Source organism: Musa acuminata, chromosome BXJ2-7, assembly GCF_036884655.1.
Source record: "Musa acuminata AAA Group cultivar baxijiao chromosome BXJ2-7, Cavendish_Baxijiao_AAA, whole genome shotgun sequence".
Taxonomy (NCBI): Eukaryota; Viridiplantae; Streptophyta; class Magnoliopsida; order Zingiberales; family Musaceae; genus Musa; species Musa acuminata.
The window spans coordinates 13,424,970-13,478,498 of record NC_088344.1 but is presented as its reverse complement, the minus strand read 5'-3'; the positions used below and the strand labels follow the sequence as shown (position 1 = coordinate 13,478,498).

Below are 53,529 nucleotides of genomic sequence, written 5' to 3'. Positions count from 1 at the left end.
AGGCTCACAAGTTGCATATGACACATAGTCGAATGGATCTAGATATCCATCATTTAGCAACTTTTGAATCCTTCTTTCATGGATGTGACCTAGCCTACAATGCCACAGGTATGCACTGTTCAACTCATCTCGTTTCCTTTTGGACATATTTATATTCATGATATGTGGAGTGGTGTCTAACATAAATAAACCATTATGCAATGTTCCTTTCGTGATGATCTTATCATCTAATAATATCGAACAACCATTGTTCTCAAAAACAAATTTATATCCACTAACTGTTAAACATGAAATGGAGATAATGTTTTTGATAATAGAAGGAACAAAATAACATGCATTTAATGCAATAAAAGCTCCACTAGGCAGATGTAGGGCGACCTCGCCAACAGCTAAAACAGCAACTTTTGCTCCATTACCCATCTTGAGGTCCATCTCGCCTCTCTCTAGTCTCCTAGGCCTTGCCAGAACCTGCAACGAATTACATATATGATAAGCACTACCGGTATCTAATACCCATGTGTTATCATAAGAGTCTGACAAATGGAGACCGATCATGAATGTACCTGAAGCTTCATCAAGCTTTTGTTTCGCCCTTTCTGCAAGGTACTCTTTGCAGTTTCTCTTCCAGTGCCCATCTTTACCACAGTGGAAGCACTGGCCTTTGTCCTTTGTTGGGTCTTTCTTAGCAACCTTTGCTTTACCTTGTTTGCCCTTGCCCTTTCCCTTCTTAAGGGACCTTTCTGCTTTCCTTTTCTTTCTGGTCTCACCAGTGTAGAGAACTGGCTTCTCTTTCTTAATAGTACTCTCTGCCTCCCTCAACATATTGAGGAGCTCTGGGAGAGTCACCTCAAGCTTGTTCATATTAAAGTTCATTATGAACTGTGAAAAGGAATCTGGTAGGGACTGAAGCACAATGTCCACACACAAGTTATCCTCTAGGACCATTCCTAGACCTGTGAGTTTCTCTATCTACTCAATCATCTTTAGGACATGGTTCTGAACCGGTGTCCCCTCAATCATCCTAGCGCGGAAAAGGCTCTTGGATATCTCATATCGTTGAGTCCTTCCCTGTTCCTCAAACAATTTGCGGACATGTAGGAGAATGGATCTGGTATCCATCTTTTCATGTTGTCTCTGTAACTCTGGAGTCATAGAGCCCAACATATAGCACTGAGCAAGAGTGGAGTCATCAATGTACTTCACGTAGCGAGCGATCTCATCCTCGCTTGCCCCTTCTTCGGGCGTAGGCATCACTGTATCAAGGACGTACACGATTTTCTCCGCTGTGAGAACAATTCTCAAGTTACGGAGCCAATCCGTATAATTTGGACCAGTGAGGCGGTTGACATCAAGTATGCCACGTAAGGGATTTGAAAGCGACATTTTCTGAAAATAAAGATGTAGCAAAAATGAATAACATGCAGATTTTGCAAGAAATAAACTATCAAGATATGGACTTCTATCTTAATATGCTCCCACTATTTTACTAACGAGTCACGCGACACCCTCAGCACGTGAAACGGAAGTCTCCGGCAGACTTCTAGTGGGGATCAGGATCCAATCAGCGTCTTAGTGTAACCTCGAGGGACTCGACCAATCACACTAAGCCTAAAAGGTAGACAACTCTTGCCGATCACAACTCCTTGTGATTCCCGTCCTGTTCGGCCTCCGAATCACCATGGCCTCGAGGGACTCGACCAACCATGATGCTCGGTTAAGTCAACACCTTCGTTACAAGATGAGTCTGATTTGATGATATACCCTCGAGGGACTCGACCAAGCATATCATGCCCTCAGGTCACCGGTGACATCTCTATGTCGTAAGCAAGATAGCGAATCGCGATATAGGTGAGTCTCGAGGGACTCGACCAACTCAACCTACACCGGGATTCGGTTCCTACTCATAACGATGGAAGGCCACGTGGGTCAATCTAATTGCCTCACGTTTACCGACTTAATATTATCGAGAGATGTTTTATATGATTTGGTCTCCTAATATGACATGTCACACATATACATATTTAATATATATCTACATCGCATGCAAATATATATACATATCTAGTATGTGTATAAGCAATCACACCAGATGATCATGGCCCACAACCTAATATGATTAGGCCCGAGCCAGTAGGCCTAATCACTCACATTAAGATCTATGTGTGCAACGGTACATCTCCATGCCCTGTGATCGTCCATCTCGTCCTCGTCGGTTCCGTCGACATCTTGATGCATCTTCATGCATCACGATCGTCCGTCTCGTGGGTCCCGCTATGGCTTCCACGCTCCCGCTGCGCCTCCTCATGTGATTACAACTTAATCACAGGCACGCAGGCCCGACAATAAACGAGAAATATAATGGAGGTTCGCAGACCTCAATAATAATAATCACAAGTACACACATCACACGGTCCATGATCATCCGTCCACACATCATACATCACATGTATAAATAATCATCATCATGTAGGACTACTAGATAATAATAAAAAATAATAATCAACTAAACTTTTTAATTAATTAATATTTTTCTGAAATCAGGGACATGTAGGGAATTTCTCAATTCCTAAGGGTATTTTTGTAATTTGGACAAAAGACAGAAACTGGAATTTCTCAAATTCCGAGGGGCAAAACTGTCTTTTGCCCAGAAAACCCTAATATCCTACTGCCCTTTGCTGCTGCCGTTGCCGCCGCCACCCTGCTGGCGGCGGCCTGTGCGGCGAGGGGCGGGGCGCTGCCCTCGCCTGAAGCGGCACGCCCGCTGGCGGCGCTGCCGCTGCAGGTGGGCGCCCCCGCGGGCGTCGCCACCTCCGCGGGCAGTTCTGCCGGCGAGGCAGCGCCCGCAGGCGGTGCTGCCTCGCTGGCGGCCGCCCCTGCGGGGTTTTTGCCCGTGGGAGCAGCGGCCACAGGCGCCGCTGCCCTGCGGTGCCTCAGCCCGCGCTGCTACCCCGCGGTGCCTCTACCCGCGGGCTGCCAGCCCCGCCGGCCGCAAGCCTGCTGCAAGCAGACCGCCGGCCGGCTGCTGCAGGCACAGCGCTTGCGCATGCGCCGGCGCTGTGCTGCCTGGCTGCGGCTGCGGCTGCCGCTGCAGGTGGCTGCAGGCATGCAGATCGAGGGCAGCAACTGTTGCTGCCCTTCCTCGCTTTTGCGTCAACGATTTTGACGTCAAAATTCTTCCTAAACACAACACACGCAGTTCAAAACCAATCATTCGCACGAACAACCTGGCTCTGATACCACTGTTGGGAAATCAAGGGGGGTGACATCATATGTGCAGCGGAAGAACAAGAAAACAAAAATCCCCGATTCCCAAAAAGATGTTCGTCGTCGTGCGAAGATTGGTGCGCAAAATCCGCAAAACACAAAACTGCGTATAGAGATTGTGTTACCTAGGGAGATCGTATATCCCTGTTTCCTTGCAGATCCTCAGGAGAGGGTGAAGGAGGTCAAGCGTCCTCCTCTCTAGCGGTGATCCACACAGCAGGGTTGCGACGACGCTCCTCAAAACTCCAGGCCTACTCTGAGGTGGAGAGGGAGAGGAGAATAGGAAGGGCAAGCAAAGACTCTAGCCTATGAGGTTGTGAATCCCTCCTATTTATAGAGATCCCGTGTCAAAACCCTAATGGGTCCTTTCCCTAGTGGGTATTGGATCTGCATCCAATAAGACAAGGGCTCCGTCGGATATCTCATATCCGAACCTCTACTCATCGCAATGCCTACCATATGTGTGTGACCCTCTAGGCCCAATATCGAGCTGGCCGTGAGTCATACCTGTCAGAACTCCTTCTAACTAAGTGAATTATTATCTCTGTAATAATTCACTCGACTCATCGACTACGGAAGTACTAGGCCACTACGCCGTAGTCCCCAGACGATACAGGGGAATCCAATCCATTGGACCTGTCTGTCCTCAGTTACCATGTACCTATAGTCCCTCATCCATCTAATATCCCAGAGACCGTATATCGAGCATGGTGCTGTCAGACCCATACGGTTTCTACTTGAGTCTCGCTCTAATCGGATTCTCCCGGAGAACTCTTTCTCTCTCAACCCGAATGACCCTGGCCAGGGATTTGTCTGAGCAAGAACACATGGGATATTCCTCTCATGATACCGAGAGTGGATGATCCTCTATCGACACTCAATAGCCCTCGTAAGGTCGACTACCACTCCCAATGACCAGTTGTACTAGATCTGGGAACAGCCAAACCTATAAGTCTGGTATCAAAGAGTGGAGCACTCATACAGGACATCCTTGGTGTCTCAAGTCTAAGAACCAGATACACCACTAGGACTACGGAATCGTTGTCTGACAATAAGGCATCATCAACCATCCAGCATTCCGTAAGCGGATCAATCAGTGAACTCATTCTCCAATGAGCACCTGTACTGTATCCCTAGTGTCCCTACACGAGCAGCTATGAGACCAGCTGCATCCATCATATGGACGGGTATACAGCACACCAGTCTATCCGGTTATCACGATGTCCCTCTCGAGTAACCTATGACCGGGATTATTTAGGATATGTGTTTAAAGGTGAATCGATCTCATTATCGTGATCTCATCACGATCCGATTCCCATTGCACAAATCCAAGGACATCACAATACATATGCATTTATGCAATAGTTATAAAGTGATATACGCCAAAAATATAATAAGCAAAAAGATTATGTATCAAGTCACACGTGCCATCACTCACGTGATTGGCTTGCTGGGCACCTATGACTAACAAGTGGATGATCCTCTATCGACACTCAATAGCCCTCGTAAGATCGACTACCACTCCCAATGACAAGCTGTACTAGATCTGGGACAGCCAAACCTATAAGTCTGGTATCAAAGAGTGGAGCACTCATACAGGACATCCTTGGTGTCTCAAGTCTAAGGACCAGATACACCACTAGGACTACGGAATCGCTGTCTAACAATAAGGCATCATCAACCATCCAGCATTCCGTAAGCGGATCAATCAGTGAACTCATTCTCCAATGAGCACCTGTACTGTATCCCTAGTGTCCCTACACGAGCAGCTATGAGACCAACTACATCCATCATATGGACGGGTATACAGCACACCAGTCTGTCCGGTTATCACGATGTCCCTCTCGAGTAACCTATGACCGGAATTATTTAGGATATGTGTTTAAAGGTGAATCGATCTCATTATCGTGATCTCATCACGATCCGATTCTCATTGCACAAATTCAAGGACATCACAATATATATATATGCATTTATGCAATAGTTATAAAGTAATATACGCCAAAATATAATAAGCAAAAAGATTTTGTATCAAGTCACACGTGCCATCACTCATGTTATTGGCTTGCTAGGCACCTATGACTAGCAATCTCCTACTTGACCTAAAGCCAATCACCTATGTGTCTTATCCCCATCAGACCCTTGTGACGCTCAAAGACAATATGAGACAACGTCTTTGTCAATGGATCTGCAATGTTATCTTCGAATGGAACTCTTTCCATTACTACATCTCCTCGGGTTACGATCTCTTTGATAAGCTGAAACCTCCTTAGAACACTTCTGATGAGACCCGGATTCCCTTATTTGAGTAATCGCTCCATAGTTGTCGCAATATAAGGAAGTCGGCTTCTCACTACTCGGCACGACTCCCAAATCTGTAATGAACTTCTTCAACTAGACTCCCTCCTTTGCTGCATCTGATGCAGCAATGTACTCCGACTCTGTGGTCGAGTCAACAGTAGTATCTTGCTTGGAACTCTTCCAGCACACTACTCCATTCAAGGTGTACACATACCCTGAATTCGACTTGCTATCACCGACATCAGACTAAAAACTTGAGTCAGTGTAGCCTTCAACCTTAAGGCTATTACCTCCATATACTAGTAAAAGATCCTTAGTCCTTCTCAAGTACTTAAGGATACACTTTATTGCTTTCCAGTGCTCCAAGCCTAGATCCGATTGATACCTGCTCGTGACACTCAGAGCATGCGCTATATCAGGCCTAGTACATAGCATGCCATACATGATAGACCCTATTACTGAGGCATAAGGTATCATATTCATGTTCGTCCTTTCTTCTGGTGTTTTTGGGGACATACTCGTAGAAAGCGATATCCCATGTCTCATCGATATGAGACCTCTCTTGGAATTTTCCATGCCAAACCATTTGACAATAGTTTCTATGTACTTGGACTGGGACAAGCCAAACATCCTCTTAGATCTATCTCTATAGATTCTAATCCCCAAGATATAGGATGCTTCCCCTAAGTCCTTCATGGAGAAGTGTCTAGATAACCAAGCCTTTACTGTGGATAGCATTCCTACGTCATTCCCAATGATGAGGATGTCATCCACATATAACACCAAAAAGGTAATAGCGCTCCCACTTACCTTCCTGTACACACAAGACTCATCTTCGTTCTTAACGAAGTCATAAGATCTGATTGCCTAATCAAATCTTTTGTTCCAACTTCGGGAAGCTTGCTTTAGTCCATAAATGGATCTAAGCAACCTACACACCTTATCTGGGCAATTCTTGGACACGAATCGCTCAGGTTGCATCATATACACCTCCTCATCGAGGTTCCCATTGAGGAATATGGTTTTCACATCCATCTGTCAGATCTCATAATCATAGTGTGCTGCAATAGCCAATAGAATTCTGATGGATTTTAGCATTGCTACGGGTGAGAAGGTTTCGTCGTAGTCAACACGTTGCCTTTGACGATACCCCTTAGCCACTAGCCTTGCTTTATAGTGTTGGGAAATCTAGGGGGCGACATCATATGCACAACGGAAGAACAAGAAAATAACATCCCCGATTCCCAAAAAGATGTTCGTCGTCGTGCGAAGATTGGTGCGCAAAATCTGCAAAACTTAAAACTGCGTATAGAGTAGATTGTGTTACCTAGGAAGATCGTATATCCCTGTTTCCTTGCAGATCCTTAAGAGAGGGTGAAGGAGGTCAAGCGTCCTCCTCTCTAGCGGTGATCCACATAGCAGGGTTGCGACGACGCTCCTCAAAACTCCAGGCCTACTCTGAGGTGGAGAGGGAGAGGAGAATAGGAAAGGCAAGCAAAGACTCTAGCCTATAAGGCTCTGAATCCCTCCTATTTATAGAGGTCCCCTATCAAACCCTAATGGGTCCTCCCCTAGTGGGCATTGGATCTGCATCCAATAAGACAAGGGCTCCGTCGAATATCTCATATCCGAACCTCTACTCATCGCAATGCCTACTATATGTGTGTGACCCTCTAGGCCCAATATCGAGCTGGCTGTGAGTCATACCCGTCAGAACTCCTTTTAACTCAGTGAATTATTATCTCTGTAATAATTCACTTGACTCATCGACTACGGACGTACTAGGCCACTACGCCGTATTCCCAGACGATACAGGGGAATCCAATCCATTGGACCTGTCTGTCCTCAATTACCGTGTACCTATAGTCCCTCATCCATCTAATATCCCAGAGATCGTATATTGAGCATGGTGTTGTTAGACCCATACGGTTTCTACTCGAGTCTCGCTCTAATCGGATTCTCCCGGAGAACTCTCTCTCAACCCGAATGACCTTGGCCAGGGATTTGTCTGAGCGAGAACACATGGGATATTCCTCTCATGACGCCGAGAGTGGATGATCCTCTATCGACACTCAATAGGCCTCGTAAGGTCGATTACCACTCCCAATGACTAGTTGTACTAGATCTGGGACAGCCAAACCTATAAGCCTGGTATCAAAGAGTGGAGCACTCATACAGGACATCCTTGGTGTCTCAAGTCTAAGGACCAGATACACCACTAGGACTACGGAATCGCTGTCTAACAATAAGGCATCATCAACCATCCAGCATTCCGTAAGCGGATCAATCAGTGAACTCATTCTCCAATGAGCACCTGTACTGTATCCCTCGTGTCCCTACACGAGCAGCTATGAGACCAACTGCATCCATCATATGAACGGGTATACAGCACACCAGTCTGTCCGGTTATCACGATGTCCCTCTCGAGTAACCTATGACAGGGATTATATAGGATATGTGTTTAAAGGTGAATCGATCTTATTATCGTGATCTCATCAGGATCTGATTCCCATTGCACAAATCCAAGGACATCACAATATATATATATATATATATATATATATATATATATATATATATATATATATATATATATGTATTTATGCAATAGTTATAAAGTGATATACGCCAAAATATAATAAGCAAAAAGATTCTGTATCAAGTCACACGTGCCATCACTCACGTGATTGGCTTGCTGGGCACCTATGACTAGCAATCTCCCACTTGACCTAAAGCCAATCACCTATGTTTCTGATCCCCATCTGACCCCTGTGATGCTCAAAGACAATCTGAGACAACGGCTTTGTCAGTGGATCTGCAATGTTATCTTCAGATGGAACTCTTTCCACTGCTACATCTCCTCGGGTTATGATCTCTCTGATAAGCTGGAACCTCCTCAAAACACTTTATTGCTTTCCAATGCTCCAAGCCTGGATCCGCCTGATACCTGCTCGTGATAAACTCAGAGCATGCGCTATATCAGGCCTAGTACATAGCATGGCATACATGATAGACCCTATTGCTGAGGCATAATGTATCATATTCATGTTCTCCCTTTCTTCTGGAGTCTTTGGGGACATACTCGTAGAAAGCGATATCCCATGTCTCATCGATATGAGACCTCTCTTGGAATTTTCCATGCCAAACCATTTGACAATAGCTTCTATGTACTTGGACTGGGACAAGCCAAACATCCTCTTAGATCTATCTCTATAGATTCTAATCCCCAAGATATAGGATGCTTCCCCTAAGTCCTTCATGGAGAAGTGTCTAGATAACCAAGCCTTTACTGTGGATAGCATTCCTACGTCGTTCCCAAAGATGAGGATGTCATCCACATATAACACCAAAAAGGTGATAGTGCTTTCACTTACCTTTCTGTACACACAAGGCTCATCTTCGTTCTTAACGAAGTCATAAGATCTGATTGCCTCATCAAACCTTATGTTCCAACTTCGGGAAGCTTGCTTTAGTCCATAAATGGATCTAAGCAACCTACACACATTATCTGGGCAGTTCTTGGACACGAATCCCTCAGGTTGCATCATATACACCTCCTCCTCGAGGTTCCTATTGAGGAATGCGGTTTTCACATCCATCTGCCAGATCTCATAATCATAGTGTGCTGCAATAGCCAATAGAATTCTGATGGATTTTAGCATTACTACGAGTGAGAAGGTTTCGTCGTAGTCAACACCTTGCCTTTGACGATACCCCTTAGCCACTAGCCTTGCTTTATAGTGTTGGGAAATCTTCGGGGCGACATCATATGCACAACGGAAGAACAAGAAAACAAAATCCCCGATTCCCAAAAAGATGTTCATCGTCGTGCGAAGATTGGTGCGCAAAATCCGCGAAACTTAAAACTGCGTATAGAGTAGATTGTGTTACCTAGGGAGATCGTATATCCCTGTTTCCTTGCAGATCCTTAGGAGAGGGTGAAGGAGGACAAGCGTCCTCCTCTCTAGCGGTGATCCACATAGCAGGGTTGCGACGACGCTCCTCAAAACTCCAGGCCTGCTCTGAGGCGGAGAGGGAGAGGAGAATAGGAAAGGCAAGCAAAGACTCTAGCCTATAAGGCTCTGAATCCCTCCTATTTATAGAGGTCCCCTATCAAACCCTAATGGGTCCTCCCCTAGTGGGTATTGGATCTACATCCAATAAGACAAGGGCTCCGTCGAATATCTCATATCCGAACCTCTACTCATCGCAATGCCTACTATATGTGTGTGACCCTCTAGGCCCAATATCGAGCTGGCCGTGAGTCATACCCGTCAAAACTCCTTCTAACTCAGTGAATTATTATCTCTGTAATAATTCACTTAACTCATCGTCTACGGACGTACTAGGCCACTACGTCGTATTCCCAGACGATACAGGGGAATCCAATCCATTGGACTTGTCTGTCCTCAGTTACCGTGTACCTATAGTCCCTCATCCATCTAATATCCCAGAGATCGTATATCGAGCATGGTGTTGTTAGACCCATATGGTTTCGACTCGAGTCTCGCTCTAATCGGATTCTCCCGGAGAACTCTCTCTCAACCCGAATGATCCTGGCCAGGGATTTGTCTGAGCGAGAACACATGGGATATTCCTCTCATGACGCTGAGAGTGGATGATCCTCTATCGATACTCAATAGCCCTCGTAAGGTCGACTACCACTCCCAATGACCAGCTGTATTAGATCTGGGACAGCCAAACCTATAAGCCTGGTATCAAAGAGTGGAGCACTCATACAGGACATCCTTGGTGTCTCAAGTCTAAGGACCAGATACACCACTAGGACTATGGAATCGCTGTCTAACAATAAGGCATCATCAACCATCCAGCATTTCGTAAGCGGATCAATCAGTGAACTCATTCTCCAATGAGCACCTGTACTGCATCCCTCGTGTCCCTACACGAGCAGCTATGAGACCAACTGCATCCATCATATGAACGGGTATACAGCACACCAGTCTGTCCGGTTATCACGATGTCCCTCTCGAGTAACCTATGACCGAGATTATTTAGGATATGTGTTTAAAGGTGAATCGATCTCATTATCGTGATCTCATCAGGATCTGATTCCCATTGCACAAATCCAAGGACATCACAATATATATATATGCATTTATGCAATAGTTATATAGTGATATACGCCAAAATATAATAAGCAAAAAGATTCTGTATCAAGTCACACGTGTCATCACTCACGTGATTGGTTTGCTGGGCACCTATGACTAGCAATCTCCCACTTGACCTAAAGCCAATCACCTATGTTTCTGATCCCCATCTGACCCCTGTGATGCTCAAAGACAATATGAGACAACGGCTTTGTCAGTGGATCTGCAATGTTATCTTCGGATGGAACTCTTTCCACTACTACATTTCCTCGGGTTATGATCTCTCTGATAAGCTGGAACCTCCTCAAAACACTTTACTACTTTCCAGTGCTCCAAGCCTGGATCCGCCTGATACCTGCTCATGATAGACTCAGAGTATGCGCTATATCAGGCCTAGTACATAGCATGGCATACATGATAGACCCTATTACTGAGGCATAAGGCATCATATTCATGTTTGCCCTTTCTTCTGGAGTCTTTGGGGACATACTCGTAGAAAACGATATCCCATGTCTCTTCAATATGAGACCTCTCTTGGAATTTTTCATGCCAAACCATTTGACAATAGCTTCTATGTACTTGGACTGGGACAAGCCAAACATCCTCTTAGATCTATCTCTATAGATTCTAATCCCCAAGATATAGGATGCTTCTCCTAAGTCCTTCATGGAGAAGTGTCTAGATAACCAAGCCTTTACTGTGGATAGCATTCCTACGTCGTTCCCAATGATGAGGATGTCATCCACATATAACACCAAAAAGGTGATAGCACTTTCACTTACCTTTCTGTACACACAAGGCTCATCTTCGTTCTTAACGAAGTCATAAGATCTGATTGCCTCATCAAACCTTATGTTCCAACTTCGGGAAGCTTGCTTTAGTCCATAAATGGATCTAAGCAACCTACACACCTTATCTGGGCAGTTCTTGGACACGAATCCCTCAGGTTGCATCATATACACCTCCTCCTTGAGGTTCCTATTGAGGAATGCGGTTTTCACATCCATCTGCCAGATCTCATAATCATAGTGTGCTGCAATAGCCAATAGAATTCTGATGGATTTTAGCATTGCTACGGGTGAGAAGGTTTCGTCGTAGTCAACACCTTGCCTTTGACGATACCCCTTAGCCACTAGCCTTGCTTTATAGGTCTCTACCTTTCCATCTACTCTGATATTTTTCTTAAAGATCCACTTGCAACCGATGGGTACAATACCTTCGGGCGCATCAACTATGTTCCAAACCTTATTGGAGTACATAGAATCCATCTCAGAATTCATGGCTTCTTGCCACTTCTCGGAGTCTATACTCATAATAGCCTCCTCGTAGGTCTGAGGATCAATATCCTCAACATCCTCTCCTCTAATATGTCCCACATATCTCTCAGGAGGATGGGATACTCTATCAGACCTACGTAAAGTTGAAACTTATGTATTAGGTACCTGAACAGACTCGGGCTGTAGAGTGGTGCTTGAGCTTGGTTCTCCAACCTCGCTCAACTCTATCATTCTCCCACTGTCTCCGCCAAGAATGTGTTCCTTCTCAAGGAACACTACTCTCTTAGCTACAAATACCTTTTGGTCCTTGAGATGATAGAAATAATACCCACAAGTTTCCTTGGGGTATCCCACAAATTTGCATCGCTCTGTCCTTGATTCTAACTTATCGGGATTGTGTCTTTTAACGTGGGTAGGGCAGCCCCAAATCTTAACAACCTTAAGATCAGGCTTCTTCCCTTTCTATATCTCATATGGTGTAGACACTACCGACTTAGTTGGAACTTTGTTCAGAAGGTAAGCTACGGTTTCTAGGGCATATCCCCAGAATGAAATGGGTAAGTCAGCGAAACTCATCATGGACCGTACCATATCTAATAACATACGATTTCTCCTTTTAGAGACACCATTGAGCTGAGGTGTATAAGGAGGTGTCTATTGGGATAATATCCCATGGTCCTTGAGGAACTGAGTAAACTATGTACTTAAGTACTCACCTCCTCGATCTGATCGAAGAGTTTTGATACTCTTTCCAGTCTGGTTCTCCACCTCATTCTTATACTCTCTGAATTTCTCAAAGGCCTCGGACTTGTACTTCATTAAGTACACATATCCATACCTTGAGAAATCATTAGTAAATGTAATGAAGTAGGAGTAACCTCCAATGGCATGAGTTGACATGGGTCCACATACATCACTATGTATGAGTTCCAACAACTCAGTGGCTCTCTCTCAAGTTCCACTAAATGGAGAGTTGGTTAGTTTTCCACGAATGCAAGGCTCACAAGTTGCATATGACACATAGTCGAATGGATCTAGATATCCATCATTTAGCAACTTTTGAATCCTTCTTTCATGGATATGACCTAGCCTACAATGTCACAGGTATGCACCGTTCATCTCATCTCATTTCCTTTTGGACACATTTACATTCATGATATGTGGAGTAGTGTCTTGCATAAACAAACCTTTATGCAATATTCCTCTCACCAATCTCCCCTCGGCTTTGCTAGAATTTACAATAAATTGTAGATGTGATAAGCAATACTGGTATCCAATACCAATGCACTATCACAAAAATCTGACAATTAAAGATTGATCATGAATGTACCTGAAGCTTCTCCAAGCTTCTATTTCGCCCTTTCTGCAAGGTACTCTTTGCAGTTTCTCTTCCAGTGCCCATCTTTACCACAGTGGAAGCACTGGCCTTTGTCCTTTGCTGGGTATTTCTTAGCAACCTTTCCTTTACCTGGTTTGCCCTTGCCCTTTCCCTTCTTAAGGGACCTTTCTACTTTCCTTTTCTTTTTGGTCTCACTAGTGTAGAGAACTGGCTTCTCTTTCTTAATAGTACTCTCTGCCTCCCTCAACATATTGAGGAGCTCTGGGAGAGTCACCTCAAGCTTGTTCATATTAAAATTCATTATGAACTATGAAAAGGAATCTGGTAGGGACTGAAGCACAATATCCACACACAAGTTATCCTCTAGGACCATTCCTAGACTTGTGAGTTTCTCTATCCACTCAATCATCTTTAGGACATGGTTCTGAACCGGTGTCCCCTCAGTCATCCTAGCGCGGAAGAGGCTCTTGGATATTTCATATCGCTGAGTCCTTCCCTGTTCCTCAAACAATTTACGGACATGTAGGAGAATGAATCTGGCATCCATCTTTTCATGTTGTCTCTGTAACTCAGGAGTCATAGAGCCCAACATATAGCACTGAGCAAGAGTGGAGTCATCAATGTACTTCACGTAGCGAGCGATCTCATCCTCGTTTGCCCCTTCTTCGGGCGTAGGCATCACTGCATCAAGGACGTACACGATTTTCTTTGCTGTGAGAACAATTCTCAAGTTACGGAGCCAATACGTATAATTTGGACCAGTGAGGCGGTTGACATCAAGTATGCCACGTAAGGGATTTGAAAGCGATATTTTCTGAAAATAAAGATGCAGCAGAAATGAATAACATGCAGATTTTACAAGAAATAAACTATCAAGATATGGACTTCTATCTTAATATGCTCCCACTATTTTACTAACGAGTCATGCGACACCCTCAGCATGTGAAACGGAAGTCTCCGGCAGACTTCTAGTGGGGATCAGGATCCAATCAGCGTCTTAGTGTAACCTCGAGAGACTCGACCAATCACACTAAGCCTAAAAGGTAGGCAACCCTTGCCGATCACAACTCCTTGTGATTCCCGTCCTGTTCGGCCTCCGAATCACCATGGTCTCGAGGGACTCGACCAACCATGATGCTCGGTTAAGTCAATACCTTCGTTACAAGATGAGTCTGATTTGATGATATGCCCTCGAGGAACTCGACCGAGCATACCATGCCCTCAGGTCACCGGTGACATCTCTATGTCGTAAGCAAGATAGCGAATCGCGATATAGGTGAGTCTCGAGGGACTCGAACAACTCAACCTACACCGGGAATCGGTTCCTACTTATAACGATGGAAGGCCACGTGGGTCAATCTAATTGCCTCACGTTTACCGACTTAATATTATCGAGAGATGTTTCTATGATTTGGTCTCCTAATATGACATATCACACATATACATATTTAATATATATCTACATCGCATGCAAATATATATACATATCTAGTATGTGTATAAGCAATCACACCAGATGATCATGGACCACAACCTAATATGATTAGGCCCGAGCCAGTAGGCCTAATCACTCACATCAAGATCTATGTGTGCAACGGTGCATCTCCATGTCCTGTGATCGTCCATCTCGTTCTCGTCGGTTTCGTCGACATCTTGATGCATCTTCATGCATCACGATCGTCCATCTCGTGGGTCCCGCTATCGCATCCACGCTCCCGCTGCGCCTCCTCATGTGATTACAACTTAATCATAGGCACGCAGACCTGACAATAAACAAGAAATATAATAGAGGCTCGCAGACCTCAATAATAATAATCACAAGTACACACATCACACGGTCCATGATCATCCGTCCACACATAATACATCACATGTATAAATAATCATCATCATGTAGGACTACTAGATAATAATAAAAATAATAATCAACTAAATCTTTTAATTAATTAATATTTTCTGAAATCAGGGACATGTAAGGAATTTCTCAATTCCTAAGGGTATTTTTATAATTTGGATAAAAGACATAAACTGAAATTTCTTAAATTCATAGGGGGCAAAACTATCTTTTTGCCCAAAACCCTAATTCCCTCTTACTACTACCACCGTGCTAGCGGCGACCTGTGCGACGGGGAGAGGGCGCTGCCCTTGCCTGCAGGTGGCACGCCCGCTGGCGGCGCTACCGCTGCAGGTGGGCGCCCCCGCGGGCGATGCTGCCTGCAGGGCAACACCCGCACGCGGTGCTGTCCCGCCGGGCGGCCGCCCCTGGGGGGGGGGGGGGGGGGGGGGGGTTCGCCCGCAGAAGCAGCGGTGGCAAGCGCCGCTGCCCTACGGCGCCTCACCCCGCGGGAGAAGCGGCCGCAGGCGCCTCTGCCCGTGGGCTGCCAGCCCCGCCAGACGCAAGCCTACTACAAGCAGGCTGCCGGCCGGCTGCTGCAGACGCAGCCCCTGTGCTATCTGCCTTCGGCTGCGTTGTACGCACGCAGATCGAGGGCAGCAACTGTTGCTGCCCTTCCTTGTTTTTGCGTCAACGATTTTGACGTCAAAATTCTTCCTAAACACAACACACGCAGTTCAAAACCAATCATTCGCACGAACAACCTGGCTCTGATACCTCTGTTGGGAAATTCTTGGGGGCGACATCATATGCGCAGCGGAAGAACAAGAAAACAGAATCCTCGATTCCCAAAGAGATGTTCGTCGTCGTGCGAAGATTGGTGCGCAAAATCCGTGAAACTTAAAACTGCGTATAGAGTAGATTGTGTTACTTAGGGAGATCGTATATCTATGTTTCCTTGCAGATCCTTAGGAGAGGGTGAAGGAGGTCAAGCGTCCTCCTCTCTAGCGGTGATCCACACAGCAAGGTTGCGACGACGCTCCTCAAAACTCTAGGCCTACTCTGAGGTGGAGAGGGAGAGGAGAATAGGAAAGGCAAGCAAAGACTCTAGCCTATGAGGCTCTGAATCCCTCATATTTATAGAGGTCCCCTATCAAACCCTAATGGGTCCTCCCCTAGTGGGTATTGGATCTGCATCTAATAAGACAAGGGCTCCGTCGGATATCTCATATCCGAACCTCTACTCTTCGCAATGCCTACCATATTTGTGTGACCCTCTGAGCCCAATATCGAGCTGGCCGTGAGTCATACATGTCAGAACTCCTTCTAATTCAATGAATTATTATCTCTGTAATAATTCACTTGACTCATCGACTACGGACGTACTAGGCCACTACGCCGTAGTCCCCAGACGATACAGGGGAATCCAATCCATTGGACATGTCTGTCCTCGGTTACCGTGTACCTATAGTCCCTCATCCATCTAATATCCCAAAGACCGTATATCAAGCATGGTGTTGTCAGGCACTGTTATGAGATCAACTGCATCCATCATATGGACGGGTATACAGCACACCAGTCTGTCCGGTTATCACGATGTCCCTCTCGAGTAACCTATGATCGGAATTATTTAGGATATGTGTTTAAAGGTGAATCGATCTCATTATCGTGATCTCATCACGATCCGATTCCCATTGCACAAATCCAAGGACATCATTATATATATATATATATATATATATATATATATATATATATATATATATATATATATATATATATATATATATATATATATATATATTGCAATAGTTATAAAGTGATATACACCAAAATATAATAAGCAAAAAGATTCTGTATCAAGTCACACGTGCCATCACTCACGTGATTGGCTTGCTGGGCACCTATAACTAGCAAGTTGTTCGTAACTTGCACCATGCTTCTGCAGTAATCGTATATGAGGATATCAGCAGGGCAATGGATCTAGTAACGGAAGCTTGAATAGCTTGGAGGATGAGGCGATTTTGACGTATCCATAGTTTGTGGGCTGGATTTGGCACTGGACTGAGTTCACCTAGGATATTGATTATTTTATGTGGACATTGGAGGGAGCCATTAACGTAACCTAGGAGATCATAACCAAATAGAAGATTAGAAAGTTGTGTCCGCCAAGATGCGTAGTTACCGCCTTTGGATAATTTGAAGGGAATAAGTGCTGCAGCATTGATGGTGATAAGACTTTGAGAAGTGCTCAGAGTCCCTGCAGAAATGGGGACAGGAATATCGAAAGAGGAAAATGAAGACATCCCAGATATTTTGTGACGGTTTAAGTGATCTTTACAGAAGATGTAAAGATATAGGAGGGAGGGAGGAGGAGAAAAGCATATCGATGTGCTGCAGAGGAGGCTACAACGATGAACTGCAGAGGAGGCTGCAGCGATACGGCAGAGGAGGCTGCAGTGATGCAGCGATGCACTACAGAGGAGGCTGCAGTGATACGGCAGAGAAGGCTACAGTGATGCAGTGATGCACTACAGAGGAGGCTGCAGCGATACGACAGAGGAGGCTACAGTGATGCTGCGATGCACTACAGAGGAGGCTGCAGCGATGCAACGATGCACTATAGAGGAGGCTGTAGTGATGCAATGATGCACTACAGAGGAGGCTGCAGCGATGGGTGAGGAAGCTACAGCGATGAGCAAGAAATTTGCAACGATTAGGTGAAAAGAAAAAAAAATCTGCAGTAGTTACAGTTGCAGAGAAATTGCTACGGCAGAGGGAAGCGGCTGCAGATGGAAGTTGTAAAAATTGCAATCGTTCCTATTGTCGCAGGAAGGCAATGATGGCTGTGGCGGTAAGGATGGTGGCAGCAGCACTTCTTGCTCGAGTGAGATGTGGGAACAAGGAGGAGAGGTCGCTGGCTAGGGAACAATTGCGAGGACGGCGGCCACCGGAGGAGAGGAAAGTAGCAACAGTAGAAGGCTTCAGCAAAGCTGCCTACATCCGCAAGGAAGAAGGCTCTGATACCATGTTAAAAATTAAACAAAGAAGATAGAAAGATAGAAATTGTAGAAGAAACTATGAAATGTATAAGATGTAATTGCCTAGTTCATTTTGATAGTGAGCTCTTGATAGCTATTTATACACACTCAGCAGGGAGGTTATACAAATTCAACATAAAGGATTTTTCTCAACTGCTTAGAGATTTCCTCAACTGCCTTAGGAAATCTTATCTGCTTATCAATGTGAATCTAGACATATCATCTATAAAAGTAATGAAATATCTATTACCTCCTCTCATTAATATGTCATTTAATTCACATATATCAGAATGTATTAAGTCTAACTAATTAGTATATCTTTTAACACTTTTGAATGGTTTCTTCATTATCTTTGATTTAACACAAATTTTACATTTATTAAGATCTTTAAAATGATAATTAATTAAACCATAATTAATCATTCTTGTAATGGTGTTAGTTCCAATATGTGCTAATCTATCATGCCATAATGAATAAGAATCAACAATATAAATAGAAGCAACATCTTTATTAAATTTAGAATCATTGTCAACAATAGATAATTTGACCATTCCCTCAGCTTTTTCCAACAAAAGTTCCATTACGGGATAGAATTAACTTTCCGGATTCAAATACAGATTTAATTCCAGGTTTGCTAAGGAGATTCTCATTTACTAAATTTCTACTCATATCTGGTACATGAAGAACATTAGTAAGAGTGACTTTCTTACCCGAAGTGAAAGTGAGTTCCACATTTCCCTTGTCAATCACCTTAGAACGAACTTCATTTCCCATTTGAATCTCTTGCCCTTCTGTGATTTCTTTGTAAGTCTTGAAGAGTGCCTTATCATAGCAAATATGGACGGTAGCACAAGTATTGTACCACCAACCAGAAACCTTGCCAAATATGGCATTCACTTCGCTGACCATAGCGATTATATTATCATCTCCCTCAATTGAGTTGACTTCCGGTTTCTAGCCCTTTTTAAATCTGCAATCCCTAGCAAAATGACCAGGTTTTCCACAAACAAAACAGCCTCCACTCTTTGGCTTCTTAAATTTTCTTTGATCCCTTTTGGAGCCAAAATGATTTTCCTTGTTTTGTTTGCCTTTGTTGGAATTCTTAGGCTGATTCATAACATTTGCTTTTATATTGCCAAAAGAGTTCTCACTCTTTTCTCTCATCCTCAATTCCTCCTCGATTCGAAGATGTTTTCGAATTTGCTCCAAAGTGATATCCTTGGAGTCATGCAAAATCTTCTTCCTATACCCTTTCCAAGATGAAGGCAACTTGGCTATTATAGCCCCTACTTGAAAAGGTTCAGGAAGTTCGATTTTTTTAGCCTTCAATTGATTAACAATGACCTGCAACTCATGCACTTGTGCCAAGATTGGCTTGTCATCCATAAACTTATAACCAAAATATTTAAAAATCAAAAATTTCTTGTACCTTCCTCCTCGACATGATACTTGAATTACAAAGCATTCCAAATTGCTTTTGCAGATAGTTCCACCGTATAAAAATTATAAAGTCGATCCGAAAGAGCATTGAGAATGTGTTCTCTACACATGATTTCATCTTCGATTCTCTTCTTTTGTTCAGCCTTGACTTCATCAGTGTCATCATCGGTTGGATCAGGAATTGGTTGAAGATTTGGATCAAGCACATAGAAGATCTTCAACGCAGTCAACATGAATTTCATCTTGTCTTGCCAACGGGTAAAATTCGTTCCATCAAAACAACCCAAACGAACAAAATCTTAATTCAATAATTTGATAATATTTATGGCCTCCATAGTGAATTTATATAAACTCACAAATATCGTTTTTAGATTGTTGGGAAAATACGACAAAGAAGAGGATAAAAACACTATAGAAACAAATAACAAACACAAGATCAAGAATACTTTAGGAAAGATATTTAAGCTTGAAACGTGTATAAACACTTTCCTAAAAATGATATTTGCACCCTCTTCTCAATAAGATTGCTATGGGTTTGATGCAAATAGTTTTAGTGGATATGACAAGCCTTTAGAAGATCTGTATTGAGCAAACAATAAAAAATCTTCAAAGAGGAATTAGAGAATATCTAATTCAATCACTTGGAGAGTAAAGAAGAAGAATATGAAAAAGATGTCTTAATAATTTACCCTCAAATATATATTTTCTCAAAAGAGACGATCTTTGAAAAATAACTACCAAAATAACTATAAAAGAAAATAACTTTTCAAATAAATCTTTTGAAAAAAAAAAAATTTTCTTTTTAATTTGAACGATTTATAACATGAATATGTACAACAATTCATCATGCATGCCGCTCTAATTCAGCATCGAAATTCTAGTTCTAGATGAAAGCCAACCACTCGCATGGCGGTCATGTGAACCTTTTATGAATCATTGATAATTTGACTCTGATGTTGTCGAGATTTGCTTTTGTTTTCCTTCTTACTGGTCTACGGCCATTTACACAACACAATATTCTATCAAATTTTATGATTTGATAGAAATTTAGCTTAAGCCTTAATTAAGATACAAGTTCATGTCTTAGTTAAAGTAAGGAATCTTAGATTGACCAATCTTATAAATAATTGCTGGTATAATAATTCATATTTAAGAAGAAATGATAAGAGATGAGATTGAGTCTGAAATATTTATTATGCTTGATACGAGTTTTTAACTCTATCTCTTAGTCTTCCCCTCTATTATTTTAGTTTGATTTTGAATAGAAAAGAAGATAAATATGTTTGCAACATTATTCATATAGGTGAAATAAAAGTTCCACAAAAAGAATTAAAAGAGTCCAATTACATTTACTAAGTTTGTTTATCCTAAAACATATACGTTTGAGCTCTTTGATTGAATTACTATCTAATATTATATATGTTAATCTGGATAAGATTAACTTAGACTCATCATTTTTCGTTTTGTAACATAATATCAGAGGCGCCGACAAAATTTGATTGAATGAGTCATTAAAAAAAATTAATTGTGATCTAAATGAGTCACTGAAAAAATTTAACCAAATATTTATGGATAAAGACGATCTAATGATCCGATGTTGTGAATGATTGAAGGGGTCGGATTTGACCCATAACTTAAAAAGTTAAATTCTTGATTGGATTGGATTTTTATCTCATCACCCAAGAACTATTTGACTTGATTAATATATCTATAACATATAAATAAGAAAGTTGATCATGAGCCACACACACACACACATAAAGCTTCCCTCTGTAGATCTGATTAGTCCCCTTTGTGCTATTTTAGAGCATCAAAAAGAATATGTAGAATTATTCGAGGTCAAATTTAATGAGATGTTGATCATATTTACGTTCATATTATCTGGAAAATTGATAAAAATAAATAAATAAATAAATAAATTGAAAGATATTTTTATCACATTAAATGGTGTGCATGATGCTCTCACACACGTAGATTTGAACATAAAATCTATTACTTATGCTACAATGTATTAACCAATTTGAATATTTAAACAAATACTTAATATAATTTTTGAAAGAAGAAAATCCACGTTCACTTGAGTTGGTCAGCTCTTTCTTTTTCTCTTCTTTGCTTATTCGTTCCCTTTCTTTCCCTTATATTTTTTAGATGTCGGTGTCTCTCGGCACATATAATTTGATTTCACTAACTACATTGAGAGCATAAAATAATTGTTTGAAGAGAGGAGCCTTCTTCATGTCCTATTCCTCCCGCTCATACTGTGTTCTGATTCTGTTGAGAAAAATACTCCATTCTATTGAGGAAAATCTTTCCTCCTAAACCGTATAAATAGGAGTCATGCATAAATGCATGATTATAATAACACTCACTACGATGTCACGCTACGTACTTTCATATCTTAATTTTATGACCACTTAATTTTACATCGTTTATAGAAAGGAAATATTCATGAATTATATTTTATTAAGTTCCTGCCATATGTTAAAGTTTTGAGAAAATTAAAATCTTCCAAGCATGCATAACATCACATGAACACAAGGTGAGAAGAAGTTCAAGTGAAACCATGCATCCTGGTTAAGCTTCTTCCACAGTCTCCAAGTTCTCGTAGAACGCCTTCTTGAACCTTGGCATGCTCTCCTGCTGCAACCCTAACACGACAGCAACTCCCCCGTCATCCTTGGGGCTGTGCGCAACAAACACCAACCCGCATACGACTGAAGCCTGAGACATGTACATTGGCTTACCCCACCCGAAATCGGCCCCATGCGTCGGCAGCCCCAGCCAGCTGACCACCCACAGGTCGGCCCCGGACCACCTCCACCTCCCTGTTATCGAGCCGGACACATCACTAACCTCCATGTAGTCTATCAGCGACCTCACGTAGTCGTCGTCCAGCCGCGCTATGGCGTCATGAATCTTGTCAGCCCCGAACTCGAACGGGCTCGACAAAACCTCCGCGACCCTCGCCGTGACCGACGTCCTGAAGACGGCATTGCCCACATAACCTTCCGGGAGCGGCGGTCTCATGCGAGTGCGTGCGTCGCCGATCACGTACACTCGAGTCTCCTCATCGTCTGCGAGTTCCCGGGCCTTGCATGAGCAGCGCCAGACGTGAGCCACGACAGCTTTGAAGGTGGAGAGGGGCCTGACGCCTTTGCCGCGGCTCTTGAGGCGGCAGAGCTGGTCCTTGGACAGCGTAAGGATGGCGGACGCCACCGGGGATGGAACGGTGGCCGAAGGCGTGGGCTGTTGCACTTGCCTGTGAACGTACTCAGGGTGGTCGAAGAGGACCTGAGGCGGGGAGCGAGCGCGGAGGAGGGTGCGGTCCAGGCAGGGGTTGACGGTGAGCTCCGCGCCGCGAGCGATGTCAGACCATGCGTTGACGAAGCAAAGAGCAGAGAGGCCGTCGGCAGCGGTGTGATGAACGGCGGTCGACAGGCACACACCACCACACTTGAAGAAAGTTACCTGCAGTCAAATGGTGACTCAACTGTGATGTATTTATTATTCCCCATCATAAGAATATTAGAAGATAATATTTTAAAAAACAATATATATATATATATAAACAATATAAGTGAACTTTTAATGTTATTTCCAAATTTATGTTGATATGCATTTTAGATTATTTCATAGATTCCTAATATTTTATGTAAAAATAATAATGTTTATTTCTAAAATTCACTTTCATCATATTTTTTGGAAAATGTCTAGTTAATTTTTTGGAACCAATTTGAAATTTTTTTTATGAACTAAGAAAAAAACAAAAAAGGACGAAAAAGACATGAAATAGGGTCCCTCACTTATGAGGGAGAAATTAGAAAAGCTGAAATAAAAAAAGAAAAAAAAAACTCAATTAGAAAAGCAGGTTACTTTTTTGGATTTTAGTTCAATTTCAAGGGACTAATAGGACAGTTTAGATTTGTTGGCTCCTGCAATAGTGTCCCTACATCACATCACATCACATCACATCACATCACATGAGAAATCATGGTGCCTGCCAAAGCACACAAATTACTAACGCAACCAATCCTAACACTTTTCTATATGAAATAATTTTAGTTTTTTACGTGACAATCTTATTAGTTAAATTTAGTGCAGCATCAGCTTTCTCTCTTTTCTTTTCATTTCTTTTCTTTTTTATTCTCTAAAATATTATATGAAAGGTGATAAAATATATTTTGGATCCAAGACATGTTACAGTCGATATCATACCGTGTTATAACCGAATTAGCAAGGGGAGCATCCCCACGTGCCAAGTCAGAATCCGTACCGAGACACTGTTTGATACATCTCATCCTGGAAGCTCAGGATGACATCGCCCGGTGTCATTCCACGTGTCCCGAGACGACAACCGTATAAAGGTACCATTTCATCCCTCGAGAATCGGCCACCACATCAAACTCGCGTACGACCGACCCTCATACAGTAATATAAAAGCCCCTAGCCGGCATTCGGTCAAGGGGAGGAGAAAAAAAAAGAAGAAGATAACTAACTACTGACTTGCTCATCGGAGGGGCCAAAGTCGGGAATCACCCGACGAAGGTCATTTTTGCAGGCAAGCAGCCACCCTCAAGCCACGAGCATCTCAACCCGGGAGTTACCATCCAATGCATGAGGACGAGCTACCAACCAGCCAGGAGACCGAGACACGTTGATCAACACCCCGTCGCAAAGGCATGACCTCCCTCGGCATCCAACTCAATCAATAGAAGGCTCCCGACATCGACCCGTGGACCAAGCCGTGCTGACTCATCAGCCATGGCACATTTGTTCACCACCATTTTTGGTGCTAGAGGAAGGGCCATGTAGTAGGAGCATCTCGCAGGAGCTCTCCCTAAAGGAGAACCATCGATCGGTCACCCCTCTGTCGGGCCCGGAGTTTAGTCCCTCCCCGTCCTCAAAGACGAGGTGATCCCAGCCTCGACGCTAGATCGCTACTGGCGCTTATTTAATGACCCGGGGTTGTCGCCCCCCAAACTTACCATAGGACCCTCGATCGTGTCACCCGAGGCGTTCCTCAACCTGACCAAGCAATTACAAGCAATGGCGGGGATGATGCAGACGCTTGCCCCACTCATTCCCCAAATCATGGGGCTAGCAGCTCCCCCGACTGACCCGACCCGACAAAGGCCAAGCAGGGAGCAGGTCGGGACGAGAGAAGCCCGAGAGCGAACGATGAACCTGAGAGGCCTACCTGAACGGAGCATACCTACACCCTGCTGGGCCACTCTGCCCCACGCTGAGCCTGATACCATATCGTCTGAATCGGCGGATGACTCATTCAAAATCTAGTTGTCCCGTGTCAACCAGCTCCTGGACGAGTTCCAATGCAAGTTCTAGAAGTCGTGGGGCTAGACGGGCGAAGGCAGCTCGGGCAGATCCCCCTTTACTCAGGAAATACAAGACAAGCCTATACCACTCAACTTCAGGCTACCAACATTGGAAATGTACGACGACGGCTCCGACCCCACAGAGCATGTCGTGGCATTTCGGGCTCAGATGGCCCTCTACGACACCTCTGACACCCTGATGTGTCGGGCGTTCCCGACCACCTTCAGAGGACCGGTACGAACATGGTTCAACCTGCTACGCCCACTCTCAATCTCATCCTTCGACCAGCTCGCAAGAGAGTTCGAGCAAAACTTCCTCGCCAGCGTGTGACCCAAGCCTTCCATTACCACCCTGCTAGCGTTATCTCAACACAAGGGCAACTCTCTCTCCCAATTTGTGGCCTGCTTTACCGCGGAAATCCGAGGATTCCCAAATGCTCACCATTCCTGATGGGCTTGAGGCCCTCGAGGTTCTTTTGGTCACTCATCGAGAAGCCACCCGCGACCATCCCCGAGATGCTCCAGCGCGCTAATCAGTACATCGCCGCTGAAGCCCTAATGGCAGGGAGGCGTGAGGACAACAAGAGGTCGAGATGGAGCAACTCCGAGGAGTGGCTCCGGCACCCCCATCGTAAGCTCGCAGGAGGCCCGATCGGCCCAAGTCAGAACCTGCGTCGCCCCAGTCAGCAAGCCACGTGGCGCGATGGCACCGCGTGTAAACAAGGGGTCTCTCGCCAGAAGTTGCGTCGGCCTAGCCAGCACGCCACATGGCGCGATGGCATCGCTCGTGACAAAGGGTCTCCCGGTGGTAGACCTAAGTCCGAGATCAACTACTCGACCAACGGGACCAGTCTCCTCTCGAGCCACACAGCTTGGTCCCCTGACCAGTGACTAGCCATTATCATCCTACCATGATGCCACCCCTCGAGGACCGACCGCCACGCCGGCCCAGTCTTTGCCCGAGTCGCTCCAGATTGGACCCCTGACTTGTGACTCGTCGGCCCAGTCTTTGCCCGAGTCGCTCCAGATCGGACCCCCGACTTGCGACTCGTCGGCCCAGTCTTTGCCCAAGTCACTCCAGATCGAACCCCCGACTTGTGACTCGCCGGCCCAGTCTTTGCCCAAGTCGCTCCAGATCGGACCCCCGACTTGCGACTCATTGGCCCTCTTTGCCCGAGTCACTCTAGATCGGACCCCCGACTTGCCACTCACCGTCCCAGTCTTTGCCCGAGTCGCTCTAGATCGGTTCTCGACTTGCGACTCGCCGACACCAAACCTGAGCCCGAGATCAGTCACTCGGCCCACAGGTCCAATCCTTGCCCGAGTCGCTCCAGCTCGATCCTTAACTTGCGACTCGCCAAATCTCTAACCGAGTCGCTCCAACTCGATCCCCGACTTGCGATTTACCAACCTCCTATCGAGTCGCTCTAGCTTGATCCTCGACTTGCGACTCGCCAAATCTCTAACCGAGTCGCTCCAACTCGATCCCCAACTTGTGATTCGCCAACCTCCTACCGAGTCGCTCTAGTTCGATCCTTGACTTGCGACTCACCAAATCGCTAACCGAGTAGCTCCAGCTCGATCCCCGACTTGCGATTCGCCAACCTCCTACCGAGTCGTTCCAACTCGATCCTCGACTTGCAACTCGCCAAATCTCTAACTGAGTCACTCCAGTTCGATCCTCGACTTGTGACTCGCCAATCTCCTACCGAGTCGCTACAACTCGGTTCCCGACTTGCGACTCGCATACACCAAAACCTGAGCCCAAGTTTAGCCACTCGGCCCACAGGTCCAGCTCCTACCCGGGTCGCTCCAAATCAGTTTCTGACTTGCAACCCGTAGGCACCAAAACCTGAGCCCAAGTTCAGCCACTCAGCCCACAGGTCCAGCTCCTACCCGGGCCACTCTAGATCGGCTCCCGACTTGCGACCCACCGACACCAAAACCTGAGCCCGAGTTCAGCCACTCGGCCCATAGGTCCAGCTCCTTCCCGGGTCGCTCTAGATCGGTTCTCGACTTGCGACCCGCCGGTGCCAAAACCTGAGCCCGAGGTCAGCCACTCGGCCCACAGGTCCAGCTCCTGCCCGGGTCGTTCCAGATCGCTTCCCGACTTGCGACCCACTAGCACCAAAACCTGAGCCCGAGTTCAGCCACTTGGCCCACAGGTCCAGCTCCTTCCTGGGTCGCTCCAGATCGGTTCCTGACTTGCGACCCGTTGGCACCAAAACCCGAGCCCGAGCTCAATCACTCGGCCCACAGGCCTAGTCTTCAACCGAGTCGCTCCAGCTTAATCTCTGACTTGCGACTCGTCACATCTCTTACTAAGTCACCCCAGCTCAATCCTCGACTTGTGAATCGCCGATCCTCTACCAAGTCGCTCCATCGCGATCCACGACTTGCGACTCGCCGACCCCAATTCCAAGCTGCGCCAAACCGGTTATCCGACTTACGACACATTGGTCTTGCCTCATCTGGTCCCAACCGCCTGATCAGCAAAGCCAACCCTTCCCGAGGCACAGGGTGCCGCCCCTCCAAACCACCCCAAGACAAGCCAATCCAGCTTCCCCTCGCAAGCAATCAACATAATCATAGCATTCCGACCCAGGCATGCCTCTCGCCTCCTTAGGGACCCCACGACACGCCTTGATGGTGGGGGGGGGGGTGGGGGAGGGGGGGGGGTTTTGAGAGAAGTGATAAGATATATTTTGGGTCCAAGACACGTCATAGTCGATGCCACACCGCGCTACAGCCGAATCAGCAAGGGGAGCACCCCCACGTGCCAAGTCAGAATCCGTACTGAGGCGTTGTTTGAAACGTCTCATCCCGAAAGCTTGGGACAACACCGCTTGGCGCGGTTCCGTGCGTCTCGGGATGACGATCGCACAAAGATACCGTCTCATCCCTTGAGGATCGGCCACCACGCCAAACCCGCATATGACCGACCCTTGTATAGTAGTATAAAAGCCCCTGGCTGACGTCCGGTTAGGGGGAGGAGAAAAAAAAGAAGAGAACCAACTACTAACTTGCTCGTCGGAGGGGCCAAAGTCTGAAATCACCCGACGAAAGCCATTTTTGCAGACAAGCGATCACCCTCGAGCCGCGAGCATCTCAACCCAGGAGTTGCCATTCAGTGCACAAGGACGAGCTGCCAACTAGCCAGGAGACCGAGAGATGCTGATCAATACCCCGTCGCGAGGGCATGGCCTACCTCGGCATCCAGCTCAATCGATAGAAGGCTCCCGACATCGACCCGTGAACCAAGTCATGTTGACTCATCAGTCACGACACATTTGTTCACCACCAAAGATAATAATGATAGTAGTAGTTTTACAAAGTCCTGTGATATCGGATCGGAATAGCAGATCGAAGAAGAAAGATGATCCAAAGCGGATGTATGATAGGAAGAAGAAGATGATGATGATGATGACACGCATACCTGAAACATGCACAAGGGCGGCTCATCGGACTCTACGTTGGGCACGAACAGTCTGTTCATCTCGGCGGACGGTGCCAACTCCCCCAGCTCTTCCAGCGTGGAGTCGGAGCGAGCCACCACGAAGAGGACCCCCTCGCCGGTGCACTTGATCTCGAGGCGGCCGTCGGAGTCGAATCCGAGGCGGCCGGCGAGCGGGTAGAAGGGGACTAATGCCTTGGCTAGGGCTGCCTTGAGCAGCTGTACGGAGAAGAAACCGGAGTCGCCACCGGGGTGATAGAAGTAGACGACGGGAGTGTGAGCTCGAATCACCAGCAAGTCCAGGTTGGAGAGCCAGATGGATCCCTCGGGAGTCTGCTCGCCTGGAACCACCATGCCGGATTCCACCACTTCCACCATCCCTCTCTCTCGCTGTGTGTGGCGGGGTATGAAGCCAGCCGATGCTCTATCGACCTTTCTAATCAGGTGCTACTTTAAGAACTTGTCGTGGACCAGTAGAGCACTATGGATGCTTCTCATCAGCAGCCTCATGTGCAAGGACTTTGAATCGAGATGAAAAATCTAGATGCTGAACATATGCACCTCGTGACGATTCCAAAATGTTCCGCAGAAGACAAATCGTTCATTGACTTCGTGACGATTTGAAGGAACCACTACGATATGCACTCATCGAAAAAAGGTTATCGATCAACAAAACACTTGGTTGCATTCATTCAGCTAAAGCAAATCCATGTTTTCCAAGGCAATTTTTTCCCTTTTGTTTGTTCCTTATAAAGTAGCAATATCATCATCAGCCAAAGCCATGAGCAAACGAACAATCATCACGAGATTAAGTGATGGACGTCATTAATGACGACTATCTCTTCCGTTTTCGGTCAAAACCTATCAATTCATCAACGGCATCACTGTCTCTTGCCCAAAGGTTCCTCTTCCACATGACGTCTCGTTACCGACTCCGGTGCAACTCTTGGAATCCACTCCCATATGACAGACGACGTGCGCTCGTTAAGTCACCTCAATTACTGGTGGCAGATTTGACGCTAAAAATGGACGGACATGGATGCCACCACATCAATGATATAGTATTTATTATCCAGTGAAATCTTGACTGATATTAGTATTATATTTGTATTTTAAGAAATATGATAGGAAAGAACAAAAAACACTTCAATTGATAGGGCTTTCAATTTCTACCTTCGTCAAAAGAAATCTATTCCTCTCTTGATAATATTATCCTGCAGAAAGGTTTTCTAATCTAATATAGATGATCGAGATTTGGTATGACAATGACATCCACCATAAAAATCAAAGAGAAACCGACTTTAAATTCTAAAAATAAAATAATTCATAGCTGGCCTTGAAACTTTTAGAGTACTAATATTCTTTTCGAAAAGGCCTTTCTACATCTCTATCCTTGCCAAGTTTGATCATAATATATTTGTCATTATAAAATTTTAATTTTAATTTATTTCATGTGTCCTTCAAATATTGTGGTTTTGATAATATCCGTCCAATATATATATATATATATTCTTGTCACCATAATAACCAATGAAATTATAAAGGGCACTAATGTCAGAAAAGAATAAGCTAACAGCCAAATGATAATTAGTATCAACATGATGGGCATATGTTCATGTTTTAAGTGTATAATTTGATTTAGACTACTTAAATTGTAATAGACGAAAAGATGAAATCCGAAATGAGTTTAATTTATATTTATTTTCTTTAATTTTTTTTATACTTTTAATATTTCTCTTTTTATATTTTAATTTATTTTTCAACCAATTTTGATGCCATTAACCAATGCCGAATACGATTTTGCAACCTACCTATGTATGACAACTTTGAATCTAATTTTGCTTCTGCAAATAGTGATATTGAGAGCATATTTGTAAAGCATATTAAAGATAGGTTAATCTCAACTATCTTAATCTTTATCAGTAATAAAATCTCCAACATCTCCAAGTGGTTATTCATAAGTAATCAAGTCATCACATCTGTAGACTTGCGAGTTACCTGTTAGAGAGCAAATCTGAAACGAGTTGGGTTGTAACTTTAGCAGTTCCCATCCTGCTATTGTTATCATAAAGTTGTTAATATATACATACATATGGAGAACTGAGCTTACTGATTTCAACCTTTTGCTTCTCATGTGTTGTGATACTTCCTTTTTTGCCTTTGCATGAGCACTAAAAAATTACATTTGAAAAAAAATAAAAATAAAAATAACAAAATGAGGGGCAAAAAATGGAAAGGGAAAAAGAAAATGGGTGTGTGTGTGTGCGCGCGCACGAATAGCCCAAAATGAACTAACCACGGGTTGCGCGCGAATAGCCCAAAACGAACTATCCACGGGTTGCAAGTTTCATCTCTTCCATTTGGAAGTTGTTACCCTCAAGAAGCATGGGCTCTCATCACCTGATGACCTTTGATTTATGGAACTTGGTTAATCTGGCTCATGAGCATCTTGTTTAAGTTGTATGATATGTGTTCTAAGACTGGACTCCTGCACCTGTTTCATGAAAAATCTCAGTTAAGATAAGATTTCCTGGTTCTGTATATTGTGTGGCTAATAGTATGAAAATATGGTTCCTTTAAGAAAATAAATAGATACTGTGTAAGTAGTAGTACAAGATGATTACACAAACGAGCCTAGTTCTCCATGGTTGGCCCTAATACCGTACAAGTGAAACATGGTATTCATGCAAGACAAAATCCAGTGAACCACGGTTGACATAGATACAGGGAATTCATTAAAAGACATGATGTCAGGACAAAATTAAGCTTTCCAGACCAGAAAGCTGCTAATGTAAATTACTTCTTGTGAGAGATATCAATAAAAGAAACATGTGGAGAAACTAATGGTTGTATTTTGTAGTTGAATAATATATGACTGGGCTTATAGCATAAGCATCATTTTATCAGCACTAACCTGCATCGCTGCTGTTGAAGCTAGTAAATCTCTGCAGTCATCAAGCATGGATTTTTCTCTTGCCGCAATGGTTGAAAGCTCAGAGACCAGCGACTTGGTACCCTCTACCTGATAAACATAAGCAAACATCAATATTATCATATTTGAAGCCAGAATCATCGGAATAATCAACCCATGATCCTAGTGTTAGAATCTCGGATTTTGATGATAAAACCAATTGATAAGTGTTTATGATTTGATTTGCGTTTTGAGTGACGCATGATGCAATCATGTTGGGCCGGAGGAAAACATGTCAAAAGATTAGACGTCGATTCAGAGGATCGGTCGACATATCAACAGAAGACTTCGGGCCATGGATTCGGGTATCGAGCCAAGAAGAACGGATATTGCACCAAGGATATCAAAGTTGCGGAGGTCAACTGGCCGATTGGGCAATAGGCCGTAAGAGAGGACGATGCACCGAAGAATCGGACGAAACGTCGATGGACCAATGACATGTCGGACAACATAATTCATGCTTAGTAATAATTGTTTAGATCGAAGTATGTTTTATGTGTGCAGGATTAACTACGATAGCAAGACATAAAGCAAAATGAAGTTCCGGAGTCAAGAACGCGATTTCGTTGGGAGTTCGAGAGTTCGTCGGAAGTCTGGACGTTCATCGGAAGTACTGTCGGAATTGGCCGAGAAGTCCAGGAGCATGCCAAAGAAGTACATCCGAACTCGCTAAGAAGATCATCCTAAAGTCTAGGTGCTTGCTGGGAGTCCGCTAGAACATTGCCGAAAGATCGTCGGAAGTTCGTCGGAAGATCGCCGGAAGAAACCTAGACTTACGAACTTTGTTTAGCTTAGTAAATGTCTTAAAATTCATAGTTAGCACATAATTGGGATTAGAATTGGGCCAACCCAATTAGAGGAAAGTTGGGCCAAGTTTGGGCTGTGTTGGGCCAAGAGAAAGGTCCAAACAGTGACCAAACAAGTGAAACCGTCGTGGCACAGTCTCCGAGACTGTGTCAGGCGGTGGTACCGCTAGTCTGGGCGATGGTACCACTAGTCTGGGCGGTGGTACCTGTTGAATCTCGGATTTTGATGATGAAGTCAATTGATGGGTTAATTGATCTAAACCATATTATTGAGTTAAGTGTGCAGGATTAACTACGATAGCTTGAAGACATAAATCAAGTTTACCGGAGTCAAGTTCGATGGGTGTTCGAGATTCCGTCGAAAGTCCGAAGAATCGTTAGAAGTGCTGCCGGAACCAACCGAGAAAGAATCAGGGACTTGCCGAAGTTTTCAGAAGTCCGCCGGAAAGATCGTCGGAGGTTCACGGAGATCACCGAGAAGGTTCGGATACTTGCCAAAGACTCGTTGAACTCGCCACAAGACCGGGAGCCTGCTGGGAGTCCGCCAGAAGTTCGCCGGAAAGCTCGCTGGAAGGAAACTCGACGTTACCGGTTAAAAATTTGCTTAGGGCTATGTCTTAATTTCGTAATTTGCATATAATTTGGGTTAGGATTAAGGGTTAATCCTATAACCCGATTATGGGCCAATTAGGCCCAAGTTTGGACTGGTTTGGGCCAAGTTTGGAGCCCAACTAGTGAGCTCGAACAGTCCAGGCAGTGGCACCGCCCAGAACCCGAGAGGTCCGGCGGTGGCACCGCCAATACACTATCAGTGTCAGACACTAACAGGCAGTGGCACCGCCAGCACCGAGAAACCCAAAAGTAATTCAAATTTGGAGCCTAAATTTGAATCCTCTTGGGACCTATAAATACCCCTCAATTCTCAACAAAGATGACACCTTTTTGAGAAGTTAGAAAGTGAGAAAAAGCTCTAGTAAAGTCTTGTTTTGAATAGCTTAAGTGTTCACCTCGTTCTTTCTCTTTGAAAAAATATCTGTAAGAGTGTGAACCACTTGTAAGAAGGTTGTAAGAGGGGTATTTGGTCCTTCCCCTTCAAAGTGATTTGCTGGTGGAAGTTGGGAGCCTCATCGAAGAAGGCTTCGAAAGTAGATGTAGGTCATTTGACCGAACCACTATACATCGTGGTATTCCTTGAATGTGTTAGTGTTTAATTTTTTGAACCATTTCTCTACTTAGCTGCAAATCATTCGGTTTTCATCTCCCTACTCTTGACTACCTTTACTCGAGCTATATTAGCTAAGTCATCCTTCGTCGAATCGAAATCTCTACATATTTACGAAATCGATTTCAAACTTACGAGTTTTAATCCGCTGCACTAATTTACACCCCCCACCCCTCTTAGTGCCGCTCCGATCCTAACAATTGGTATCAGAGCAAGGCTCACTCTCATATTTGGTTTAATACCCAACAGAGATGGCTTACTCCGGCATGCAAGAGGGTCACTCTATTACACGTCCGCCTATGTTTAATGGGTCGAATTACACGTATTGGAAGACTCGTATGAGGATCTTCCTTATTTCCATGGATTTTGAGCTTTGGAATATTGTCGAAAATGGATTTAAAAAATCTTCTCTTCCGATGAGCGAATGGGATGAATCGGAGAAGAAGGTTTTTGCTTTAAACGCAAAGGCTATGAATGCCTTGTTTTGTGCACTTGACAAAAATGAATTTAATCGCGTTTCGATTTGTGATTCGACTTTTGATATTTGGAGAACTCTTGAGGTCGCTCATGAAGGCACTAGCCGAGTAAAAGAGTCCAAAATCAACATTCTTGTGCATTCTTACGAACTTTTCCGGATAAAACCAAGTGAGTCCATCGGAGACACATACACTCGTTTCACATATGTCATCAATGGACTCAAAGCTCTTGGTAAAGGTTTTTCTAACTTTGAACTAGTAACTAAAATTTTAAGATCCCTTCCAAATAGTTGGGATCCAAAAGTTACAACCATTTAAGAGGCCAAGGACCTTAAAACATTTCCTCTCGAAGAACTTATTGGGTCTCTAATGACCTACGAAATGACGTGCCATGATCATGAATAGCTCGAGAACCCCCTTCCAAAGAACAGGAAGGATATGACACTTAGAACACAAGAAGACCACTTGAAAGGAACATCAAGTGATGAGGACAGTGACGATGACGTTGCACTTTTAACTCGAAATTTTAAAAAATTTATAAGAAAGAACAAATTTAAAAATGACACCAAAAACAAACTTGAACATAAAAAGGACCAAGTAATATGCTACGAATGCAAGAAGCCGGGGCACATCAAAAATAAATGCCCCCAAGCCAAGAAGAAGCAACCAAAGAAGAAGAAAGCTTTAAAAGCGACTTGGGATGACTCAAGTGATTCCGTGAATGAAGAAGCTAACAACAAAGAGGAGGCAAACTTCGCGCTAATGGCTATAGGAGGAGAGGTATGTGATTTAATTAATAAAGATTTATCTTTCGATGAACTTTCTATCGCTTTTCACAAATTATTTGATGTGTAGAACTATTAGTAAGAAGTTCAATCTATTAAAGAAAGAGCATGCCTTACTACAAAATAAGCTTGATAGTCTTCAAACTCCTCCATGTTCTAAGTGTGAACACTTAGAAGCAATAAAAAATGAGAATTTACTACTTAAGGAGACCTTAAACAAGTTTAAGGTCGGTAGCAAAGGCTTGGACAGGATCCTTGCAAACAAGGGTCACGTCGTAAATAGAAGTGAAATTGGTTTTGTGAGAGGATCTCACCAAAATCCTACCACCATCATTAAAGGACCCACATTACATGTTTCACCTCATTTGAAATGCAACTTTTATTGTAAATCCGGACATGTTGTTTACAAATGTCCATTTAAGAAAATTAGTCGACATAAGTTGATATAGGTTCCTAAAGGAACTATAAATAATTCAATGATGAATGACAAAATTAGTAGATCAATTTTTTAGGCACCCAAAATCAAATGGGTACCTAAAACCATCCTCTTTTGTAGACAAACTCACAAGCTAGGAGCAAGAGATGGTATCTTGATAGTGGATGCTCAAGGCACATGACCGGAGATCCATCTCATTTCTCTATGCTCACTAGTAAAGAAGAAGGGTATGTCACCTTCGGAGACAACAATAAAAGTAAAATCATTGGCAAGGGAACCATAGGTAACAAATCAAAATTTTCAATTGATGATGTGTTGCTAGTTGATAGATTAAAACATAATCTCTTAAGCATTAGTCAATTATGCGATAAAGGTTACATCGTTAGATTTGAATCTAATGTGTGCATTATTGAAAAACCAAACAATAACATATCAATGATTGCCTTAAAACAAAATAATGTCTACACCATCAACCTTAATGAACTTAGTAATGAAATATGTTTTTCCGCTTTAAATGATGATGCTTGGCTTTGGCATAGGAGATTAGGTCATGCAAGTATGAAACTAATATCTAAGATTTCATCTAGAGAGTTAGTACGAGGGATTCCCAATATGAAGTTTATTAAGGACAAAGTGTGTGATGCTTGACAACTAGGAAAATAAATAAAAACTAATTTCAAACCAAAAAATCAAATTAGCACCACTAGATCATTGCAATTGATCCATTTGGACTTATTTGAACCAATTGACACAACGAGTCTAGGAAGAAGCAAATATGCCTTCATAATTGTAGATGACTATAGTAGATATACTTGGACCTATTTCTTGGCTCACAAAAGTGATTGTTTCAAATGTTTCTCTAAATTTTGTAAACTTACTCAAAACGAAAAAGGCTTCATGATTTCATCAATTCGGAGTGATCACGGTGGCGAATTTCAAAACCGTGACTTCCAAAGTTTTTGTGAATCCAATGGATATAACTACAACTCCACTTCGAGAAATCCTCAACAAAATGGGGTAGTTGAAAGAAAAAATAAAAATTTACAAGAAATTGCAAGAACCATGTTAAATGAACATATTCTATCTAAGTATTTTTGGGTCGAAACCGTTAATACGACTTGCTATGTCATGAATAGGATTCTAATAAGACCATCTCTATCAAAAACTCTCTATAAATTATGGAATAACAAAAAACCAAATGTTTCTTATTTTAACATTTTCAATTGCAAATGCTTTATTTTGAATGAAAATGATGCCTTAGGAAAATTTGATGCTAAATCCGATAAAGGCATCTTTCTTTGTTAGTCTTCCGTTTCTAAGACTTTTCGTGTTTTTAACAAAAGAACTTTAGTTATAAAAGAATCTATTCATATAGTTTTTAATGAAATTTCTGAGTTAAAGAAAAATGATTTTGATGATGATCTTGGTTTTGATAATTTGAATTTAAATGAACCCCTCCTCAAAATAGCAACTTGGATATATCTTCTTCCGAAATTTCCTTACCCAAGGAATGGAAGTATGTAGATGCTCATCCAAAGGAGCTAATTATAGGAGATACATCAAAAGGGGTTCAAACTTGTTCTTCCTTCAAGAATTTTTGTGCTAACGCCGCCTTCCTTTCTCAAATTGAACCTAAATGCATTGACGAAGCCTTGAAAGATGATTCAGGGGTTATTGCAATGCAAGAGGAATTAAACCAATTTGAGAGGAATGAGGTATGGAAGCTTGTTCCAAGACCTAGTGACCATTTAGTCATTGGTACTAAATGGATCTTTAGAAACAAGCAAGATGAATGCGGTATCGTGGTTAGAAACAAGGCTAAACTAGTGGCCAAAGGTTTCAACCAAGAAGAAGGTATCGACTACGAAGAGACCTTCGCTCCTGTAGCAAGATTAGAAGCCATTAATTAGGATGCTCCTTGCCTATGCTAGTAGTAATGATTTTAAACTATTTTAAATGGATGTCAAAAGTACTTTCTTAAATGGTTTTATTTCCGAAGAAGTGTATGTTGAACAACCTCCCGGATTTGAAAATTCTCTTCTTCCTAATCATGTATTTAAATTGACTAAGGCTCTTTATGGCTTAAAACAAGCTCCTAGAGCTTGGTATGAAAGGCTTAATTCCTTTCTTATTTTAAATAATTTTACAAAAGGTAAGGTTGATACTACATTGTTTATCAAACATTTTGAAAATAATTTTTTTATTGTTCAAATTTATGTTGACGATATTATTTTTGGTTCTTCGGATGAATCACTATGTGAATCATTTGCCAAGTGTATGAGTCATGAATTTGAAATGAGCCTAATGGGAGAATTAATCTTCTTTTTAGGATTACAAATTAAATAACTTAGTAATGGTATATTTCTTAATCAATCTAAATATACATTAGAATTGTTAAAACGATTTAACATGGATGGTTCAAAAACTATAAACACTCATATGAGTACTTTCACTAAGTTAGACATGGATGAAAGTGGTGAAAACTTTGATAAAAAAAATATAGGGGAATGATTGGTAGTTTACTTTACCTCACCGTAACTAGACCGGATATCATGTTTAGTGTAGGACTTTGTGCTAGGTTTAAAGCTAATCCTAAATTATCTCATCTTAAAAGTATTAAAAGAATCCTTAGATATCTTAAAGGATCTCCTAATTTTTTATTATGATATCTAAAATCCGATAATTTTGATTTAATAGCTTATGCAGATACCGATTTTGACGGATGTAGGATAGATAAAAAAAGCACATCCGGAACATGTCAATTTTTAGGACATGCACTTGTTTCTTGAACTTCCAAGAAACAAAATTCGGTTGCCTATAATATTTGTGTCTCACCAGATGAAGAAATAATCCAGGTTGATCAATTTAACACTATCAACAGAATCCTACTCAAGAGACTTAGATGCGCTTTTGGCAATGGTATATGGATTAAGCAACCTAGAAGGACTGATCCAGTTCCCCCACCAGTAAAACACCCTGAAACACCCATTTTTAAGGGAAATGAATCTCCTCCTCCTAGTCCCTTTGGTGCAGCACCTTCAGAACCAGCTCCTGCTTCATCTTCTGAAGATCCCATAATGGCAAAATTAAATCAAATCAAATTACAACAAGAGCAACTCAAATCACAGCAAGAGCAAATCCATTTACAACAAGTTGAAATTTTGAGGGAACTACGACAGATGAACCAGAAGATAAATACCATGTATAAGAACTCTGGAATTCCTCCTAAGGAATAATCGTTGTGTTAAACCTTTCTTATTATTGTAAACCTCTATGCTACTTTGACATGCATTTGACATTATCCTAGTATATGATGTTGGATGTTTCTTTCCGAAATTTTGCCAACATTTTGATGGCACCTTCATGTTATTTTGGATGATTTGATGTCTTCCTTGAATGATCAATCTTAATGCCAAGTTGAAGTTTTGTCAATTTTGACATCTCCTTTTTAAGATTTTTTTTTCTTATGAGATGATTTTATGAATGGCTTCAATGATCACGAGTTTTATGCTTGAAAAATCATCTCCTTTTTGTTGATGACAAAGGGGGAGAAGAATGTGCAAAAAATTGATGACTTGTGCAAATATGAAATTAGCATGACTTATATGTATCGTATAGCAATAGCTTATATGTTGTATAATGCAATGAAAAATGTCTTATATGTGTTATATTCCTTAAAAGTATCGCAAAACTTTTTTAGCATATCGTATATGAAAGTTTTTAGATTGATTGTCGTATCATGTTTATCATTTTTTTTATATATATGATAAGCAATCATCTCATGATCATATAAAATCATACCTTGTATTTATATCATGAGATCCATGTTGAAATTTTAAATTATTATTATTTCTTATCGAAATGATAATTATCATTTATCATTCGGCTTGAAAATAATTTTCATGCCTTGAAATTATGAGAAATACGAAGTTTCGTATTTGCTCATGTTTATTAAGAATAACGATAAGTTCAACAGATAGAACTTATCGGTTTAGGCTTGAATTCAAAGAGATTGAATTCAAGTGTTTTTATCTTTTCATAATATGGCATATAGATAGGGGGAGTTATGATTAACTTCGTCATCAATTGATTGTCAACATCAAAAAGGGGGAGATTGTTGAATCTCGGATTTTGATGATGAAGTCAATTGATGGGTTAATTGATCTAATCCATATTATTGAGTTAAGTGTGCAGGATTAACTACGATAGCTTGAAGACATAAAGCAAGTTTACCGGAGTCAAGTTCGATGGGTGTTCGAGAGTCCGCCGAAAGTCCAAAGAATCGTCGGAAGTGCTGCCGGAACCAACCAAGAAAGAATCAGGGACTTGCCAAAGTTTTCGGAAGTCCGCCGGAAAGATCGTCAGAGGTTCGCGGAGATCACCGAGAAGGTTCGGATACTTGCCAAAGACTCGTTGAACTCGCCACAAGACCAGGAGCCTACTGGGAGTTCGCCGGAAGAAATCCGAGGGTGTATCGGTAGTCCGCCGGAAGTTCGCCGGAAAGCTCGCCAGAAGGAAACTCGACGTTGCCGATTAAAAATTTGCTTAGGGCTATATCTTAATTTCGTAGTTTGCATATAATTTGGGTTAGGATTAAGGGTTAATCCTATAACCCGGTTAGGGGCCAATTAGGCCCGAGTTTGGACTGGTTTGGGCCAAGTTTAGAGCCCAACCAGTGAGCTGGAATAGTCTAGGCGATGGCACCGTCGGACTGGGCAATGGCACCGCCCAGAACCCGAGAGGTCCGGCGGTGGCACCGCCAGTACAATGTCGGTGTCAAACACTGACAGGCAGTGGCACCGCCACTGATAGGCGGTGGCACCGCCAGCACCGGGAAACCCAAAAGTAATTCAAATTTGGAGCCCAAATTTGAATCCTCTTGGGGCCTATAAATACCCCTCAATTCTCAGCAGAGATGACACCTTTTTGAGAAGTTAGAAAGTGAGAAAAAGCTCTAGCAAAGTCTTGTTTTCAATAGCTTAAGTGTTCACCTCCCTCTTTCTCTTTGAAAAAAATATGTAAGAGTGTGAACCACTTGTAAGAAGGTTGTAAGAGGGGCATTTGGTCATTTCCCTTCAAAATGATTTGCTAGTGGAAGTTGGGAGCCTCATCGAAAAAGGCTTCGAAAGTATATGTAGGTCATTTGACTGAACCACTATACATCGTGGTGTTCCTTGAATGTGTGAGTGTTCAATTTTCTAAACCATTTCTCTACTTAGCTGCAAATCGTTCGGTTTTCATCTCCCTACTCTTGACTACCTTTACTCGAGCTATTTTAGCTAAGTCATCCTTCGTCGAATCGAAATCTCTATACATTTACAAAATCGATTTCAAACTTACGAGTTTTAATCCGCTGCACTAATTCACCCCCTCCCCCCTTAGTGCCGCTCCGATCCTAACAGTACCGCCCAGACACAGTCTTCTAGGCGGTGGTACCGCCCAATGTCAGGCTGCAAGCGGTGTTAACGCCTAGTGCAGACGATGGTACCGCCCAGTGCAGGCAGTGGTACCGCCCAATGCAGGCGATGGTACCACCCGTACCCTGAAATTTCAGAGGATTTGAATTTTGGCTCCATTTTTCAAGTCATTTGGGGTCCATAAAAATCCTAGCTATTCTTGCATAGAGAAGCAAAAAAAGTGAACAAAAACTCTATGTTTCTAAAGTTGAAAACCCTTGTAAAATATAGAGTCCCTCATCCTAAAGTTTAGAAATCATTCTAAGGGAGAGTGTGAGGGAAGCTTTGTAAAAAGGGGGTGTAAAGGTTCTCTCCTGAGCCTGCAAAAGGAGAATAAAGTTGTAAGAAGGAGGTTGATCTTCGCCTATTAAAGGAAGATCATTAATGGATGTTGGTGGCTTCGATGAAAGGGGATTCAGCGGAGTGGATGGAGGTCACGGCGACCGAACCACTATAAAAACTTGGTTTGCATTTCTATTCTTGCTATTTACCTTTACTGCAAACTACTTACTTGCTTTACTTTCATTACGCTTACGAATACAATTTCAAAGTTAACATCTTTCCGAAACGATTTTCGTCGAAATCAATTTTAATCGAACGAAGATTTTTTAAACCGACGTAATCTTTCCGCTGCACTAATTCACCCCCCCTCTTAGTGCCAACTCGTTCCTAACACCTAGTTGTTGCTTTTTCATAACAAATCAATATGTAAATTTCATGCTATTATTTCAGAAGAGCAACTGAAATTTTAAGTTAGAACACTTCAACAAAAAGTAACAAATGGCATTAGTGAACTTCTATCTTTTGAAATTTCCGCAAGAAGCTCATCTTTATCCTTCAACTTATACAAAACTCAAGACAAAAGGCTCTTACAAACAAGGTTCGTCTTACCGATCCCGATCCATACTAGTATACCAACTAGTCATCAGTGTAGTGCATGTCGAGGCATACCAACTCACCATATGCCAAGGCATACCGATGGTACAATAAAATTACCAAAAATAGCTCCAAAAAATATTGAATAATAGAAAAAAAAAATTATATTAGGGTTTTTAAGTTAAAAATAAATATAAATTTAGTATAATTTTAGCAAAAATAATCTAAATTAGGAAAAAATAGGAACACATCTTTTTCGAGCTTAAAAAAGTAGTTTTGTAGTACGTTCCAAACCATCCTTCCGTTAATATTGAATTATCTACAAAGAAATAATTTAAATTGTTAAATTATTTTTTAAGCAACTTCAACTTTAAGATTCAAATGAATCAAGTAATCAATCGATAGATATATTATGTTCTACCACTAAAAAGAACGACGGGACTCCATGGGCATTGGATCGGGATCCTCAATCTTATGTATCTATATATCAATTTAATATGTTTATCTGATCCAATCCTGAAATTGATCCCACGACATAGTATACTGATGCACCGTATGCCATTAGTACATCAATGTGATGATGGTCGTATTCTAATCGTCATGAACCACGTGTCCGAGGCGGCTCCTAAGACAAGGACGATTGTGGCATGTATTAGTACAAAGCATGGAGAGTGTTAGAAAATCTACTTTCATCACTAATTGTTGCTCCGTATTATAAGATCAATCACTATACTACTACTTGAAGAAATATGACCAACTAACATCATACTACGGTTGGCTATAAGATTCTTCATAATACGACAGTTGTGAATACAATGAGTTTCACTATATGTCTACGTCATATATGCTCTATCGTATCTACTCAAAATCATCCATTATCTTCCCCTTTCGTGTATAAACTTGACCAGTAGCTCATTGAACTCCATAATCTAAATATTAGGTGGCATATGAAAAATATTGCTTCTCGATCCATGCACCACCCTCAAATTGTCTAAACGGGACCATCGACTCCCCAATGTCACTGCCATCATCGGTCGAGGCATTGCTATCCACGTTGTTGTTATGTCTATGGACCGAGCGAGCTGTTGAATGCGATTAAGAACGTGTCTTGTCGCCCGACTCGATTCTTTCCAACAATACGACTGATGCTACTACCTTTCCCTTCGCCTTCGCCTTCGCCTTCGCCTTTGCCTTTGCCTTTGCCTTTGCCTTTGCACACTAAGCGGACGACTATGACGGTTGAGTGTCTCTAGTTCCTCTTGATTAGAGTGTTCGTCCTCTTAATCCTCCCAAATTAGCCTCCAAATTTAATTTAATTTATGAATCACAACTTTGTTGAGTTTAGTGAAAATATAAGAATGAGAGAGAGATATGAGTGAGAAAGAGTTTAAGAGAGTGAAATGAGCTAAAAGAGGAGGGAGGAAAGAGTTTCAAATTGCCATTTGAAACAACGCAATCCCACCCCTTGATCGGTAACAATCAAAATCCGATCGTTACCGACTAATACAAGTCAATAACAATCGGATTTCGATCGTTATCAACTAGTACTTTCCCCGTATAATGTGATAAAGGGTCATGTAATGTGTACCGCCCGATATAGGGCAGTCCGCGTACTGATCCCCTATCAAACTACATACCGCCCATATCAAGAGGTACACCTCGGGACGATGAACCCTACTTACAAGGATTAAAAAGTAGTGGTTCCAAGACAATGTGAATCCAGATCACAACTTCACTCCTTTGGTTTATGTTGATGAGTGTGGTAATCCAACTCAAACTGGAATTGTATAGCTCCACCAAGGAACCAAGCTAGATCATAGCAGATTTAGGTAACACTGGAATTTAGAGCTCCTAACCCAAATTTGATTCTCTCTCAGAGAAGTCCATGACTAATGTCAGAAATCAGAATCAATTTAACCAATGAAAGTTGTCACTTATACATGAAAAAAAGACACTAGATATGATCATACATTAGATTCTAAAACAAACTTTGGTACAAATACCAATCAGACCAATATATATCAATGGAGTCTTTACTTTTTATTAATTTTTTTCCAGTGATATTAGGCGGTATAGGTCGGTATACCAGTACCAGAATGATCCAACAGTGTCAGAACCGGCACTCCCTGAGAATTTAAAACTTGCTTACAGTAAATTGGCATACCAATAGCAATTTCCATTAGAAAAGTGTTTATGTAAAATATTGCCTCCACAATACTAGTTCAGAAAATACACTGCCAACATATAACCCGGTCGATGTTCATACAAAATGTAATCCTCCAGCTTTTTAGAAGCTTTAGAAATGGTGGGGAGACATCGATGCATAGGTGGACTAAAAGAAAGCACAACATACTTTGTACTTGAAAGGCCCAACATGGAGAACATCAACCTTTAACAAAACTCTTGTGAAAAGGTTTTGATATAGATAATCCAACCCCATTTATAAGCACCACCACACTAGATGGGAGTTAATAGGTGGAAATTCAACAATAAAATGATGACTTGATTTATGTTCTTTCCTAACAAATATTCAGAAAGGAAGCATATTGATATTTTTTAAGGTCCTTTATAGCGAACGCAGATCGAAAGCAAAGAATATTATGGCAAATAATGTTATAGTAATTGGTAAAAATCTCAGTGTCACACCTTAGATAGTAAATGGGCAATGGAGGAACCCATTGCTTGCATAACGTCAACTGCTGAACTAACAGCATTTTTTACATCAACTACAGCTGCCTGAAACACAGAGACAAACAATTAAAATATTTTGTTAACTAAAATTAAATATAATTTTCTTTTATAGGCATAATAAGCTACATATATAGAATGAACGAATGTTATCATGTCATCAGTATGTAAATACCTTTGCACCTCCTGTAATAGGAAGACGTAGGGTGCTTGCATTTAAAGCTTCCACTGCACCAGATAAAGAGCTACAATGTTCCCTTTCTAATGCCACCCAACGTTCAAGGTATGCCATCTACAAAGTTGTTCATAGAAGAACTTAAAAGTTAACCATCCAATAAACAAATTCATATGTTGCCCTAACAAACCAATGTGAATGTGTATCAGAACAAAACTGACAAACCTGTTTAACATGTTCAAAACTTATGTGGTAGTTTTAACAAACTTTAGAAACATAATACACTAAAGAAACCATGCATCTACTAATGATGACATTCAAAACTGGTCGGGAGTTTAAAATAAGTGGATCAAAGGGAATACATAAGTATACAGCACTAACATCATGTGATGCCAGCTACTCCTTGGTCTCCTTGGTCCAAACTTTGAAGTCAAAAAGCTTCACGTGGTCAAAAGTTTAAGCCATGATCATAAATATATGCTACATTTCATCCAAAACCATGAATTATGATGATTGGTAATTCAAAGAACAGAAACAACTTCAAATTAATATATCAAGCAAATTGATTTTGCTACTTATTGTTTTAAACCGTCAAAAACTTCAGATGGCATTTAGCCTGTTGCAAAATAATGAACATTTTATTTTATTCAAAACTATAACATTAAATGGTTTATCAGTATACTGATTAAATATTTGATAAATGACTATAAACTCAATGATATGTGTTATCATGGCAGTTAGCTAAAGAGCCTTTTAAACAACATTATATCTTGTGGTGAATGACTTAAGCTACATTAGATATCCCCATCAGATGCATGTATCTCAGGAGTTTCAAAACACTGGGTTTGCCTCTGTCCATTCGGCGAGACAGATAAAATTTATAAACAATGCATCAGCAATGATCCTCTGATAATGGTGTTCAAGAGTCCATGTAAGTTGTCAAAGATGACCAAGTGACCTGGGTCAAATTTAGACTATTGGAACAAGTAAATGTAGACCTATGAATTTGACTAAGATTAAGATTTATCAAGACCAAATAGAAATTCATCAAATTATCCTTCTCCTAAAAAAAACAAAAGCTGCAGTTCTAATAAGACATTGGCTATACACAAAACATCAGATGATGAATAAAAAATGGTAATATCCTGTGTTTATTCAATTCCACATTGGCTATAAGTGCCATGATGAATGAGGTGATAGAACTGAATGAACCAAATTGTACCTGTTCTTTCAAAATTATACGCAACTTCATTTCCAGCTGCAGACGCTGCACATCAATTCTTTTCAAGATCACAGGATCATGCAATTTTGAAATTCTATTCCACACACTGTGAAGAACATTCTGTTTTTTGATCAACAGTAAGATAACCATGTTAACCAAGATATACCAAGAGAGACTTTGACTAAGGTAATTTAGTACAATATCATGGGCATAAAAATAACAACATAAGAAAAGGAAAAGATTAATTCTCAAAACAAGCAAAAGTTGCAATTCATCCAATTTCTTGTTACTTCCTACTAACAATAACATGTTGGTCTATGCTTATCACCTAAACTCTATTATGTATAAATTATTAAGGAATGTCAAAGTGAGCATATTTCTTCTTAGTCGCCCTCAGCATATACTAATGTCCGATTGATCAGAAAAATGCCAACAAGAATGAAATTTGCAAAACAAGAAAAGAAAGTGTGCTAAAGGAATAATGGCATCACATTGTCTGCCAAATATCTAAACACTCAAACATTCATCTTGCCTTAGAAATCTGCTCGAATATTTTATGCATAACATAATGTGTAAAAGAGATGTCAGAAACAAGAGTAACGTATTCTATCAAGCAGAACTTTGTATTTCATCCTAACAAGTCATTCTTCCTTGGATAGAACTAATAATACCTCTGTCTTCATTTTCTGAACCAATAGTGTCTTGTCTGCTCGAGCGTTGACAAAGCACCACCGCAAGTTTGCATTATAAAGCAGCTTTAGCTGATGAGCATCTTCTATGTGATTTCTATTCTTCTTTCCTTTTCGCACATCAACACTGTAGTTAAGGACAGAGGATGTGCCAACCATTCTGCTAGTAACGTTGCTAGATGATGAGACCGGAGTAGATGGTCTTGTCCTTGAAGGACTTGACATACCCCTAGCAGTATATGATGATGTTGATGTTGACAAAACCTTACTCGGTGAAGAAAGGCTACGCAAACCTGGGACTGGCGATGACTGAGTCTTATTTGACCGTGTTACTGATGAATATCTCATGGAAATTTGTGAAGAGGACTTTACAACTGATTTCACACACTGCTCTGCTCTTCCACCACCATCATTAAATACTCGCGCCGTAACCTCACTTAAAGATGGCTGGGGAACTCTAGTTGCACTATCAGATGACGGATTCGTTCTCTTTGGGGAGACCCCCCGTGATGCAACTGTTAAAGATGCAGATCTACTAGACCTATCAGAGAGATCCACACTTCTTGACAAGCCATTAGCAGATGACCTTCCTCCCAGAATCCCAGGCCACCGACATTGATCAATGACCCTTGCATTTGAGTTATCCAATGGTTTAGAATTCTCTGATTGGTCAGATGAGTTTCTTCCTCTCAGAGGAGTCCTCTTTCTCTCAATTACTATATTGGCCGGAGACTTAATTGTTTTCTCTGAGGAATTCACAACCACTTTTTCTTTTTTACTAACAGAAATTATGGGAGATTCTGACTGGAATGAGGAAGACAGGCTCCGCATTGATGGCCACAAACCATCAGGAGTCCTGTTGCTGAGTAAGCGCCACGTGGTGCTGTGAATTTCCGCCACCATATCATGTGCTGGTGTTGTTGATCTAGAAGATGGGGAAGAGGGTGTAGAAGAACTAGAAGGGGATGAGGGTGCAGAGAACCTCGATGAAGGGGTTGTTGGTCGTCTCCTCTCAGCAGATTGGGGTCGCTTAGGCAGTGACACCGCAGGTGCAGGAGATGTGTGACTGGCATTTGGAGAGGGGTGTCGTCTTGGTGAACTAGGAGTTAAAACAGGGGTAGATGAGATCCCAGACTTGTACCTAGAAGCAACATTCTTGGGCTTGCAGGTGGCAGAAATGTCATTGTTCTTCTTGGAAGGGAGCAATGGCAACCTATGCTTATCTTCTGTCCAAGATGTCTTCTGCTGTGCCAAATGCCCTCGGTGCTCAACTCCACCTATATCCATTCACTGCCTCCTTCAAATGAAACCACATTGATGAGTTCATGAATCAGAAACGACCTATTTGTGGCAACAGCAGCATCACCACAAATCTGACACAGAAAGACTCCACACTAGTAAGGTGGATTGACACATAAAAATAATAATATCATGAAAGAAGGAAAATTCACAAGCAAAAAAAGAAGTTTTCTAGTGGAAATCCCATGCAGAATGATCCAAGGACAATCTAAAGAGGCAAGAACCGCACGATGGAGCACTCAGCTCGGTTCCCACTCCAAATTCCTCAGGAGGAACGGAGGGCACATCAAGACAGAATTTTCAGGTGACAAACACCAAAAAGGGGGAGGGAGGGTGGGGGTTGGGGGGTTTGGGTCCCATAACAAGCACAAGACCAAATGAAGATTAACAGCAGAAGACATGGGGATAAGCAAAGAAATCGGCCGAACTATGGAGGATGGTATGCATTAGAGATAACATTTACTAAATACACCATAACATAATATTTCGGTTGTTTGTCGTCTGTCAGAATGCGTTCCTCGCAATCCCATTTGCTCTCCACAAAAGAAGTTAAAGTGAAAGAAGAGAGAGATGAGAAGGAAGGAGAACAATTGGAACGAGGTGAGAACCTAAAAATAAAAAAGAGCTTCACCTGTAGACACATAGTGAATTGATGAAATGAATCTAATTATAGGCAGGAAGAATGAAGATTCCAGGGTTTTGGGGAGGGGAAAACACGTACACGTGAATAAGAGTAACAATTTGCGCCAAGAACAAACGAATCGACGCACAATTACAACTTTTTCTTACCTCTACGATGTGATCATCCAGCTCTTTTTATTTTCGACGTATGTTTTACTCTCGTCGGATCAACACAAATCATATAAGAAAAGTCAGATAGAAAGCATTGATTTTTCCACCAGAAACCGGCGGATTCCATCAACCCAAGGCCACAAGAACAAAAACGACAACTAGACATCTATAAATCATTGCGAATTCCATACAAGTACTTGGAAATACACAACCCAAGTCTTCGAAATCATCAAAACCGATAAAAACAAAGCATCTCACCACGGGAATCGTGCACGGTATGTCGTGGAAACCGACGAGCCGCAGCGGCAGCGAGAAAACCCTAATCTCGCCACCGGGACGGCGCCGTCGATTCGAGCGTCCTCAAACTTTGAGGATAGAAAAAAAATACCAGAACAAGAAAAAGAAAAGATGGGTTTTTGGTTTAGTTGCGGTGGAATTCTGTGGGAGGAAAGGAAGAGGAGAGGACGGTAGGCAGATGTTTCGGTTGGGAAAGAATGGGGGTTAGAGGAAGAGCGGGGTTTCCTTTTTTCTTTTATGTGACTATATGTTGCATATAATATGTAAAAGTATAAGGTGAATTTGAGACGTAAGCTCACATGCCCAGTCCTCATGCCAATTTTGACCCTTCCTTTTCCAAGTCGATAAGATTTTTCTTCTTCTTTGCATTCCCCTTTGTGTAATTAAAATTGGACGAAGGTTCAGAAAAGTTTTTTTATTTTTTTAATAGTATTTTTTTTTTTACATAATATCTTGAATATATTTTTCTCTCATTTTCTATACATCGGTTCATAAGGTGAACCGATCCGGTTATATTATGTTTAGTAAAATCGAATTAGATCGATTCATCTTATTTATACTAAGTATTTATACGGTTTATTTATTAAAAATGTTATAATATAAATATAAAAATATTATAAATGGACCAGTTAACCTTATGGATTGGTCTCTAAGAAAAGTAAAAAAAATAAATTAATGATCGAAGGGTATTTTAAGTATTAGATTAAAACAAATATTGTTAGAAAATTTTAAAAATAAAAAAAAATTTCAAAATTCACCCATTAATCTTCCTAAGTTAACTACACTGTTAACAATAATATAAAATAATAAATTCCAGAAAACACTATGATTATAAAAACTTTTGTTTAAGGTAACTGGCTTTTTAGCTAATTTTAATACAAATGATCATATCACAATATCAATTTTGTTATTTGCAAAAACTTTCTCCGTAAAAAATTGTTTCGCATTAATTCCTTATGCAATGTATCTGATTTATGTAACGTTTCATATCCTTCCAAATAAGACAAGAGCGATATATATATATATATATATTCATTAAAATATTATTTAGCTAATAATTAATCTGTAAATTCGAATTTCGGGGATGGGGGAAAAGAATTGAATTTGAGGGTGGGTTTGGTCGCATATCGGGTTTTGTTGTACACGCCACGGCGTCATCCTCATTGGCCGGAGGAATAGACCACGCCGTCTCGGCTCGGAACGCGTCACGGCTGAAACGTCGGATATGCCGCAGCATCAGTTTAATAAAATCGATCACAACTCGGGGCGCCCACAAAGTTCAAGCGACGCCTCGCCGTTCATGGTTAATCTTATCGTGTCCCCACGTGCATCAGAAACGAACAGAGGGTAATGATCTGCCGCACGAGTTTCCACCGTTCGACCGTCGCGATTACCCGTGTGCCTGTTGGATGCCTCAAGCGGGTTCGTGTGGGGCCCGCGTTGGGCTAGGAGAACACGCGGTGGGATATCGGTGCCAGAAGCCGGGGGAGGCACGGCGAGGCGAGTCCCCGTAACCGGAGGGCCCAGGACCCGCTTCCAGTCACATGGCCGCGAGGACCACCACGTGGGAGGGCCACAGCTTCGCTGGGCCCTCAGGAGGAGGGTGAGCGATAATGACCGTTCGATCATTCGGTCCCTTTCTGATCGTGACACGCCAATCCCGCAGCGGGACCAGGTGAGAGGCAGCTACCCTGGAGGCCACGGCATCGAAGAGGGACGCGGCTCCCGTTTCGCCATCGAGCGACCATATAGAGACAGCGCTTGTACCATTGGACACGTCCACGGGTCCACAACTATGAGCCAATGAGAATCGTCGTTCTCTGTATGGTCCCTGGATTAAGAGACGGGATCCAACGAGTAGTGTCCACTATGACACGTCATGATGCCGTACATCATCCGGTGGCGAGATGATGGCGTGTCTCGGACTCTCGGGTTCATAAAGCCTTTATATATATATATATATATATATATATATGTATATATGTATATGTATATGTATATATTTATATATATATTTATATATATATATATGTATATATGTATATATACATATATATATATATATATAAATATATATATATATATATATACCAACATGATTTTGCTGTCAACATGATTTTGCTGTCACTGTTTCGCTAACTAATAATACTATAAACACTTTTTCCTTACATTAATTATCAAGAATAAAGGTACAACTATTTAGTCGATCACGTGATCCAAAAGAGTATGTCTCTGCTTGCATGTATTAGATTAACCCTTTGTTGATCCAACAACAACAAAGCATGACACGATGACTTCCTTTAGAATATGCGTTGGGATTAACAATGAAGAATTTGGTTGACTTGTTGTCGAAACAAATGAGGTTTGATAAGGTTGTGGAGGGCCCGTTGAATGGCACCGACTGCAAAGTCAACGCACACCACCGTACAAGAAGTCGAAGACATTGTGATGCGAACTTAATATAATTCTTTGGACTTCATATTTATAGGTTGGGAATAAGATGATGCTCTCGGAAGGAAGTGTTATCTAACCCAAAGTAGAATCAAGAAAAATGTCTATTTAGGATATTGTATAAATTTGTGAGACGAAATACTTGAGTTGAGATTATTCAGATAATTCTTACAAAACTTGCTTAGATAAAATTTGATTAATATGGTATGATAAACTCATGCAAGTAGCCTTTGTATGATTTGATTGATACTTCATCATCCATTTTGGCAGAAACATAAACAAAAACAAAATTGATAGATAATGCAGGCCATGTAGAGGATCAGTTGTTTGATGAATGTGACCTGCAACAGCGATAGTGAATCCATCAGAATTGCATTGCACACCAAAAACATAATTCTGACAAAGGAAGCATTACGATCAATAATATAGTCATGTGTTAGAAGAGATGGATGGGTAATCGATGGAGGGAAACAGTCCTTGCTTGGGTTTGTTTTGAGTCTTCATTAGCATAGTGTTGTTAATAGAGAGGTTGCAATCAAAAAAAGAAAAGAAGAAACCATCGTTTCTATTCTTCCAAAACATCCATAAAGAGGTAAAGATGATAGACAGAAGACAAAAAAAGAAAAAAGCAGAGCTTCAATCAAGATGATCTCGCTCTTTAATCCACACACTCAAAGGTCAATCAGTAAAGTGTTTACAACGAATACCCAAGGAAGACTGAATAAAACTACGTGTGAACAAAATTATGAGTAGAATTATCTAATGACCAGATGAAGAATAAGATAATAGTGAATAAATGGTGAGAAGTAGGGAAGATGATTCCAAATGTTTTTTTTTTTAATTGACTTTATAATACTTCAAATTGCCTTACAGTCATATCAATTATGATCTATAGGAATATAAATAGATGAGATAAGTTTAATAAGATCATCGAAGAAGAAAGAAAAGAGAGTGAATGATTTGAAGATTCCAAGTATGATTAAAGATAAGATCAAATGTAAGATTAAATTTAGAGGTTAAGCTTATATTAACAAAGGTAGGCTATCTATTTAAAGCGATATTAGTAATCCAGGATCATTCCAAATATTAATTAAGCGTCTAAGGTCAACTTTTACATATTGTAAAATTAAGTAAGAAGATTTTCAACAGTTAGCATAGGGAGTGTTTTTTAAGAGTACCATATGTACTAGTGAGGATAAAAGATAATAAGGAACTATTTTAGTTAAGAATAAGAATAATTCTTCGAGCACTAAGAAAGAGTTGTCTTAAGTTTCCTAAAGAAAGGCTTCGAGAGAAATTGAATTGATCACATAGTTAATATGCCAACTTAAGAGATATAATTCTTGTTATGCCAAACCTCATTAAGAATTTTGTCAATAAATTTGTCTTGATAAGATTTGGGAATAAGATGATGGTTCACATGAGTTTCAAGATAGGGTAATAAGGGACAGCTGTCTTCTCTAAAAGTTAAAATATTTTTTTTATTTTATTTTTAATAACAAGAAAATAATATTAAGAAAAATAAATAATAGATTTAGTATGATTCATACTCAAGCCAGTAAGATTGGAGTAAACATTTAAAACACTAAGAAGGTTTAAACAAGATTTTTGGGTGGCCCGATAATAATTAGAATATTATCAGCAAACATAACATGAAAAAACTTTAACACCTTTAAGATTGAAAAGGCTAATTTTTTATTATTAACAGCAATATCAAGGAGTAAAGATAAGATTTATTGAGCAAGTACAAAAAGATAAGGTGACGAAGGATCACCTTATCTTTAAAAGCTCTTAAAAGAATAAGAATTCAGACTATTAATACAAAAAAAATTAGAAAAAACAAAACAAATCATTTAATAAAAGGAGGAGAAAAGTTCATATTATTAATAATATGATAAACAAAGGATCTATCTATCTATAATGTGAAAGGCCTTTTGAATGTCAATATTAGTGAAAATATGAGAGCTTATAGCTTTAGAGTTATACATAAAGTGGATAGATAGATTCATTGACAATGATAATATTATCATATGAATAATTATGTGGATGAATGAAGACAGATTAGATTGTTCGTTATAAGTTAGATGGTTAAGGAGAGGCTTAATTCTTTTGGCAGTGACTTTAAAAAGCAGCTTAAAAATGATATTACAAAATATAATAGGTCTAAATGAGTAATATTTTGAGGGTTTTGCTTTTTAGGAATCAAAATAAAGAGTAGTGTTAGACCAAGAGATTGGAAGATAAAAATTAGAATGAAAGTCACTAAAAGCAGTAAGAATGGAATTTTTAAAAGAAGACTGACTAAAAAGGCTTAGACAAATCATAGGGCATTGATTATTTGTATTAATACAAATCATAGTACTAATACAAACATTTAGAATTCTAAATGTTTGAATTGTATTAGTACTATTATTAGAATTCTAAATGTTTGAGTACCAATGATAAAAAAAACCTTCAGTAATAAAAATAGGATCTTAAATAGTAATACCAAAAGCAT

The 53,529-nt window shown here is 41.4% G+C and overlaps 2 protein-coding genes across 5 annotated transcripts; both read right to left on the bottom strand.

The window, feature by feature from the left end:
* Positions 1 to 22,047: 22,047 nt before the first annotated feature.
* Positions 22,048 to 29,102, bottom strand: LOC135617291 (putrescine hydroxycinnamoyltransferase 1-like). Its single transcript, XM_065117358.1, has 2 exons — positions 28,374 to 29,102; positions 22,048 to 23,072 (listed from the first exon to the last, which is right to left on the bottom strand). Exons 1-2 carry the CDS (start codon positions 28,767 to 28,769, stop codon positions 22,179 to 22,181), a joined length of 1,290 nt encoding a protein of 429 aa, XP_064973430.1. The 5' UTR covers positions 28,770 to 29,102; the 3' UTR covers positions 22,048 to 22,178.
* A 1,313-nt stretch (positions 29,103 to 30,415) lies between these two features.
* LOC135617289 (AUGMIN subunit 8-like) lies at positions 30,416 to 48,819 on the bottom strand. 4 transcript variants are annotated; one of them, XM_065117356.1, is made up of 7 exons: positions 48,543 to 48,819; positions 46,176 to 47,566; positions 45,505 to 45,624; positions 44,283 to 44,399; positions 44,066 to 44,155; positions 31,306 to 31,413; positions 30,416 to 30,885 (listed from the first exon to the last, which is right to left on the bottom strand). In XM_065117356.1, exons 2-7 carry the CDS (start codon positions 47,478 to 47,480, stop codon positions 30,820 to 30,822), a joined length of 1,806 nt encoding a protein of 601 aa, XP_064973428.1. In that variant the 5' UTR covers positions 47,481 to 47,566; positions 48,543 to 48,819; the 3' UTR covers positions 30,416 to 30,819. The 4 variants fall into 4 exon arrangements, with proteins under 4 accessions (XP_064973428.1, XP_064973426.1, XP_064973427.1 ...); XM_065117354.1 differs by having other exon boundaries at positions 46,176 to 47,490; positions 48,543 to 48,818; XM_065117355.1 differs by having other exon boundaries at positions 46,176 to 47,483; positions 48,543 to 48,818.
* Between the last annotated feature and the right edge of the window lie 4,710 nt (positions 48,820 to 53,529).

What these genes read in the sequence shown, in the direction of transcription:
- LOC135617291 (XM_065117358.1), bottom strand. Translation starts at nt 28,769, where the DNA reads ATGGTGGAAGTGGTGGAATCCGGCATGGTGGTTCCAGGCGAGCAGACT. An exon ending in CGCCCTTGTGCATGTTTCAG is followed by an intron (nt 23,073 to 28,373) that starts GTATGCGTGTCA and finishes ATTTGACTGCAG; the next exon opens with GTAACTTTCTTCAAGTGTGG.
- LOC135617289 (XM_065117356.1), bottom strand. Translation starts at nt 47,480, where the DNA reads ATGGATATAGGTGGAGTTGAGCACCGAGGGCATTTGGCACAGCAGAAG. An exon ending in GTATAATTTTGAAAGAACAG is followed by an intron (nt 44,400 to 45,504) that starts GTACAATTTGGT and finishes ACAACTTTGTAG; the next exon opens with ATGGCATACCTTGAACGTTG. An exon ending in TTGCCCATTTACTATCTAAG is followed by an intron (nt 31,414 to 44,065) that starts GTGTGACACTGA and finishes TATGTTTATCAG; the next exon opens with GTAGAGGGTACCAAGTCGCT.